The 72089-nt window shown below is 34.9% G+C and overlaps 1 protein-coding gene across 1 annotated transcript; it reads right to left on the bottom strand.

Moving 5' to 3' along the window:
* Window positions 1-28358: 28358 nt before the first annotated feature.
* On the bottom strand, window positions 28359-39777 carry HSPA13 (heat shock protein family A (Hsp70) member 13). The gene is made up of 5 exons (XM_045851782.1): window positions 39641-39777; window positions 37487-37827; window positions 34733-34946; window positions 32824-32991; window positions 28359-31814 (listed from the first exon to the last, which is right to left on the bottom strand). Exons 1-5 carry the CDS (start codon window positions 39663-39665, stop codon window positions 31147-31149), a joined length of 1416 nt encoding a protein of 471 aa, XP_045707738.1. The 5' UTR covers window positions 39666-39777; the 3' UTR covers window positions 28359-31146.
* Window positions 39778-72089: the final 32312 nt, after the last annotated feature.

The following is a 72089-nucleotide window of genomic DNA, read 5'->3' as shown; positions in this document are numbered from 1 at the left end:
AAACCAAATGTAATAAGAGCAATTGAATATACATCTTAGAAACAGAAGAGTTTACAGCCAGAGAACAAAATGTTTAGAGTTGGGTTTTCAGATGGATTAGTTCCAGGTAATAAGGTTTGTGGCTTAAGGTCATGAAAGTTGATGGTCAAAGTGGAATGCAGATGGAGGACCTGAAGTTGAAAAGGGATTGAGTTTAATCCAGTTTCTCAGGTAAGCTATGACATCCTCCAGGATGATGGCAGAACAGTGGGACGAATAAGCCTGATGTTAGTCATCTGATAGGCCAGCAGGCAAGCAGATGAGAAGGCATAGATTACCATGCAGCCAGATAGTATTAGCTTAAACAATGTAGGGATTTGGCTCATTTGAAGGATAATTATTAAAGTAGCAAAAAAATCCTTTTTTTGCCCTGGCCCTACAATATGTGGGGTATGGGAAAATAAACATCTCCCTTTGAGAATATTAAAGAAGCAATGTTATAATCACAGTAAATCAGATTTCTATTAGATAGTAAAAGAATATGTGATAAATTATTTAGAATGTACAAATTTTAAATGTGTGATTGATATAAAACCTAAAAAATGTCCATTGTTTTCTTTATCAGGTCCTTATTGGATCGAGGAAAACAATTCTAAATATCAAAATATTTCTATTAGTGGACACCAGAATAACTAGTGCAATTTCTCATTAGCCACTCAAACATAAAATGTTATATTGTATTATTAATAAATACCATATATTTTTCATTGAATTTGAGGAGGGTTGCTGTATAATAGTTTGAATTAAATAGAACTATTGAATATTATAGTGGTGTTTAATTAAGGTTACATGTTATTTAGCTATATATATTCTTCCTTACTAATGATAGTAACTAACATTATTTGAGTATTTATTTATTTGTTTGTTTGTTTATTATCCTCACCCGAGGACATTTTTTCACTGCTTTTTTAGAGAGAGAGGAAGGGAAACAGGAAGGGAGAAAGAGAAACATGGATGTGAGAGAGAAACATTGACTGGTTGCTTCCCAAACATGCCTGAACAAGGGATCATATGCTCCCTGACCAGGAACTGAACCTGCAACCTAGGCATATGCGCTGACTGGGAATCAAACCCACAACCCTTCAGTCACAGGAAGAAGCTCCAACCAACTGAGCCACACCAGCTAGGGCTATTTAAGCATTTATTTTTAAGAGCTCTGGACTGTGCCAGCATTTTTCATGTACTTTTAAGGTTGCTAGTGTTATTCTTCCAATTTATAGTTGAGTAATCTGAGAGTTAGAGGAATAAACCATCTTTGAACAGGAACACAAGTTTAGGAAATGTGAGATTAGGATTTAAATCTAGCCTGTCTGACTTTTAAGTGCAGTAGCCTAATTTTATATCAATTCTGCTTTTGGGTGAAGTTCTCAATCATTCTGAAATAATCCCATGACTTAGGGTGGCTCTGGATGTGGTTGAGTGTGGCAGAATTTGGTGGGCCTTGGATAAAATCCATGGTTTAGAGTTTAGGAAGAAAAAGCAAAACACGTAAATTAGTTAACAAAATGGAAGCAAATAATAAGCCATAAATTCAACATCTATCAATTATCAGGATTAATGCAATGTTAAAAAAAATTTCTAGCTGCTTCTCTTTCTAACCTAATTGATTCAAAAACAAACCTATTTCATCACTTTATTTCCAATAAAATTTATGCAATAATTTTCAAATATTTGGGGATAACTCAAAGGTGTGCTATTAATTTAAAGTATTTGAGAGAGTAAATCGCAACCTGTGTGTGTCCACTCATAGCCCTCACTAAATAATTTATTTGTCTCATTTAATCTTACTTTAAAACGTGTTATCATTCAAATTTTAATAGCTTAAAGAACTGAGCTCAGCATCAGTACTCATTTTGCTGGTGTGAGGCGGTGTGTTATTGTGGTTTTAATTTGCATCTTTTTGATGGCTAGTGATGTTGAACATTTTTTCATATGTCTGTGTGCCATCTGTATGTCTTCATGGGAGAAGTTTCTGTTCAGGTTCTTCGTCCATTTTTTAATTGAATTGTTTGTCTTCCTGGTGTGGAGTTATGTCGGAATTCTTTATATATTTTAGAGATTAAACTCTTGTCTGATGTATCATTGGCAAATACATTCTCCCCATATAGTCAGTCCCTTTTCATTCTGATGATGGTTTCTTTAGCTATGCAGAAGATTTTTAATCTGATGTAGTCCCATTTGTTTGTTTTTTCCCTTTATTTGCCTTGCCCTTAGAGATATATCAGCATAAATATTCTATGCGAGATATCTGAAATTTTATTGCCTATGTTTTCCACCAGGATTCCCAAACCTATATTCTTAAACACTAAATTAACATTTCTGAATAGTTTTACATGCTCCATAAATACCTAACAGGTTCCATCAATAGAGAACTATATTTTTCTGTGAATCTGGAGTATTCCTTCTTTTCTTCTTTAAAGGTTTGAAGATATTCTGCAATAAACTGACCTGTTAAATTAAATTTAACCCGATGTTTCTTAAATCAGTTTGATCATTGAAAGTTTTTTCTTCTGTTTCTCATTGACATCTTAAGCAACTTGTTTCACAGAATATACTTCGGGAGACTCCATACTATGATGAGATGGGTAATTGGTGGAAAGTATGACATAACAACACCCTCCCCCACAAAAAAAGGGTAGTGTTTTAAGAAATTTCTCAATGGTCTGAAATGCTGCAGAAATGTTGAGGAGAAAGAAAATTGAGAAAAATAACTCTGGTTGTAGTCAAAGGCATATCATCAAGATAGGGCTGGGAAAAGAATACAGATGGTGGATAGTTGAAAATGTGTTTGATAACTAAGGAGTAGATACATATTGTCCTTCAAACAAGTTATGTGATTTGAAAGAGTAAGAAGGATACTTAAAAGTACAGTACAATCAAAGAGAATTTTTTTTCAATAGAGACAATTTGTCTGTGTGTGTTTGTAAGACAAGAGGGCAACTTGAGACAGAATGATAGCAAATTCAAATAAAAAATTAAAGGTAGAACCATCTAGGTGGAAGTTGTGATATCTAAGGATATTCATAAGGAAAACAGAAAGAAATTTATGTTTTTGGTAAAAGAAAATGAAGATAAAATAAAAAATATAGGGAAGATAAGGCTTCTCTTTAAACTTGCTTCTCTTTTTTCCTTTCCATCTTATTTTACTGGGTGGTCACAGTGTTGCTTAAAACTGCTTCCATCAGAAAGTAAACAAATCTTTTCAGACAGATTTATGTTTGCTTTTGTCATTCTGTTAATAACATTAATTGGAGAAGAGATGTCACATTAATATCTAAACTGAGACATAAGGATAGTCTATATGAAGGACTAGGACTTAAATGCATTTGGTTTGGAATTAGTCAGAGTCAAGTTTATTAGCTAGTAGTTTGCAACTCAATGAGGAAAAAATAGATGTAAAAGTCTAGGTTCTGAAGAGCAAGATAAACATCTATATACACAAATACCTCTGTATCTATTTCTATCACAAATACAAATGAAGTGTATACTTATAACAATCCACTGAGTTCACATTACGCTTTAAGTAAGATTCAGTGTACTTTGAAGAATAATTTTAGGGAGAAAATACCATTTCCTGTACTAGACAAGGTATGCAAGTTTACTGTTCACAATTTTATTCTAAGGTCTTATTTTTAATTAACTTAAAGTAGAAATACAAAATATTTTCTAATAAATACAACAGACTTTGGGCAGTATAATCAAAAAGATTCTTTTTCTGGTTGGCATTTTGTTTAGAATAGTCTGCAGTCTTTAGAATATATTTCTCTATTTTTTTATGTTTTACATTAAAAAATTAAAAATTTTCTCAAGGCTTATTATTAAGTGCAATTATAAATGATTCATAAGAAGGGTGAATCTAAGAAAAGAAAGTGTATAATTTCTGATTTTTGTCAGTAGGCCACATCTAAATCTCATGGAATCTGGTCCAATCAAGAGAAGACTGTATTCACTGATACCATTATAATTCACTTTTTTAAAAAAAGCTTTAAAGCATAAACAGCACTTTCACATTTTAATACCAGAGGCCTGCTGTGAATAATATAGAAGGCTAACATTCAAATAAAACCAGGGTACTGAAGCAACGAAACATTAGATCTATATTTTATAATAATACTGAAGGCCTTACCTCATTTTCTAAAAAAGAATAGTCCTGAACATTTTTTGCTGGGTGCCATCTATGTGCTTTAGAATCTATAGGACACTCTGCATATTTCTATCTAATGTGTTTCATGTCTCACTCTTAAGAACTTTCTTTCTCCAATACAATGTGTAAAATATAGGTACCTTATTTTCAAAGTGCAAAGCTTTGAAGAGTACACTGCTGCTTCCAATTTAAGATGAGTAAGTGGATCATTTATTTTACTTATGCCACAAAGTTCTACTGAAATGACAGTGAATAAATAAAAAAGAAACTTTTCAGGGCATTCAGAATGATAAATTTCTGCCTATGCAGCTATACTGACAGGTAATCAAGGATAGAAGAACCTGGAGCCAGGAACAGATTCTGGAGAAGCTGTAACAGAAGAGGAAGATGTTCAGTCGAGCTGTGGAGAAGCACTAAACTGGTGGTCACAGGTGGAGAGAATAGTTTTGAGATGCATGGAAACAATTAAAATAACAGAATACCTGATATTCAGGTATATATTCACTGGAGTGTTTTTTTACTGGCCCATCAGCCTCTTCTGCAACACCCACCACCACCATCACCAACGTGGGCAGCACCTGGCATAGTAGCAGTACAATGCACACTAGAAAGCAGATGTCTAAAGAGGAAATTAGGGTTTTTAGTGTATGTGTGACATACATGGAATAAACCCTCCTGAAGTGGCCTTGGAGAAGCTTCAGTCTCCGTGTCTATACCCAGGATGATGACTTTCAGTGTCACACATACCCATTCAAGCGGAACTTGAAGCAAACCTTCCATTCAAAGGAGAGAAATGTTGGGGAGAATTAGTGTATGCAATGGCCATACCAGGGATCTCCATTAATTAACCATGTCTATCACATATATTTAAACTGATAACAATGGATGCTCATGCATTTTAATCTAACTAACAGTATAAATAAGAGCCAAAAAATAGAGCAGCTGAGCCCAGAAATAATCATAATTGAAAGAGACTTAAAATGTCTCTAATTAGTATCATCAGAGATTTAACATATTGTATCCATGAAGCAAGTGACGAATGTGCTACAGTAAATTCAATCTTAGAAAAAGGAAGTTCTTGAAAAAAATTAAAGAATTTTAAAAGATTGTACATGTGTGAGAAAATAAATTAGAGGAAGTTATCTCATGTCTTGAGATATGAGATGCATATCTATGAGGTACAACATCTAAAACACAGATGGAAAAATGATAAAAATTAGATGAATAATCCAGGAAGTTCAATGTTCATATAATAAGATTTCCAAATAATGCAGGTGAAAATTATCAATTATGTAATATTTAACAAACTTTCCATATTTGAAGAATACAAATACCTTTTCCTGTAACCATTCTGGTTTACAGCAGAAGGACAGAGGGTTCCAAGGGGGTAGTTTGCATCACAAGGAGAAAGTGGCTAAATAGGATGAAAGAAATAATAGAATACCTGATATTCAGGTATATATTCAGAAGAGAGGTTTGCTGCCTACTGAAATACTTGGGAATAAATTGGTGCTTGTTGCATAGACAACTAAGCATATGGAAAAATAGTGATACACGCATTATAAATTTAGTGAACTTCATGAATAATATGTGTTTAGTAGTAAACACTGAATATTTATTTGAAGAAAAGGGGTAACAACTTATTTTTGAAAGGGAAATAGAGAAATGTGGGGGACTATGTAGGAAAATAATAAAATATTTAAGACTTAGATATTATTAAAATGTAAAGGAACTACCTAAAAGAATTTAAAGTGGTAAAGGTCAACAATTTTTGTTGTATTTTAAGCATCATATCTACAAAGGAACAAGAGTCATATTAACAACACACTTTTAACAGTAATTTTGCATATTAGAGCACAATGGAACATGTCGTGTACCCCCTAAGACTCAAATGCAAGTGGGCTTTAAGTAACATGAAAATCTGTTGACTCCTCTGACTGAAAAGTCCAGGCACAGGCCTTTAAACACACTTGATCCTCAATCTCAAATGAAGTGTCCACTACCCTTTACTCATCATCTCTACTTGTTTTCCTCATTGACTTAATTCTCAGGTGTCACATAGTGATGGGAATTTTCTCTTCCAAAGAACTTCCTTTTGTAGAAATCCATGAAATTATTCTTCTGAAATGATTTGAGGCACATATCCAACCTTGAACCAGGATTGTAATGACACATTTCTTCTTCCAGCCATCCAAGTTCCCCACTTTGGGACTTTTGCCCTTTTATTTCTTCTTAAACACCTGGACAGCTCAGAAAAGACCTTCCAGGTCTTTCTTGTCATATTTTGCCAAATGCAGCTAGCAACAGTCAATAGATGTTAATAACTCTTTTCTAATCTCTTCCACTAAAGCTACTTGTTCATTATTTTATCTTCTGTTTCTTCACTTGTAAAAAACAAACCTCTCACCAACCAAATTTCTATAGCTTAACACTCCAAGACAACTTTATTCTTTATTTATACCATATGTCCACTGTTTCTTAGAAATGGGACTCAGCTTATTCTAGGGACCTAAGTTGAAGAAGCAATCTAACTACTATTTTAAACTTTGGCAGGCACTGTGTAAAGGGAATAAGAGCTTTAGCAGGTCTGATATCAGCAATTAAACACTCTAAACTGGAAGTATCTTGCATTGTTTCTCCCTAAGTTATTGTTCAGAAGTATTCATTTGGTCCCATCAGTCACAGGAGACCAGAAAGTGCAACTCTACTGTGGATCTAGAAGCCAGAAGAACTGGAATTATTTGGCCCCAGAACCAGTGACTACTATATCAACCCACAGGACATCAAAAAGTGAGTAGGTTACTAAAATTCTGGGAACCTGGTTGATCTTTTATGTTTTTTGCATTTCTCTATAACCCAAGCCCGTAAATAGGAGTCCTGCTCTGGAAGCATAGCAACGCATCACAATGTCTGTATTAATTTTCAGTGTTACACATACATTCATAGTTAGTTTGTTCCATAATTAAATATGTTTAAGTTTGCTATTTTAGGTTTTTGCTTAAAAAACAAATGCTACCATAGGCTACCTTTTGAGAGTTAAAATACAAAACTCCTTTAAGAAGTTAACTTGCCTTGATAACAATTCATGCTTGGGTCTCTTTATCTGGTCCACAGCCTGTGTACTCACCAGAGGATCCCTGGCTGCCTCTGGAACTTTGCATGCTCAGCTCTTGGATAATGTGCTGACCTCCTGCTCCAGTTTTTTAAAACTAATCCCATAGGCCAGATCATCAGTCAGTTCACCAAGGTAAGTAAATAAGACATATCTCATTAAAGAGCATACCTAAAAACAATAATCTGTGTTTAGTACCCTATAATGTCATCTATAAAAATATTATCATAAAAGATGGGATTTTGTTTACTATTGATTTTATTAATTATTTTATTTTTAACTCTTGGGATATTAATAATTAATGTTTGACAGAATCACATCTTGTACACATAATTATAATAACCCTTGGAAATTGTTTAAGAATCTAAGAAAATCACGTACTTTGGTGTCTACAACTCCAATTCTTGCACACATTTAGTTTGAGAATTAGTGGTTTAGGCTAAAAAGGGGAATACATTGTGAATCTGTAGGTAGATAACTGGATTTTAAGCATTCTGCATTGAAGAGAACTATCAACTGGCTTGTGCTGAATGTGGGATGAGTGGAGCTTCCCAGAGTACTCTGCTTATCTGCATGGTTTTCTCCATTGTGTTTACTATTAAGCACTTATAATTGCATTGTCTAATAGAAATATAGTGCAAACCATGTAAGTAATTTTAAATTTTCCAGTAGCCACAGTAAAAATTAAAAAGAAACAGTTGAAATGATTCATTATGATAATACCTTTTATTCAACACAGAATGTCTGAAACATCTCAAACTGTAATGAATGTAAAACTATTAACTAAATATTTTAATCTTTTTCCTACAAAGTCTTCAAAACCTAGTTTGTATTATATGCTTTCTTTCAGCACATCTGAATTTGTGGCAGCCGCATTTCAAGTGCTCAGTAGCCACATACTGCTGGTGGTTCCTGTAGCAGTTAGTTTAGATCGCTAACCTTAAAATATGGCAATATAGTTACGTATATATGTAGAAATAGTTGGTGTGCCCATGGGGGGCAGTGAGAATTAAGCATGAAAATACCTAATATAAAAAATGCTTGATGGAATATTGAATCTTGCTTAATCACACCAATGTACACACTGGTTTTCGAAAATTAATTGAAAAACTTAATCACCAGCAAGCATTCTATTGCTCTCAGTGACCATTTTCTAGACCCCCCAAAATGACTATAATTTTTATACAGTAGCATGTCAAATATTTAGGTCCTAAACAAATGAGAAAATTGTAAGGTATGTTTTAAAGACAGGCAGAAAGTTACATGCAAATAGGATGCTCTTAAACTGTTTGGTATGTGAGATAATCAGGGAACCTCAAAGCAAGACTGAGAATTAATAAAATTCCATCACCACTCTTAGTGTCAGTTTTGTTCTGAACTGACAAGTCCATCCCTTCAAGGCTGGGCATCTTCCTATTCCCTGGGATCTCTTAAGTCATACCTCATACTGTAAACACACGATTGTTTATGGAAATTCATGCATGACTTTCTCATGTCCTTTTCTCATTCCCATTGTTTGCTTTTATCCCTCAGTTTCTAATTTTGTAAATGAAGATTATTGTGGTTTATATGCCTTTTTTGATATTGGTTGTTTCTGGCTACTCAAGGCCACTGGGCATGTTCTCTGTGGGTAAGAATGGCTCAGAAGTGCCTTATAATTTTTAAGTAGTGGACAGTGGTAGACCATGGCCCCTAAACATCCAACTACTAGGGCTTGGTTGCTTTATTTTTAAGCAGAGCCTGACTTTATTCATGCGTATTAAGTACCTTGTAGTTGTCACTGGAAAATAAAAATTGCTGGACCCAGGCATCTTGCTACTATCACAAGGGAAAAATATATGGGGGTTGGTTTGCGGGGGCAAAAACCATGTAATTAGACTTATTTAATCATTAGCTGGTTGTAACTGGGTAAGTGTTTATTTGTGCACTGAATGATTTATTTTTCTTCTTTAAAACATGAAAAGTTAAAAATAAAGTGACTTGATATCAAATTTTTCAGGACATGTTTATAGCTGACTTGGGTTTGCATTACAACTTTCGGTTCTGGGTGAATTGTGCTTTGGATGTTGTCAGAAGTTTTCATCACTGTGGGAGCTTTACCAGTCTTCATTCCAGGGGTTATTCCATTGGTTTTCTTCTATTTCACCATACAAGTAAGTCCTGGATTTTTATGTGTATTAATAAATTACAAGTTTATGGTAAAATATAGTTTCAGGCTTATATTTGATTTATGGCCACCACAAAACCTGTATGTTGTTTACATTTTAGCAGAAAGTTACTTTGCATATCCCAGAGAGAAACAGTCACTGTCTTTTTGTCCTATTATTTTTGATACTAGCAATAGTCTCAGAATTAAACAGAGCTCTCATAATACTTATCTATCTTTATATTCCAGTTAAAATGTGGTCAATGAATTTGAATTCCAAAATTTTGTCGCTGTGAGGCTATAGCGTAAAGCCAAATTTGTGAATATATTTAAATTCAAGAGTATTTCAAAACGCTTTATAAAAAAAAGCATGCAGTTCTTGTAGTTAAATGATTTCCTAACCCCTATTTTAAAATTCAGATTGAAGTTAATCTACCGAAACCAGAACGTTAATCATTTTCTCTTTTCTACACTTAATGTTATCATCATCCCTCCTGCTTACCATGCTTTCCCTGCTGTCTTTGCCTGTCTGGATTTTACTGACCCTTCATGCCCTAGTGCATACTTCATTTTCTGCATGAAGCATTCTCTACCAGAATGGTGCAAAGAGATATGATTCATCAGGTATTATGGATTTTTTTTTATACTGCTGGTATTATAAGCTGTGTTTTTAGTAGACCCCAAATCGTCTACTCTGTTTTAGGGTTACAGACACTACATGACAAGCTCTTGGGAGGAGCACCTACCTGGCTCTCCTGTCATTGAGTACTTCAGTGAGTCTTTCTAGTGTGGTGTCCACTGTCAGGGCATTTGCACATGATCAGAGGTTCATCCAGGAAAACAAAGAAGTGGATGAGAACTTGGTTTGTTTCTTCAATAATGTAATTTTGAACAGGTAAGTCATAGCAACAACAAATTGTTTTTCAATTACAAGACCAGTTTTTTTCAAAGATATTTCATTCACAGACTTTAAAACAGAAAATGTTTTGTAAGTGACATTTCACGAAGTAAAAAATACATTAAAGCTTTCATTATTTCTAGTATTTAACATACATTTAAGTTAAAATGTATCTATGTGTATTTATGTAAAAAATACATGCTACTTTATCTGAAAATAAGGTCCCAAGGTTATTGAAGGTTATAAAGGATCTGTTAAAATTACTAATTATATGACCCTGTATTATATTTTATATTTGTAGAATATATTTTATTTGTATACATAATTTATATTTTGAATTTGTAGTTTTATATAGCCTAGGAAAAATAAAATGTTAAATAATAGTTGGTTACTTTTAAATTTTAGAGGTTAATTTTGTTATCTGAAAAAGTTTATGTAGGTGGGGAGGGCGGGGGGGGTGGGTTGGGATGAGGTAAAAGGCAGAAAACTGTACTTGAACAACAATTGGAATAAAAAATTTTTAAAAAGTATGTGTAATCAGAAAGGTATTTGATTTCCCAATAAGATTTAAAAATACAATATATTATTTAGGTGGTTTTTTTCACTTGATTTTTATTTTATTTTGTTTGCTCACAGATAAGAATATTTTTTAATTTTTAATTTTTTTTTATTTTTCAGTAACAGTTGACATGCAATATCATGTTAGTTTCAGGTGTACACCCCAGTGACTAGACTTTACATAACTTACTAAATAATCTATCATGCTGACAAATCTCATACCCATCTGACACCATACATAGTTTTTAGACTATTATTGACTATATTCTCTAATCTCTACTTTATATCCCCATGACTATTCTGTAACTATAAATTCATATTTCTTATTTTTCTAATCCTCACCCAAGGATATGTTTACTGATTTTTAGAGTGAGAGGAAGGAAGAGACAGAGAGAGAGAGAGAGACATCAGTGTGAGAGACAAACATCAATTGTTTGCCTCCCACACGTGCCCCTACTGGGGACTGAATCTGCAACCTAGGTATGTGCCCTGACCAGGGATTGAACCTGCAATCTTTTGGTGTATGGGATGATGCTACAATCAAATGAGCCACCCAGCCAGGACTATCAATTTGTACTTTTTAACCCTTTCACCTTTTTATCCATCCCCCCTCTCTCATCTTATAAAAGACTCTTTAACATTCTTGTAGTACTGGTTTGGTGGTGATGAGTTCCTTTAGCTTTTTCTTATTTGAGAAGCTTTTTATCTGTCCTTCAACTGTAATTGATAGCTTTGCTGGATAGAGTAATTTTGGTTGTAGGTCTCCATTTTTATCACTCTGAATATTTCTTGCCAATCCCTTCTAGCCTGCAAAGTTTCTTTTGAGAAATCAATGGACAATCTTAGGGGAGCTCCATGTAGATAACTGTTTTTCTTATGCTGCTTTTATTCTCTCTTCATGTTTAACCTTCAGCATTTTAATTATTATGTATCTTGGTGTGGGCCTCTTTGAGTCCATCTTGTTTGAGACACTCTGGGATTCCTGGACTTGTATGTCTGTTTCCTTTACCAGGTTAGGGAAATTTTCCATTATTATTTTTATATAGGTTTTCAATTACTTGCTCTCTCTTTTCTACTTATGGCACCCACATAATAGGAATGTTGGTACACTTAAAGTTGTCCCAAAGGTTTCTTACACTCCTCATTTTTTTGGATTCTTTTTTCTTTCCGCTGTTCTGATTGGGTGTTTTCTGCTTCTTTATATTCAAAATATCTGAATTGATGTTCTGCTTCATCTACTCCCCTGTTGATTCCCTATATTTGGCATTTCAGGTAATGTTTTTTTTCATTTCTGACTGACTCCTTTTTATATTTTGTAGTTATGCTTTTATGTTTTCTATCTTTTTGTTGAAGTTCTCACTATGTTCATCTACTCTTCTCCTATGTTCATTAAGCATCCTTACAACCAGTGTATTGAATTCTGTATCTAGTAGATTGTTTGTCTCCATTTTGTTTAGTTCTTTTTCTGGAGTTTTATTCTGATCTTTTGTTTGGGACATGTTTCTTTATCTCCTCATTTTGGCAGCCTCCCTATGTTCGTTTCTGTGTATTAGGTAGAGCTGCTACATGTCCCAGGCTTGGTAGAGTTTGGGAGTATATGTCCCATTCGGTCTAGTGGCACAATCTCCTCGGTCACTTGAGCTGTACATTTCAGGTGTGCCTCCTGTGTGGGTTGTGTATACCCTCCTATTGTAGTTGAGCCTTCATTGTTGTTGTCACATCAGTGGGAGGGATTTAGCCCCAGGATGATGGGCTGCAAGGGTTAGCTGTGATCACTGTTGTGTATCAGCTGGGCAGGGGCCCACTCCTTGGAGCAGGATTTACTTAAGCAGGGCTTTGGTGCCCACTGAGTCTACCCCTTGAGTATGTCATTTGTGGAGGAGGTTGGGTGGTGCTTTGACATGGTCTGAAGCTTCCCACCAGGTAGGTTGGCTTTGGAGCTTTCAGAAAGGTGCAGACCAAGGACAGCTACCACCTGTGTTCTACCAGGGGCTACCCAACATGACCTACAGCTGGCTGCTAACTGTGCTAGGCTTAAGGAGCCCAGGTAAGGCCAAGCTGTGAACCAAGATTGACTGCCACTAGTGCCATCCTGGGGCAACTTGGCAAGAGGTAAAGGGCACACTGAGGAGAAGCCAAATGCTGCCTGTTTGAGAGATTTTTAGGAAAGTCTGAAAGATGAGCAGAGAGGCCATTTACATGGAAAAGCCACTTGAGTGGGCCTGCAAGTTGAGGGAGGGCTGGGTTTTAGGAAATCACTAGTGGAGTGCAAACAGTGTGAACCAGGTTGATGGAGACTCATTCATGGCACCTGCCTGTTGGTTTTGTGGGAGAAAGGCTCAGAAAAGAAACAATGGCTTCTTCTAGCACCTCTGTCAGGGAGAAAGGTGCCCCTCCAACTATTGCCCTGATGCCAGATGATTCAGTTCCTCCTTGTGTGTCCCTGGTGTCCCAGCACTGGAGCTCAGAGTGAGTCCGGTAAGTCTATACATGGACCCTTTAAGAGGTGACTCTAGCAGCCCTTTGTCTCACTCAACCACAATCTCCGCTGCTTCCTACAGTCAGAAGTTATGAGGACTGCTCTTTCTAAAACTGGAGTCATTGGCTGGGGGACCTGGTGTGGGGCTGGGACCTGTCACATCTCAGAGGGGACCGCAGGGGCTGAGATATTCCTCCCTTTATTTATCCCACACATGTGGGTGTGGGACCAGCCTATTCCAAGTCTCTGCCTCTCCTACCATCTCAATATAGCTTCTTTACATCCTTAGTTATAGGACTTCTGTTCATCTAGATTTCAGGTGGTTCTGAACACCAATTGTTCTGTAATTTAGTTGTAATTTTAATGTGGGTTGGGAAAGATTTGAGTACCTCATTCACCTATGCCACCATCTTGACTAGAATCCCTTCACTTGATTTTTAAATCTGATTAAATTTTAAAACAAAGTTCTGCAAAAGTAAAGTGAATTTTTATCCAGAGAAATCTCTTAATCTATCATTATTGCAACAAGTCCATATTTAAGTTTTAAGTGACAAAGAAAAGAAAACAGCTATTGATGTTTACTTCATCTTTTCCCACAGGAGAGTTCAGACTGAGTGCACCCAAACGTTTGCATCTCAGTTCAGGAATATTTTCCAGTATTACAGGTGTTATAATTGAATTTCTTGGCAGATTAATGGTGTTCTTTGCTGCACAGCTTGCTCTGCTGCCTGGTAAATCTATAGATTCAGCAATAGTTTGTTTGTTCACATCCTATGCCCTAAATATAAGTAATAATGATTTTGTGGTACATGATATGTTTATAATCCAATTAGTTAAACTCTCCTCTTCTTTGCCTGTCTGAATTACAGATTGTATTAACTAAATAATGAGAGGCCAATCTGTGTTATATTGGAGGTTCATTCCTTCCCCTCTTTTGCCACTAGCAGGAAGCTGGCTCTGCATTTCTAAGTTAGATCAGAGACAGAACAGGCTGATACCAAGGCTGAGTGCTGGAAGACCAAGAAACTACTGCTGTTGCTTAGTTACCCAGAAGTTTTCTTCTTTCCTATCCTGATAGATTTAAATTGTGAAACAGGGATAGGGCTCCTCTTTACCATGGTCAGTCCATCCACTTTGCCCAAACTAAGCAAAATCATGCAAGCTCTAAGCAGAATCCTCTGCTCCTTCTTCCCCTTAAGCCCTATTTTATATTATACTGCAAAGCACTACTGGTATAAGTATGTTCATCCTTTTTTTTGTAAACTAGGAAATGCTTTAAAGTGCTCAAAATTAATCCCTTATTATGTAAAAGATAAGCCTAGGTGATTTAGACACATGTCTTTAGTCCCTTATTCAAAACTCTTGAAGCCAGTTACATTTCAGAATTCAGAAATTAGGCTTTTAGAAAGGAAATGTTGTGCATACTAAATTGCAGGGACTGTGGTATAACTTCATAGTCAAACTACTTGTTCTGCAGTGAAATATGTGGATGTACAACCTAAGTGGGTTAAATAAAAACCTTAAAGAGCCCCACATCAGTTAAGATCAGGTTGGCCATCAGATAGTTTAGTATCAAACTCAAGAAGAAAGTGAACTATCAGAGTTTCTTGACTTTCAGAATTAGGTATGAATTACAACCTTGGAGAACCTTGTTTGGAGTAGGTTTAGAAGAAAGTAAAGTTTACAAAAATTGGGGTACAGGGTTAGTCAGAAAGTTAGAAGAATCATCCTTCCAATGAAAGATAATGGTAAGTGCCAAAGGTAACATTTGCACAATATTTTCTCATTTGGGATTTACATTTTCTGAAGCACATCCCATTAATCTTGGTATTGATCATTTCTTATACCACATTCCTTTAATATGTGTTGTACTATGTCAGTCTATCTTCTGCCCCCAAACAATCTTAGGTCCTTAGAACATGTTGTGAGTTCCTTTTGCTTGGGAAGCTCTTCTACCCGTATCAATATGGCTTGTTTCCTTACCACATCCAACCAAGCCTTTCGTTAACACCCTACTTAAAAGTATACCACCATCACTAACCTCATCTGTTTTCTACCTTCCAAAGCTTTATCATCATCTAATACTCTAATATGTTATATAGTTCTTTCTGGCTCTCCCCACTGACATGTATGCTCCATAAGGTCAGGAATTTGTATATTTTGCTCACTGCTGAATATCCAGCAAATACAGCACTGACTGGCATAGTAAACAGTATTTAGGAAATGAATGAATGACAAACTGTCCCTATCTAAGCTAAAATTTCAGGCAGGTTATCTTCAGCATTTTATAGGCTTTTGGAGGATTTTTCTTAATAACTTGAAAGCAGATGGAAAGCCTTGTTATCTCTAAAAACTGATTTCTAAGATTTTCTTATACATAGATAAGAAATTTTAGATTGGTAACATTTAAAACTATTTCCAAAAAATCACATCTATGAACATTTTTCATCAAGTTGGTTTTTATGCATGAGAGTTATTTTTTGGAGTAAAGTTATCTTTATTGTCATTAGAGTTCAAAATATTTCTGTGCTTTATGGCACCTAGGGTCATGTCTAAAAGGCCCCCATCACAATGGCCCAGTAAAGGATCTGTGGAATTTTTTAAGTAGCAGGCACAACACTGAGATTATCTTGGTTTTGCAATACAAGATATCACTTTCCAAACTTATGGAGAAGAGAAGGTACCATATGTATTGCATAACTTTCCCTTTTGTCTGCATGCATTCATTGTTAAGGCCAAAGTACAATATTATATTGAATGTAAGATACTCTTTTCCTCAAACTTCATATCAAACTAATAAAAACGTGTGGTGGGCATTACAGAATAAGTTTTTCTTTTGTAAATAAAAATATATTTTTTAAATTACTCATAATATAAGGGCATTAATCATGATTTTAATACACTATGTTTTTTCAGCTTTTTTGAGGTATAATTAACAGTGTATATATTAAAAAGTGTATATATTTAAAATATATGACATGATGATTTGCTCTACACATATGTTGTGAAATGATAACCACAATCAAGTTAATGTACACATTCATCTCTTCATATAGTTACCAGAGGCTTTTTGGATATGGTAAGAACACTTAAGATCTACTCTCATAGCAAATTTAAAGTATACAGTAAGTACAGTAGTATTATTAACTATCATAGCCAAGTTATACTTTAGATCCTCAGAACTTAATCATCTTATACTTGGAAATGTGTACCCTTTGACCAACATCTCCTCATTCCCCAACTCCTTAGACCCTGGTAACCATTTATTCTCTGCTACTGTGAGTTTGGCATTCTTACATTCCTTGTATCGGCCATATCATACAGTGTTTGTATTTCCCTGTCTGGGTTATTGCTCTTAGCATAATGCCCTCCAGGTCCATCCATGTTGCTACAAAGGCAGGATTTCCTTCCTTTTCCTGGCTAAATAGAATTCCATTGTGTCTCTGTGTGTGAATGTATTGATAGATGATAGATAGATAGATAGATAGATAGATAGATACAGATAGATACATATTTCTTTATCCATTTGTTTATGGACAAATACTTAGGTTGTTTCCATATCTTGACTATCATAAATAATGCTGAAATGAACATAAGAACATAGATTTCTCTTTCAGATATTAATTTCATTTGGGGGAGGATATATATCCAGTAGTAGTAAACTTTATTTTTACTTTATTAAGTGAAGTGCAAAAATAAGACAACAAGATAACAGTTACCTACAACAAATCCACAGGAGAGAATATTTGTATACGGACATCATGTTCTCCAAGACTTTTAGTGAGATGGGAAAATGCTTGAGAGATAATGCAGTTAATGGAAACTGTGTCCAAGACTGTATCAGTTTTGTATTTTTAAAAAGAAAACAGATATACACATTATAAAAATATTAGAAGAATAGTTACAAAACATAAATAATGATTCTTTCCAGATGATGGGATTTTAGATTTTTAATTTCTTCAATACTTGCCTGCATTTCTCAAAATGTTTCATGAAAACATATAATTTCCCTAATCATATTTTACATATAAGTAAGTGTTAAAAATAATAACAACATTGTATTACTTTCCCTTTTATAGGGACCTCTCTTTCACAGCCCCAAACATCTTTTTCTAACCCTCTAAATCAGGTCCACTGCAACAACATCAAGGACAAAAATATTTTTGGAACAAATGAAATCATTGTGGTACTTTGATTACCCCAATTAATTCAAAAGATTCCTGGTTTTTCTCTTGCAGTTTGTGAGATTTAAGATTCTTTATTAGGGCAAACTGCCTTCGTGGTCTCTCTGCCTAATGTGCCTGTTAACACCAACAGAGGAATCAGCACCCAGAAGAGATTGCTATAGTTCTCGTGGCCAGAGGAACATGTCTAGACACTTAGATATTTAGTATGAGCTGATTATTTTGGCCAGGAATCCAAGACCCTCAGACTTTATCTGTGTCCATCCTCAATATATATATTTTTTATCATTAAAGCCCCCTTATGAAGTTATTATTGTCAGTGCATTTTACCCACTTTGCAGAGTGGTTTTAAAAAACAGTCATATTTTATTTTATTATTTTATTTTATTTTATTGTTGTTCAAGTACAGTTTTCTGTCTTTTACCCCCAGCACAGCCCACCCCGCAAGCCCTTCCCACCTCCCTCCCATTTCCACTTCCCCTTGTTTTTTCCATGTGTCCTTTATACTCGATATTTTTAATGCAATGGTTGTTTCAATACACCAAGATTATTTGTAGGCATTCCTTTAGATTTTTTTAGTCAACCTGGCAAAGGGTTTTAAGCCCCTTGGTGTTATTTGCTTGTTTGTTACTGTAGGGAAGGAGGTAGGTAGGTACAGAAGCTTAATTTTGAAAGTTTCAGTAAAACCATCCCATTATTAGTGTCTCCTTTGCCCACACCCTTACTGGTTTGGCTAACCCTTGGATGGTTCAGGGATGACTTGCTTTACCTATGGTTGCTGTCATGTTCTAGTTAGGTGGCAATTAAATTACTCAAAACTAAGATAAAAATACATATCAGCTAGAGCCTTTCCAGTGAGTAATGAGTATCTGGATAAAAACTGATCCTTAGTAGTTACATTTTTCATGACAGTCACCGTTATTACAGTGGGCAAAATTAGATCCCAACTGATCTGATACCTAGTGTATTTGTTGTCAGTGCAAAGGCCCAGTCCCTTTACAAAAAGTATAGTGCAAACTGTGTATGATCCTTCCATTAAAGATGAGAATTGCGGGAGTACTGAAGTGGGCAAATCAACACTATCAAATTGATTATTTAGAATCATGGAGAGATAGGAAGCAAAATTATTATCAACAGAATTGATGTATCAACCATTGGACTTCATGACCTTCATGGCAAACTTATTACTCCACAGATAGAGCCTGTTTAACTCCTTCTAAATGAACTTCCTTGTTTTAATGTGTTCCTGCCAAGCATATAAATTCATTTTCAGAAGCCAGGTCATTTTAAATGTATTATGAAAAATCACTATGTAATTGAATCCTATTAAACACTTACTCTACAGCATTCTTCCTAAGTGCATTAACCTATTTGAAAAACCAGTACATCCCTTTGCCAGTTTCCTTCATAATAGTGAATGCAAATAAAATTCAAATGAAGAGATCAGGCTGAAACTCACTGGTATATTTTGGAAGAAAAATATTACTGAGGCTTTTGCTTAATTGGTAGTTTGATGTAGGATTTTGACTCTTGTGACTTAAAGTTTAGAAATATTTTTTAAAAAATGAAAAGAGTGATAAGGCAATTATATCTTTTTTTCTCAAGTCCTTTGATTTTTACCATTTGTACTATCAAAGGAATTTGATCATTAACAAGTATGCAAATTGGTTCAGGAATATGCTTTCACAGTCAAAGATGACTTAATCAGTTTGGTATGTGAGATTTAAGCCTGGCACTTATGAAATATCTTTGTACAGTATATAATCTTCTCCAAGCATCTTAAAATACTATATCTTTGTCATATAGTTTAAACATGTACTTGTATTCATGAATTTGCTTCAGTACAAGTTTCTGTAAAATCTAGAATTTTGGCAAGTAAAAAAATTCAGTGAAGAAAAGGGTCATTATTCATTCCCCTCATAAATAAATACAAGCATAGTAAATGTAGTTTCACTGGGCATGTAGGTATATTGGAAAGAACATGGACTTTTCCTTCTTGAATTCTTCTCAACCACTTACCTTCTCTGTGGCCATGGACAAGAGCTCCTTGGAACCTTCAGTTTACTATCTATAAAATGGGGATATTACCATCTACATTTCTAGGTTAGTTAACTGATTGATAATATTATGTACAATTATATTTTATATTTACTATATTTTATATTATAATATACCCCTGACTAAAATGGCAGCTGTCACCATTATTATTGTTATGGTTGTTGTTGATATAGTTAATAAGAGGAAGAGACAGGAAATCAGGAAGTTTATAACAATTTAATCTGAATTATAATTTTGTATGACTTTCTTCTGATTTTGTTTTACACTTAAACAGATTCGATAACTATTTAAGTTTATTCATTTGCTTTATTCCGTATTTATCCTATGTCAGATTTAAAAAATGTATTTATTTTTAATGTGAGAGTAATATTATCAGTGATGATTTTATTCTACAGGATCCTGTTTTATTTTCTGGAGTCCTTCAAATGAACCTGGATTCCCTAGATAAGTATTCTGATAATGAGCTGTTGGAGGCCGGAACTGTTTCACTTAAAAGAGTTTGTATTGGCCCTTCCCAGGAAAGCTGCTGCTGCTGGGTGACATTCCAGAAGGTGGTGAAAACCTCAGGTGAACTGCTAAAGGCAGCTGGCCCAGGTTATTCATTCCAAGCTCCTTAGAAATTTAAGTTGGCCCCAAAAGGAAATCATTCCTGAGCCACCAAGGACATTATTTGCTCTGTTTGAAGCCCGCCATTGTTGATTCTGATTCTCTCTAAGGAAAAGAGACAATGAATAAAATGGTAGCCACTGGCTGATAAACTGTTGGTGAAAGGAGAAAAACAAAACAGAACAATGCATTATGAAGTCACTATTTAATTGAATATCCTTTTGTAAAGACTCCTACTCTTATAGTTTTATTCCTTAAAATAATGTTGTAAGGGGACCTTTATCTCTGTGGCTGTTCAGTGCCTTAGGATAGTCCCAGAGAGCTCCACCCTGCCAAGCCTGCAGGGCAAGTTTCCACCTCTTTCCTACACTCCCCTTTCCTGCCTCTGTTCCTGCCACACTGGTCTCCTTGCTGTTTTATGAAGATATCAGCCCAGCGCCAGCTGGCTTAGGGATTCTGCTGTTCCCTTTGTGGGGACAAGTTTCCACCAGAAATCAGCATGTGGGTCAGTTTCCTCCTCCTTCAGGTCTTCAATGAAAAGGCACTTCTTAGTAAGGATTTCTTTGGCACACCCTTCTAAACTGTCCATCCCACACCCACTTTACACCCAGCCTTTCATTGGTGTGTTTGAATTCTTATTACTATTCATTCTCCTCACTTATATTGTTTATTTTTTATGTATCATCATGAGAATGTAAACTACACAGACAGAAATTTTTCCCTCTTTTGTTCATTTCTGTATTCCCAGAACTTGAGCAAGTATCTGCTATGTAGTAATCACTCAATGAATTATTTCTTGGGTAAAAAAATGAATAAATGTGTGAGTTAGAAAAAGAATGAATGACAATATAATCAAAATTTTAGAGCAGAAAGTTTATGACCATGAAGTGTACTGTTGAAATTATTTTACTATTTTTAACAGCATTGGACAATGACAGCTTGTCGCGCTTTGCTTCAAAAGTAAAAAATTTGTATCTTGATGAGGCAACAATGTCCCTCCGTTTTGAGACTGGTAGCTTGGTACAGACCACAGTCAGAAAGGTGTTCCTATTGCAGCATCCTGCAACTTGCTCAAAGCCTTCACTCTGTCGTTAATTCAGACTGCGATGCTTTGTTTTTAGATATAAAACAATTTCTATAGAGATAGCTATTGAACATATTAGACACACTGAATAGTTGCCACTAATAAAGAATTTTATCTGTGCTGAGATAAACAAAATTTCCCCTAATAGTATGGTAGATATTTTCCAAAATAACTAGAGGAATATCTTAATGCTAAAAGAATATTAGAAAAATTTAAATATGTCCTGAGTCAAATAATACCTATATTTTGTACTGATTTATCTGAACAGTAATGTAAACTTTACATTAGCAAGAACAAAAAGAGTCAACTGTAATTCGATCATAGGTTACCTGACTGAATTCTTGTGCTTTTCTTAGACTCTGGAGGGATTATAGAATTTATTTTTTTTAATTGTTGTTGAAGGGATTATAGAATTTAAAACATCACAAAATTTGATACACCAAGAAGGACTTTTCTTTGAAATGCTAACAGAATATAGAATAACAAAATTCAGACATACAAAATAAGTAATTGTAACTGTATGTTGATTATACAGAATAAAATATATTAAAAAATAATGATGTGGGGAAAATGCACAAAGGTAGCAGATCCCTGGCTACACATTGGCAGAAATGCTGATGAGCACCAAAGTTCTAGCCAGCCTTGGCTGTATCTAGTCTTCTGTCATTCACTCATGGCCTCTGGAATATCTGCCTTCTTCTCAAGGCTCAAAGTGCTATGCGTAATATATCCTTTAAGCATCTGGCTTCATTCAGGAGTGACTTCCCCCTAGAGCATCCTTTGACTCCCCCCTCTATTCTCCAGTCTTATCTCAATGCTCTTTTCCTGTGCTCTTACTAGCCCCTTTAGCATGACAGAGGCCATACTCATTTCATTTTTTTATTCTGTCTCCCCACTAAAGCTACCTGAAGGCATGTGTGAAGTTTTAGTCGTTTCTGTATGTTAGGTTCCTAGCATAATACCTTTCATATAGTTGATACCGAACACACATTGGTAGTATGAATGGCTAGGTATTTTAGAGCAATATGGCTTATACACATATGTGTATGTGCTGAGCCATTGTACACTATATAAAATTAAGGAGAAATCATAAAAAAATATTGAGTTACTCAGCTGCTTTCTTGGACAGAATAACTATATATTAACTGAATTTTATGTTAAACTTTATTTTAAAATAGTATTTTATAACATTTTTACTATTTACTTTGAGTCTAAAAACAACATTTTCTATGGAACTTTTTTTTTGGAGGGGTGCTGATATAAATTCAGTAAGTTATGTATCAAATTGTATACCATCGTGAGAAGATTTTTGATTTATAGGATTAATATTTTGAAGGGCTCTTTTCATTTACTAATTTTCTGTAATAGAAATAACATTATTTCTCTGAATTGTCCTTCAAATTTGAAGTGTTCAAACTTCAATGGTATTTTCATGTCAGTAAATTATTTTTAGTAAAATATTTTAAATATCTTTGTCAAGATTAATTGATCATTTTATTTGTCCTGCTTTTCTTCTTCCTATATAACCACCTTGCATAAACTTGCATTATCTCCTAGAATTATTTATAAAAAGTTGCCTTATATTTATAAACTGTATATTATCTAAGGCTTCCTCCCATTGTAATGAAGTATCATCCTGTCTTTACAATCCCAGAAGTGCCTGCCACTGTGTTTTGTATTTAGTAAACATTGAATAAATAGCTGTTGAATTCCATTAAGAAAAAGATCTATATATTTCATTAATATCAGATAAAACATTGTTTTACCCTCTATATACCTATAGTAACTCAATCAGAGACACTGCATAATTTAAAAATATAATGAGAAATCAATAGTCACCTGAATAAATTGTGGTATTTGCACAATGGAACTCTATACAACTATGAGAATGAATGAACAAACACTACAAGCAACAATTTGGGTGAATTTTATAAACATAATGTTGAATGAAAGAAGTTACCAACCAAAGAATATTATTATATGATTTCATAATTATATTTACAGAAAAAGATTTTTAAAAAAGGAAAAACTAATCTCTGCTCCTAGAAGTTGGGATACTGGTTAACTTTGGTGGGGTGGGATAAGGATCGAAAGGGTGAACAAGGTGGGCTTCTGGGATAATGGTTATGTTCTGTTTCTTGATCTGGGTCTGTGAATTGGTTCAGGTTGTGAAAATCATCAAGGTTAATACTTAGGATTAGAACAGTTAGTTACATATATCATATGTATATGTCACATATATGATATATGTACCATATATTATACTTAAAAATAAAAAATATATAAAATGAGCCAAAATTACTTAAATATAATAATTTATTGTTTTAAGAAATTAATACTTTATTCTAATTTTAATTATGTACTATAGGGAACCTTTCTGCATGGCATGGCAAATGTAGCTCAGCCCCTGATTTGGAAAACCAACAGGGAGTGAGTTAGAGCACAGGACCTGAGCCCACAGATTGGTTCTCCTATGGGGAATCAGGCCTGCATTGTACCTAGGCTGCTATGAGGCTTGCTTTTTGCTAAAACTGCCTCACCCTGAATTGAGGCAGCAAATGTTTACTGTGTATCTTTAAAGTAACTTCCTGAAGTCTGTGCTAAACCTCCCAAGGATGGAATGTAACCAGCTCAACCACTTTTTCTTTTGCATTTGCAAATATCTTTTTTCTTTGTAGTAATTAGCAACTTCCTCACCTTTGTTATCTGTAAAATGTAACCATCTAAAGCAAACCTGTGCATAGTAAATGAGGACCATCCTTGATGTAACCATGCCCAGTAAAGCAATAAAAGCCTGTTCAGGCAAGGTTCAGTGCTCTCTCTCACTCAGAGAGTGGCCATGTTGTTCCTTTTTCTCCAAAGGACGTATGTAGTCCATGTGAACTTGTTTGTTGCAGCCACAATACATGGACCCTGCTGGCTGGAGTCCGCATCAGTGTACATCAAGCATGTTCAATCCCTAAAGTACACTAGAAGAAAAGTGCAGGGTACTTAAAATAATGGGATTACAGAGAGGAAGTATATTTGTATTTTTAAAAAAATAATTTGTTCAATGATTGATTTAAGGTTTATAACTTCAAAATAAACTAAGAAAATAATTATTGTAATTTCAATGTGAAGAAATACAGTATTTACCTTAGCTGAGAGAGGAAAACCCTAAGCAGCATTAAGTTGAACTCTTTTAGGATGAGAGTATTTATTATTGAGAGCCTACTATATGTCAAGTAACATGTGAGGCATTGAAATCATATATTACTGTCAATATTTACTAAAAAATCATGAGAAAGGAATTATCGTCTACCCTATTTTATTAAAAACAGTAAGATACTAAGAGGACCTTGACCAATAAAATGTAAAGTCCAGGCCCATAGGACTACAAAGCCAATGATGCTCTTCCCAGTTCTCTCCCAAGATGTCTGATTTATTTATTTAATCCTCACTGGAGGACATGCTTATTGATATTAGAGAGAGGAGAGGAGAGGAAGAGAGGGAAGGAGAGAAACATCAATTGGTTGACTCTCACATGCCCCCAGCTGAGGACATGGCCCACAACCACATGTTAAGGCAGATCTGTGCCACAACATGTGCCCTGAGTGGGAATCTAACTCTTGACCATTCAGTTTACAGGATGATGCTCCAACCAACTGAGCCATGCAGCCAGGGCAAGACATCTCATTTTTAGGAGAGCCACTTAAAAAGTCTATAGTTCAAGAATGTGGGAGAAATATTTTTAAACCAATAACTGTACAGACATAGTAAATGGCATTAAAACTTGGGGGGAAAAGAAGTGCTTCTCCAAATATAGTATTAGTTTAAATGATACGAATCAGCCATTTTTGTAGGTCAAAATATGGTTGAATAATGACAATTTCATATACTTTTAAACATGCTTTGTTATCAAATGTAGTTTTCAGAAGATATATGTTATATTTTAAAACACAGAAATAATAAATATTTCTAACTGATTTAGAGGGGTGTTCTTTTAGCAAAAAAATAATGAAAATATATATAGTAGTTAAAAGAGTTCAAGATTTCGACTAAGGGTGCCTATGTTAAATCTCAACTCTACCACTTTCTAGTTGTATAAACTTGAGCAAATTAACTTTCTTCTCTGGACTTATTTTGGAGTAGTAGTTCTATCTACCTCCTAAGATTATCTTTAAAATTAAATCAGATAACACAAAACTTAGGACAGTGTCTGGCATATAGAAAATATTGTTAGCTAGTATTTAAATACCAACCCTAACCCTAACCCAACTACATCATGGGACACACTATGGCAAACACTGAACCAATGTCTATGAAACCTCTATACACAGCAACTTGGAGGTAACTGGAGATCAAAATAAGATGTGGTCCCTAGTGGTGCACAATGTATGCTCACCGAGATTAAGCAAAACTGAGAAGGTAGAAGTCAGGGCAGATCTTCCTTCTAGTTCTCCTAGTTCCTACTTTTCTAGCTGTCATCTTACAAAGAAGTGGACCATCTGTGTAGTGCAGTAGACTGTTCTGCATGGTGAGGGCCCAGCTCCCACTGAGAGATGCATAGGACCCATGCCCATGGGTAGGTTCTCCTGTGGGGAATCAGGCCTGCAATGTGCCTAGGCTGCTTTGAGTCTTGCTCTTGCTAAAAAACTCCCTCACCCTGAATTGAGGACATTTACTGCAAAGTAACTTCCTAAAATTCATGTTAAACCTTCCAAGGATGAATGTAACCTGTTAAACCACTTTTGTCTTTTCATTTGCAAATATTCCTCTTCTGTGATGATTAGCAGCATTGGCTCCTTTATTTTCTGTAAAAGATAACCACCTAAAGCAAGCCTGTGCATAGTAAATGAGGACCATCATGTAATGGGCAGAGTATCCCAATAAAGGCCTGTCATGGCGGAGGCCAAGGCTTTTGCTCCCCTTGAGAGAAAAGCCATGCTGTCCCTTTTCCTCCATTGAACTCGGTAGTCCGTGTGAATGTCTCATTTCATCCATAATGATGTGAACACTGCAGGCTGGTGTCTGCATCAGTGTAGAATACAGAAATCAGGACTTCTGGCTGTGTTGTCATGTTTCTCTAAATCTTATCAAAATAAAGCCTGTGTTGGTAGTTCATGTGGCTGCTATGTCCCTGGGTTGATGAGGCCAAGGTATGAGGTATGAAATGGATAAAAGCTGACTGGCTTCTCTTCTTGATGATTGCTGACTAGTGGACCAGGGCTGCTCATTTGCTGTTTATAGACCCACTGGTCTGAGAACATGCTGTTCTCACAGTTGATCAAAGAGAGAAATCTTTTATCTCATGAATGTAATACAAAGAGCACTCACAAAAATCAAATGAAGTAGGTACTATCTCCATTTTGTATTTATAAAATTTTTGCTTGACAGAAATGGAAAGGATTAAATAGCACTAAACCTTCAATTTTAACATTACCTGGTAAATAAAAAGTCTTTCATATATACTATCCTGTAGTTTAGTACTGAACAAAAAAAAAAGTAATATGGGGATTTATTATGGGATGGATAAAGCAGCACAGTATTGGGGTTAAGCATGGATGAGATTTGTATCATGACTCTACTTATTAGTTGTATAATCCTGAGAAAATTACCTAACAGATCTGTGCCTTGATTTCCTTATCTGAAAATGGGAATAACTGTAGTACCAACTCATGAATTTGCTAAACTAAATTAGTGTTACTAAGATATTTAGAAGTTTTCACATATAGTAACACTCCATTATTTATTACTGAAAAACAAGTTAATTAAAATTTTAGTAGCTTCAAAAAGCAAAAATGTATTATCTCAGTCCCCATGAATCAGAAAGCTGGAAGGCATTTTGCTGGGTGATTATGGTTTAAGATTTCTCATGAGATTACATTGAAATTTCAAGTGTAGCAGGATCATCTGAAGCCTTGACTAGGAAGGGATGGATGGTTCACTTTCAAGAAGGCTGTCTCACATAGCTGGAAGGTGGTGCTGCCAGCTAGCATGCCTATTCATCTTCCAGGGACTCTTCCCCATCTGTATTCACCAGCAGAATAGCCTGGTCTTCAGAGCAATCAACAGCACATGCACCCAGCACAGAAACCAGTCCTCCTATAACCCAATTTCAGAAGTCACTTCCCAAGCACTTCTGCCCTATTCATTAGCAGTGCATCATCAAATCTTGCCCAGTTTTTTTTTTACTTAAATGAATGTATGCATTTGAGATTATGAATTCTTCATGTAAATAGAACTGATACTGACAATGTACATGAAATACTAAACAATTTGATTTTATGAGTTATGCTTTTCTTTTTTTTTATTGTTCAAGTACAATTGTCTCCATTTCACCCCCACCCATACCCACCTCCATCCTACCCTCCTCTGGCTTTGTCCATGTGTCCTTTATACACAATCCTGACAACCCTTCTCCTCCCCTCATTATCCCCAGTTTACTGTCAATTCGTTCTTTATTTCAATGTCTCTGGTTATATTTTGCTTGCTTGTCTTTGTTGATTAGGTTCCACTTATAGGTGAGATCATAAAGCATTTGTCTTTCACCATCTGGCTTATTTCACTTAGCATAATGCTCTTCAGATGCATCCATGCTGTCATGAAGGGTAGAAGCTCTTTCTTTCTGCTGCATAAAGTTCCATTGTATAAATGTACTATAGTTTTTTGACCCACTCATTTACTGATGGACATTTAGGTTGCTTCCAACTCTTGGCTATTGTAAATTGTGCTGCTATGAACACTGGGGTGCACAGGTTCTTTTGAATTGGTGTTTCAGGATTCTCAAATTCAAGGGACAAGAATGACACACAAAAAAGTGAACACCAGGTCAGGATCATTGGAAGTCACATTAGAGGCTGCCTAACTCAGTAGGGCACTGTATATTTGTTGAATGAAAAACATATGGAAGTGTCCCTATATCTCGTCATATATTTGAGTCCCTCAGTAATGGGAGTAAAAATGACTATGAAGGAATCACAGGAATTAGCATTAAAGAGACAAGTCTGTTATCTTTAAGGGCTGTTGAAAAAGCTACATTAATCAAATGAATTTCTCTTAAGTTTTTTATACATAAAATACAAACTTTATTAGAAAATTAAAAAGAATTATCAACTTAAGGATTACAGTAGTCTATGGTCCAAATTATTAACTATCTAATTAGTTTAGGTGTTGGCTTCATTATAGTCAAAAGCCATGAATTGATGATGTTCAGAATTCTGCAGACAGTGTTTATATAATACAGGGACTGTCTCATCTAAATCAGGGAAACAAGCAGCAAAGTAAGCAATTCCACAGACAGGCACGATGCAGGGAACTAGGCAACACCTGCTAAGGTCACATGCAATGCACTCATTGCGGGGTCAGCTCTATCCCCACTTACTTTCTTATCTATATACTTCAGAAAAGGTACTCTGGCCAGGTCCTGAATGAAAAAATAAAGCACGCAGTTTAAAACAAATTGCAAAGTCATATTTATTTACATTAAAATATGAATGACCTGTATGAACACAAATTTAAGAGGCACAGTCTGTTATGCACAATACATGTTATATACACAGCAGTATCTGTAGATACATCAGTGGTTTGGGTGAAAACACAGTACCAAAACATTTCTGATACAAATAAATTACTCATTCACAGTCTAATCATACAAGACAGTTAGTATTTTAAAAGTTACGTACCACCAAATACACTAGCTAGATGTACAACCAAATGTAGTTTTATGAAGTGTCTTCAGATTATTATGCATAAATGATCACTTTCGGTATGCACTTTTATCTTTTAAATGAACTACATTGATGTCATGTCTATTTATATATATAGCCTCCTAAACTATGACTGAAGGCAGACATTACTTCATCTTTTAAAGGTGTAACTATAGAGAATATGCTGAACTATTGCCCCCAGTTCCAACACTGCCATTATAATTCTCAGATACAATCAAGTTACTTAAATTCCAGTTTTAGAGTATGAGATTCACAATCCTATTTGGCAAACTGCTTTCTCTAAAAAGTGTTAACAAATTGTCCTAAACTATCTCATATATTGGAGAAATTCAAGTTTTAAAAAAATCTTAAAATGCTTTAGGTTTAAGCTGATATTGTATGTGAAGATTCTGATAAATTGAACTTTCGAAGACTTTCATAAAAAGATCTTTTATCAATTCTAAAATTTATTAAAGATTTATATGAAGTCCAAAAGAATACTTTGAATATTTTTATAATGCAGTGAAGGATTCATCTTTGGCATTTCTCCATTAGTCCTAAAATATGTCAACAAATATTTTACTTTTTCTATCTACCTACTTCAGATATTTTCTGTACACAGGTGTTTGAAGTTTATTTTTAATAGCAATTGCATTGCTAAGAAAGCTTTTTTTAGATCTGCAACAAATATTAACATTCAACTTTTTATTGAGAAGCTATGTTCTGATGTTGCTGAAATAAGTTTGCTTAATTCTTTTTCAGTGATTGAAAATTCAACATCTTTTTTGAATTTAACAATGGATAAAGCAGACACTTTAACAAAAATGTTTGACTAGAGTATAATTTTTGAATGATATGAAGCATGACTCTATTAAGGAAAAAAATACTTCAGATAATACAGGTATCACAGAAACAAAACTTATTTTCTTTTTTGGTCCCTGTAGCTTTTCTAAAAGGAAACAGACCAAAACAAAACTGCTGCAAGTACTGATTGGTGGAAAGTTTTCCACTTCCTTCCACATTAAATCTCCACATGATTTCCAATATCCTTGGATTTTCTTTTCTGTCATCACACACTAACCTTAAGGCTAAACACAGTTCAAGTGTGACTAGTTTAAAATGAATAGTAGGGAATGATAGCAAGGTTTTTGATAAACGAGCATATTTTTCCTCATTCAAAACTTAAATATGGGGGAAATCTCAGTGAAACTGAATCAAATGCAAGCTACATTCTCCTAGGCTTACTGAAAATAAAGAAACAAAAACAAAAATATAAAACAAATACTGTGGCCAATTATTGTTGTTTACTAATGTCTGCAAAAGTCTTGAATAACAAAAAAAGTGATAGTAATGATGGCTTTCATTGTGACATGAACATGTTTTAAAAATACAATTAAAAAACCCTCATTTTTATCAGGCAGAATCATGGAAATCCAAGCAGAGAATGATGCATAGCAGATGAAGGATCTAGAATACATAAATTGGGTTATTTCTATGACCTGGTATTAAAATTTTGGAAAGAAAAATTGATCCACTATATTTTAAAACGTGGGATAATGCAGATTACATGAATAGGACACATAATGGAATAGTGAATTTGTGAAAGTAATTTTGTTATATGGCAGTTAATATTACATGTGCAGCTTATATTAATAATACTGCTATCTGCCAGCCAATGCAAATACCTGATATCAACACTGTCCTTCAAGTATAGTTCAAATTATTAGTTACATGTGATAACCAAGTAAATAAATTACCAGCTCCTGCTAAGACAATTTAGTAAGAACTGGGAATCCTGTAAATTGGCACTAGGCAATGTTTACAGAATATAATTTTAAGTGCACGTGGTATCTTCTTCCAGAATCCAGAAAACGTAGCCACCTGTGCTCCTATTAGGAAGTTTTATCTCAATTCTATCATTTTGAAAGTATTTGTTGGAATGGGATTTCTCCAAAATTAAATAGGACCAATCTGGTCACATTCAAGCCTAAAACAAATGTTACATAAATTTTTGTATTTCTGAATGTTGCCTTTCAGGTAAATTTTTAAGATAGTTTAGGAACTCTTTTTTTTTTTTTTTTTTAGAGGATGTGGTCTGATAAAAAGGATTCATCAGACAAGGTCACAAATAATAATCATTCCTCCATAATTCAGTTGAAGTTAGTCTTTTGTAAATGCTTATTGGGAATTTCTAAAGCACTGACTTCGAGAGGCCAAGAACCTCCATCGATCCCTGCTTGGATGGCCACTCCCGTCACCACTGCCAGGTCAGGGTCTACAGAAGTGTTGGGATCCTTTCCAAAGAACTCTTGAATGACTTGGCGGATTCTAGGAATACGAGTAGAGCCCCCAACCAAAACCACCTCATCAATCTCAGTCTTCTCCAGGTGGCCTTCTTTTAATACTTGCTGAATGGGTACCAGTATTTTCTGGAAGAGATCTTCATTAAGGCTATCGAAGAGCTGCCGTGATATTTCTGTCTCAAATAAAACCTGACTTTCTCCACTTTTCTTTTCAGAAAGGCCAGCTCCCAACATGCTGTTCACATGGTGGCCATCTTCTGGGGACAGTCTGTCTTTTGGCAGTTCAGTAGCACCACTCTGAGGTTCCTTCTTGTCCTCTTCCTCTACCGTTAGTAACACTGACATCTGGGCAGACTGATGAAGAGTCAGATTTAATTTGACCATTTCCACAGCTTGTCTTAATCTGTGAATTTCCTCTTTCCTAGAGGGTAGGAAGCCGTATGTTTGATAGATCTGTTTGTATAAGTACTGAAGCAATCTCTGATTGAAGTCCTGTCCTCCAAGTTTGTTGTTTCCTAGGTTAAAAATAAAGAGTTTATATTATAGCTATTCAAATGTGTGTATATATATGTATCTGTGTAGTACGCATGTATAAAAATAATATTCTGGTAATAACAAAGTCCATATTTAATGTATTAAGGTTTTATTCATATAAAGACTGATTACAAATAACTGGGTTGAAATGATTTTAACTCAAATGTGTACTACTGAAAGAAAAATGCACACCTGTGTTAAATTTTTTAAATGTTGTAAAGAAAGTATCTCAATGATACCAAATATTTTTTCAGAAAACAGAGATTGAGAACACAGACTGGCCTTTAAGTAGCAATTTAGAGACACTAAATATCATTATTCAACAGAGGAAAGTCCTTCTCATAAGTAAAAAGTACCAGTAGGCATTTTATCTTTTTAAAAAATCCTTTGCTTCCCTAAGAACTGAAAAGCTGGGGGGGGGGGGAAGAGATTGAAAAGGAAAAAAGCAATGTAATATGAACCCCCCGCACTGCACTTGGTTCTACACAGAGTCTAGTTAGGAGGAAGACAAATGTGGAAGTCAGACCACCTGTAACTTAAAGCTCCACTTTTCAAATAGGCTTATTCTTTAAAATAAATTAAAACATAAAAACTTTTTAAAAGGTTTAGAGGACAAAAAGATATCACTTCCTAGAGAATACTAATGATACTTATTTTGTGGAACAGAGTATCAAATGAAATAAACTGATCATCCTTCATTTTAAAAGAATTTCCTTCCTTCTGTTTCCTTCCCCATGGCCATGAAAAGTATCGGTTTAGTTAGCTACCACTGGGTGTGGTAGCTTTTCTTTTTATTTGACTTATAGATGCCCAGTCATTTTTGAGACTTAACTTTTTGCTGTAAATACACAGAAATGGTGGCATAAAATTACATATACAGAAGATTACCAATATGAAGTAAAAGAATAATGAAAAAAATTTTAAATGAACACTTCACACAGATACGTTAATGTGCCTGAACCTCTTTAAGTCTCCCTATATTTGTCTTACCAGACATTGCCCGGGTTAGAAACATTCCTCCTTGTTTGTTCAGCAATGAAACATCTAGAGTTCCTCCGCCCAAATCTATAACCAAGACGTAAAAGACATCAGCCTTGTGGAGACCATAGGCCATAGCTGCCGCTGTGGGTTCATTTATTACCCTTAAGATCTTCAGACCTGTATGATTGGTTAGAGGAAAGAATAACTCATGAGAGGGCACAATTAATAAATTCCTTCCCACTCAGCCACACATGTTAACTGTCTTCTATGACATGAACTCCACTGAGTAACAATGAGAAGGAACAGTCACAAATCCAATAAAAATAATAAAGTGGAAAGGATATTTAGTTCCTCTAAATTGGTATCATTAAAATTATTCCAAAAGGTTATAATATAAAATAAAAGCCTAGATTCAGTGGAATACACCATTCTACTCTTAATGCTTAATTATTAAAAAAAAAAAAATCTGAGCCTCTTCTCATTTTCATATTTACCTGGAATTTATGAGCAATACAACTTTAATCATTATATACTCTAAGAAATTGTTTAGAGTGTATATGAGATAAGCTTACTGTGCTCTTCATTTAAAAATAACTCTTTATTAAAACAAAAATTAATAAAAAGAAATATCTAAATGAGATGTTCAAATAGCTATTCTTAATACTCTTAGTAAATACTTAAAATATAAGACCCTCAAATGTAAATCTGAAATAATATAACAAATCTGATTTTGATTTGTTGTGTATGCACGGGTAAAAGATCAAATTTCCTTGAGCAAAATTCCTTCTTTAAACTAACCGCCACATGAGTAGTCTAGAAAGTAATACGGCTTTCTGTATCAGGAGCCATAAAAACTATTCAAACTCTTAAGAATTTATTCAAAGATCATAATACCCTTCATTTTAGTTCTCTGACTTCATCACTCACTCTTCCCTGGCCACACTGGCTAATGTCAAGCTTCTCATGTCACAGCAAATTCACATTTGTGGCTGCACCACTGGCCATTCTCTCACCTGCACTGTACTTCCCCTATATATCTCCTTGGCTATCTGCCTTGCTTCTTTTAAATCTGCTTAAATGTCACTTCCTCAACGAGTCCTACCTGAACACTTGCTTTAAAACCTGCAAGACTGCTCTTCTCTGACCACCCAGCAATCCTATCCCCTTATCCTGCTCTTTTGTTCCATAGTATGTTGTTTTCTGATAGCCATTGTATCAAGGTTCTCAACCACAGGCCATTTTACCCTTCCAGGGACATTTTGTAATGTCTGGAGAAAAGACTGTCACCACTCAGGTGGGGAGGGTTCTGCTCCAATCTATCTGGTAAGCAGAGGTTGGGTTTGCTGCAAAATATCCCCCAGTACACTGGACAGTGCCTCCGCAACAAAGAATCTTCCAGCCCAACACATCGATAATGATAAAGGTGAAAAACCCTGTAACATATGTATCTTTAATGGTTATTCGTCTGTTTCTCTCTAATAGAATATAAGTTCCATGAGAACAGGAATGTATCTGATTATACAAGTATCAGATCAGATTTGCATTTATATAAGGGATTTATCTGCTCAATATAAATTCCATGAGAACAGGAATATACTGAGACACTCGACATTTGTTGAATGGTGTCAAATGAATTCCCCTCACCTCAAACTTTCATAAATATTATATTCAAGTAAATATTATATTCTTACTATTAAAGAAAGTTTAGAAGAAAAAACTCATTTCAAACATGCATCCATGTTCTCTGGTGGTTTTTTGCATGTGCCTGACTGGTGGTTGTGGTGATACATACAGTTCACACTGTGCTACAGAGCTTTCTTAATTATGGTTTGCAAAGTGATACATACATCTTACTACAGAAGACTTTCAACCTAAGAAAATTTTGATAAAAATGTAACTCAGGAATTGGTAATGTTACCTGCAAGTTTAGCAGCTTCGATTGTTGAATTTCTCTGTTTTAGATCAAATTCTGCTGGTACAGATATAACAGCATTGGCAACTGGCATCCCAAGATATTCCTCTGCCATTTTCTTTAATTTCAGTAACAGTCTAGAGCCAACATATTCTGGGGAAACGGTGATGGTCTCATTACTCGTCACAGAAAACTCAACCATTCCATTTTTGTTTAAAACCTGTGAGTAGGGTTTGCAAAGAAAAAGGTGTAAAAGTATATGTATACACACGCACATGCACACTTACACACATATATACCAGACATATTTAATTAAAACTTATCTTTGCATGGTCATAAAATTCATTTGTAATTTATCAAGTACATTTATTAAGATCAGAGATTATTAAAAGTTATACTTTAAAATCTATAAAATGAATCCACACCGTAGTTTTGATAATAGAATCAAACATTTATTACCAGGCATATCACTGGGGCATAATAAGATTCTCATTATATAGTTGTTAAAGAAAGAAAAAAAATTAATGATGAAATATAGGGAATAATAGTTGCTAAATCATGTATCTGACTAAGGGTCTTCTTTTTCTTAAAATTAATTTGTTCCAAAAGTAATTGACAAGTGAAATAATGTTCTGGTACTTTAGTACAAGAATAATTTTAGTATTTCATTATGTTCTTATCCAAGAATTAAATATCACTTACATTCTCGTTTCCATGAAAACATATGTTATGTATTAGCTTATTATCCTTGTTAATGTAGTTTTCCTCTTTTAAAAGAAGAGTAATTCTAAAACATACTATCCTAGATTCACCAAGAGAGAAGACTACACTAACATCAACAGTAAAGAGAATTAGTCTGCTTTAAGAAGATATAAGAATGTTACAACAGTCATTCTACACTACATAATTAGGATTCAATAAAAAAAACCTGACCTTCCAAAAAATATTTTACATCGATGACTAAAACAAAAACAAGCTACAGACATTATTCAAATAAGGTCCAAAGATACCAGTAACAGAACCCACATGGAACAAAACCAACAAAAAATCAGATTACATTAGAAACAAACAACAAAAAAATATAATTATTGGATCAATAACTAATGTACCCAAAACTGTACTTTAGGGGAAAATATATTTATATTACTTTATATAATTTTTTCACTACATAAGAAAGATTATAAATTAAGAGTTTCTAAGAAAGAGGCTAAAAAAGCACGGAGAATTTTTCTGCTTTGCAAACGGGTAAGAAAATTGAGAATTTTTATGGATGGGTTCAATAAGCAGCACGAATATAGCTTTCTATTTTAAAACCTATCATTCAAAATCCCACTTTGTATCTCCCCCTGGGTTGGACGTTGTTTCACAAACTAGAAGGTCAACAGTTCGATTCTTAGTCAGGGCACATGCTTGGGTTGCGGTTTGATCCCCAGCTGGGGCGCATTTGAGAGGCAACTAACTGATCCATGTTTCTCTTTCTCTCTTGCATTGATGTTTCTCTCCTTCTCCTTCTCCCTCCCTTCCCCTCTCTCTAAAATATAAAATAAAATAAAATTTAAAAATATAATAATAAAATCTCACTTTGTATTTTACAAGAAAAACCTTTACATGAAATAAACATTTAAATCTTTAAAAGAACAAAATACTCATGTGGAGCATTAGAAGAAAATTAACAGTGGGTAGTACTAGAAAGGCCACTGTAAGCACAATAAAGAGCCAAAACCATTTAAAACATTAAGAGACAATTTTACTACATAAAATATTGATGCTCTTGTCAACTCAAAAAATAATTATGTATCATCAGGAAAAACTACTGAAAACATATCGCAAATGTATTTTATGTCATCAAGGAAAAAGATATACAACCCAAAGGAAATTAGGACAAAGAACAAGAAATGGATCACTAAGGAAAATAAAAATGCCGATAAAGCAATTTTTAATTCTGACCTCACTAGAAATAACAGTGGTTAATACAAGATACCACTTTTTATTTATCTACTGGCAAAGATTAAAATAGTAACTAGTGAAGATACACACAGTCTAAAAATCAGTAGTTGACGGCACAAAACCTTTTCAGGGTACAATTTGGCACTATAAATCAAAAGCCTTAACACCTGTGTACATTTGACCCATCCTACTTCTAGAATTAAAATTTAGAAAGTTATCAGAGAACTGTAAAAAGATATATGTACAAGGATATTCAATGAAATTCCAACATTAGTGGGAAATCAGGAAAAAAATAAAATGTATACTGATAGGGACTGGGTAATTTAAACAGTTGAATAGTCATTCCACACAACCACAAATCGTTCCACAAAACCATGAAAAATGATGATGTGAATGTATTGACTGTGACATGTTGATGAGGTTCAAACAACTCACAGAAGAACATGCCTATTGATATTTTTTATGTATACAAATATGTATGCACTCAATATGTACATACTAATAAAGAGAATACACCCATTCATATATCCATAGTACATGAAGCCTCATCAGCCTTTCAGCTACAGTGAAAGAGTTAGGTGACATTCTAAGGATGGTAAAGCAAGAATATGATAAGGTCCTAATTTCCTGATAGCAGTGTGGAGCCACTGAATTGACTCATGCTGGACCTGTGAAATTGCTTATTATACGTGATAATATAACTTCCAGGCAGACTGAGTCAGTTGAAAAAAAGTTTTATAACTTGTAGCCAAAACACTAATTGAAATAATATGTTGAACTAAAATTAAAATAGATTTTAGCTTACTTACTTACCTTAAATGGGTACCTGCCAATTTCAGCCTCCAGTTCCTCTGGGGTAAAGACCTTGCCTATGAATCTTTTGGCATCATAAATTGTGTTCTGAGGATTTGAATCTGCCAGCTCCAAACTTTCATGCCCCACATAAACATCATGGTCAGTAAAAGACACCATGCTGGGTATGCTGATATGCCCATTTTCATCTGGAATGACCTCTACTTTTCCTGTGCCAGGAAAAAATACCCCAACAGAGCAATAGGTGGTGCCAAGGTCAATGCCAATCACTTTGGGAGTAGGCAATGGTAAATACTGTTGTGACAAATAGCCAGCCAACAGGAGAGTCAAAACAGCTGATCCTGAAATACAGGCAAATTAAAAGATATATCTTATCAAACTAGTACAATATGCTGAAGTACTACAGTAAAGTCCCTTTAATACCACTTTTTGAGACAACAATAAAAATACACTCTCAAAGTACTTTGTTTTATAGTACAGATAACTCTTTTCTCAAACATTGTTTTTCACAATGTAAATTAAAAGGAACACAATTAAAATAAGTTAACAAAAAAACCCACAAAAAATCTGTGTACTTCACTATAAAGGAACAAAAGTAAAAACATTTTGATAAGAACTGTGCTGAGCTCTGGCTGGTGTGGCTCAGTGGATTCAGCACCAGACTGCAAAGCAAAGGGTTGCGGTTCTATTCCCAGTCAGAGCACATGCCTGGGTCTCAGGCCAGGTCCCCAGTAAGGGGCGTGCACAAGAGGCAATGGGCACACTAATGTTTTTCTCCCTTTCTTTCTCCTTCCCTCCCCCTCTCTAAAAATAAATAAATAACATCTTCAAAAAATTGTGCTGATGTTGACAGTAAAACCCATTCACCTGAAGCATAAGTTAGATATAATCCAATTTCATGATCAATTCATTTCTTAGGTTTTACAGCTTTATAAATAGCTTTAGTTATCATTATTAAAAAGTAACTCCATTATTAAAAAATCCCACAGCAAAAAAATTGCTAACGCCTAAAATTCTTTATCCCCTCATCTCCTTTCTTCTTTCACTGGGATGAAACGGATAAATTGGATAAAATGATTTTGAAAGTTGCTTTGGTATTAAAATTGTCACTTCATAACAGCACATAGTTAACTTTTTCTATATTAAAATATCAATTAACGACACACTTCTTACAGAATATTTAGTAAAGAAGCACAGAAGTGTGCCCTGTAACCTTGATAATGACAACATAAACGAAAGCTCCTTGCAGGCAGGTTTTGTCCACTTTTGTATCCCATATACCAAGCAATGTACCAAGCAGTGTACCAAGCAGAGCACCTAGCAAACAGCAGATGTTCAGTAATTATTAATTGATGAGAATAACAAGTATGAACAAAGGCTGTGCATATTGTAAACATCAGTGATGAAAAAAGGGGTCACTTAGAATATTACAAATTAATTTTGTATTAGGTTTACCGAGGCTGTATTAACCTCCTGTGTCGTCCATTCATGTTACATATGACCTAAAATATCAATTTATAGGAATGTTTTTATTAATTGTTAGCTCGTCCCCATGAAGATATAATTCAAAGAAGTGACATCAAGTGTCGATCCCACTTTCCTCTTGCTCCTATGTGCAAGAGGAAATTTCAGAAGCATTTCATCACCTTCTTGTGATGGAGGGCAATTCCTGACCAGGACTGTCGGAAAGAACACTGTACTGATTTGACTATACATCAACGAGGCCCGGATCTCTCAAAACTCAACAACCCTAGAATCTACAGCCCAGGATGGTGCTGGGGCTACTCCCCCTACTTCCACTGAAGGGTGCTGGAGCTGCACATTCTTGTTTTCTCTCAAAGGCCCCAATTCATCCAACGAACCAAAGCGACGTTGTTTTGGAAAGAGAAGTTCCCGAGGCCCGATGTCCCTGGAATGTATGCAGAAGGCAGCTGCCGGCCCTACACGGTGGGCCTACTCGGGCCTGGGCCATCCTAGAAGCGACTCCCAAACCGGATCTCCGAGCAGCCTAAAACCGCCTCTAAACCACCTTTCTTGCGCCCTTCCTACGGCGCCAGCTGGAACTAGAGCTGTGACAAACACCCCCACCCAACCTGGCCTCCCCAAAATGCTCCAGTGTCCACAACAGCGACAGAGACCCCCTCGGTCACTGACCTAGGATCGTCATCTCCCCAGCCATCACAGTCCCGCCGGAGAGGTTTGGGGTGACTGTACCAGACTTGAGGCACCGCCCCCAAGCTGCCAGGCAGCCCCGCGGCCCCCTGGGAAATGTAGTCTTCTTGCTTTGACGCCAATGGAGAAACTACATCTCCAACCAGAGAAAGGACTTTATTTACCGTGAGGTCTCGAGGCTGAAAGCCTCCATTCAACAGCTGCCAGTGACCACTGAACCGCCCTCCCACGCACGAACCACGGAGCCAATTAGGCTGAGGTGGAGGAAAGCCAAGAAGGAGGACTGGAGTTTGTAATCAAACCTCAAGTTCCTGGAGCCAACTTGCGGTGTAAACTCACTTCCTCTTTAGCACTGCCCCACCGCTTTGCTTTCTGGGAAGTGTAGTTTCGGCCTGCCCTCAGTTGCGGATGAAGTGTGCGGTCCGTTTACTTTTGGCTTGGGGCTTGGGGCTTGGGAATTGGAGGGCGTGTCATGGGAGGGCGGGGAGGGGCTTTCCCCTTACTAGGCCAAATTGCAATCTTCGTTGCTTAGTTCTGTCTACTATTTTAAGGGACCTCCTTTGCCTGTCAGCTAGACTTGAGATAAGGTTTCACGAACGCCCCACCAACCTCCCTACAAGACCCCTCTGCCCATTCGGGCGCCCCTGAAACTCGAATAAGATCCTCAGCCCTCTCTATTTTTATTTTGGGGTAAATGAATTCAAGCAATTTTCAGCTAAAATGGTTTATCCAAGAGAGCAGGGACTCGTTACCTCTGTTGCTAACGCTGCAGTGGGTCGTTGGTAGCAAAAAGGAAGAACACCTTAGGTTTCTCTTGCCTTAAACCCTAAATGGTAGCAATCGCTTTCATAGACAAGTCTTGTAACATGTAATGGCCACATAGTGCTTTTCGGGTTCTAGTCTATGATAGACCTGATTTTTCTCACTGCTTGGTCACTGGTAGTGCTTAGTAGCTGCTTCTGAGAGTTTTTGGCTGTAAGTTCACGATAACTGTGATCCTGGAGGGCTGAAATTTATTTCCTCACCTGAGATGTAAATCAAGCAGTCCCTGTTGAGAAGAGGTCAGCCCGCTGGGGGAATAAACTGGCACTAGGTGCTAGTCGATTTAAAAAATGTATAAGAAAATGTTGATGGTAATGAAACTAAATTATGGTTGATGGGGATTCATTATACTGTTCTGTCCACTTTTGATATTTTAAAAAAAATCTTTTATAATATAAAAAAAGTATATGTTCTGTGTCTGTAGGGAGTACTATTCGGTATAATTTGAGTATAATTCAGCATAATTATAAAGAATGCATAATTTGAACATTTAGTGTCTTAGACCAACTCAAATTTATTATTTTACAATTCCATAGTTCACATATTTGGTACAAGTGTAACTGAACTAAATCAAATCAGTAGGGTTGCATTCCTTTCTGGACATTCTAGGAGATAATTGCTTCCTGCTAATTTGTTGGCAGAATTTAATTCCATGTAATTGTAGGATCAAGGACTCCATTTTCTTGATAACTGAAAACTGAAGGTCATTCAAAGCAATCTATAGATTTGAGGCTATTTCTATCAAGATTCCAATGATGCATTTCACAGAACTAGAACAAATATTTCAAAAATTTATATGAAATAACAAAAGGCCCTACATAACGACAGCAATCCTGAGAAAGAACAAAGTTGAAGGAATCTTACTACCTAATATAAAACTATATACAAGGCCATAGTAGTTAAGACAGCTTGGTATTGGCATAAAAACTGACACATGAGTCAGTGGCACAAAATAGCGTGTCCAGAAATAAACCCATACCTTTATAATCAATTAATGTTTGACAAAGGAAGCAAGCATATACAATGGGCTAAAGATAGTGGATTCATTAAATGGTGGGAAAATTAGACAGATATGTACAGAAAAATGAAACTAGATCACTTTCTTATACCACACACAAGAATAAATTCAAAATGTATCAAAGACTTAAATGTTAGACCTAAAACCATAAAAATCCTAGAAAGATAGGCAGCAAAATCTCAAGATATTGCTCTTAGCAATTTTTTATTGGATCTATCTGCCAAGGGAAACAAAGGAAAATAAACAAATGGGACTACATCAAACTAAACAGTTTTGCACCGCAAAGAAATCATCAACAAAATAGAAGACAACCCACAGAATGGGAGAACATACTCACCAATACATCTGACAAGGAGTTAGTATCCAAAATTTATAAAAAACTTACAAAACTTAGCACCAAAGAAACAAACAACCCAATTAAAGAATGGGCAAAGGACCTTAATAGACACTTCTCCAAAGACGACAGACATATGAAAAGATGCTAAATGTCACTAACTATCAGAGAAAGGCTAATTAAAATCACAATGAGATATCATCTCATACCTGTCAGAATTGCTATCATCAATAAATCAAAAAACAGCAAGTGCTTGCAAGGATGTGGATGCACTGCTGGTGGGAATGTAGACTGGTGCAGTCACGGTGGAAAGCTGTATGGAGATATACCTCAAAAAATTAAAAATGAATCTGCCTTTTGACCCAGCAATCCCACTTCTGGAAATATATTTGAAGGAATCCAAAACATTAATTCAAAAGGACATAAGCACACCTATGTTCATTGAAGGGTTATTTACAATCACCAAGATATGGAAGCAGCCCAGGTATCCATCAATAGATTAGAGGATAAAACAACTATGGAACATTTACACAATGAATACTACTTGGCTGTAAAAAAGAAGAAAATCTTACCCTTTGCAACAGTATGGATGGTCCTGGATAATGTTATGCAAAGTGAAATAAGCCAGACAGACAAATACCATGTGATTTCACTTATATGTGGAATCTAATGAACAAAGTGAACTAACAAGCAAAATAGAGACAGACTCATAGATGGAGAGCAGATAACAGCTAATGGGATGGGATGGAGGAGGGATTGAGTGAAAAGGAAAGAGGACTCATAAACATGGACAACAGTGTGGAGGCTGCTGGGGAAGGGAGGTATAAAGGGACTAAATGGTAATGGAAAAGAATACAATAAAGATTAAATTAAAAAAACACTTGACATCTAACAACTTAGAAATGAAAAGATGCATTCTGGAAAACTGCCTTGGGCCAAAGTGACTCAACTAGTGATGACAAAGGCCACTGATACTGAAGGTGAATATGAACAATCTGAACATTGCTTTTTGTTGACATGTGAATGAAAAAGTCCTATAGCTAAGTCTCTATTATTTTACATGTATGTAATTTTAAATGTTCATAGAAAACTAAATTATTATGTTAAATGTTGTCATGGAAAATAAATAAAATAAATCTTATCAGCTCAAAAGTCCTAAATATCATGATCTAAATCACCTAAATTGGAAGTAGCTGTTGTTACTTATCCTTTCTCATTTGCCTACAATCAGAGGAGCAATGAATTGATTAAATAACAATATTGGTGAAACTATTCCAGCTGTTTCTCAGGGTTATATTAATGTTATAAAGAACAGAAAACAGCAGATGGGAAATAAGGATGAATAGAGGAATATGGAAAGAAATGTGGATATACTGATTTCTTCATTTTTATTAGCAGGGAGTTAATAGGTATTATATAGAAAGGAAATTTAAAAGATAGAAGTTTAAATAGAACTCTGCGAGATCTCTTTTATAAAGGCACTAGTTCCATTAATAAGGATTCCACCCTCATGATCTAGTCACCTCCCTCAGCTCCAACTTCCTTATACCATCACTTTGGGGATTATGTTTCAACATGTAAATGGGGACAAAGGATACAAATATTTGGTCTATAGCAACTATACACATAGAAAAATCAATACTACAAAAATATCTGAGAAATAGTAAAAATTGAATAGGGTATTTATTTAATAACACTGTATGAAAACAACCTTCCTATATACAAACAACCAGTGAGAAAAAAAGATGGCTGGAAAGATCTTATTTACAGTAGCAAACAAAAAATAAAATCCATAGAGGTACATTTAAGAATAACAGAAGAAATGACACAAGAAATAACACACACAAGGTCTGTCTGAGAAAAGTTCAGCCATTGTTAACATAATGAGAAAGGTTTGCATGGTGTAACCTGGCAGCCAAGGAGAGTGGAGTGGAATGTGCATGCATGAACAATGACACCTTTGCTGTTCTTGTCAGTGGGTGTGGTAGACACTGTTGAGTGAACATGTGTACTGTGTGGCTAAACACAGTACAGAATGTGTTCAGAATGACTAAACAAGTAGAGCAATGAATCTACATCAAATTTTGCATTAAACTTGAACATTCTTCCATGGAAACTATTTCAGCAATTCAGAAGGCCGTAGCTATGGGCAACTGGTCACTGGTAGCTTCATCATGACAATGTGCCCACTCACACATCACAAATTCTGCAGAATTTTTTGGCAAAACACCAAATCATCCAGGTGACTCAGCCCTGCTACATTCCTGATTTGGTGCCCTGAAACTTCTGGCTTTTCCCAAACCTAAATTCATCTTTCTAAGGAAAGAGATTTTGGACTGTCAGTGAGGTTCAGGAAAATATGATGGGGCAGCTGATGCTGATTGGGAGAACTGTGTGAGGTCCCAAGGTACCTACTTTGAAGAGGACTAAGGCATCATTGTCTTATGTACATTGTTTCTTGTATCTTCTTCAATAAATATCTGTTTTTAATATTACAGTGATAGATACTTTCAGGACAGATCTCATATATTTGCATGTATGTGAAAGAAAAGATAACACCTTGGGTAGAAAAACTCAATACATTTATTATAGAAAAGCTTAAATGTATACAAAGTAGTGAGAATTAATTACCATTACCAGATTCAATAATTATCAACAGGTGACTAATCATGCTTTACATTTATCTCTACCCTTTCCCAATTTCATATTACTTTGAAGGAAACAGATTGATTGTTTTGTCAATCTATTGTCAAAATGATCTATCGTCAATCACTAAGTATCTCTAAAAAATAATTTTTAAACAATAATATTGTGCTCAAATTTCCAATTGATTTATAAATGTTACATACTTTCCCAATTTGCATCTTTGCATTAGAATTCAAATAAAATCTACAGCTTGCAGTTTTTTGTTTTTTTTTTTTAAAAAGGGAATCAGTTGTCCAAAATTCAGACAGGTTTCACACAGTCTGAATTTTGCTTAGAGTGTCTCCATGGTGTAAACATGTTTGTCTGTTTTGTGTCTCTAGTTGGTATAAATGGCTAGTGAGAGATGGAGTTCTGATCTCAATTAGGCTCTTTTTATTCCAGCATGATTATTTTGTTTTTGGTCACCTGTTTTTGCATTACAAGGGCAAATAATGTGTGGTTGCCTCTCTTTTAGGTGATGGTTAATGCCCAAGCTCATGAATTTATTAAGCATTAAAAATGGTATTCTATTTTTCCTCTTTTATTGTTAGCTGAAATATATTTATAAAGAGAAACTTCTCTCATTTCCTATTTGATTACCCAGTGGTATAGTTTATATAGAAAGACAAAATTCATTCTTGATTTATTCACTTTACTCTCTACTTTTAAAAATAATCAGTTAACTTGTGGTGACCAATTAATTTGTTGTTACAGTTATTGTTGTTGTATAGTGTTGTATGTTCCAATCGATTTTAATTATTGCCCTTTTGATATTTAGAATGTCTTAACTTTGGCCAATGGCAGCAGCTTCAAATTCCTTCTTGAGTACTTTTGATAAAACCGTGGTAGGCTTTCCTTATTTTTTGCTACTTGTCCTGAAATGATGCCTTAGGATTCTCTTATTAATTAATTAATTAATGTATGCATGTCTCATAATTAGCCATACTTCCAAAGAGCCCCACTTCCTTTTACTGAGATGGGGCATTTAGAGACCATAATTTGTGTGTGAGAGAGTTCTTATTTTAAATAGGGTAGCTCTCTTTATATTTTTAAATTCAATGAAATGTTAAATAAAGTATGAGCTGGATAATTTATATTTTGAAAAAGTAACAAACTTCATTTGTAATATTTAAGAACAAGGATTTAACAAGAGAATAAACCTTTCATGTGTTCAAAACAAATGACGAAGCTGCAAAAATCAAAAAAGTTTATACTACAAAGAAATATAGATGATAAACCAAAGAAAATGATGGCATTCTCTTCAAATGAGGGGAAAGGAAGAAATGGATTATTCAATAAGTGTTCCTGGGACAATTACCTATTTAAATAGTTAATTCTATAAAAGTTATAATACACCTTAATACTAAAATAAATTTCAGTTGGATAAAAGATTTTATTAAAAAAATATAGGAGGTTTTCTTTATTAAGTTGGGGATGAAAGAGGTATTTCAAATTAAAGCTTAAAACCTGGAAGCTGTAAAGAAAAACTAAACTAAACAAAGATAAATTTGATTATATAGATTCTAAGTTATTCATATATAATATATATGTGAGGTCAAATGACTGAGGAAATACTAAATACACACGATGCTCAAGAGAGAATCTCCTCACTTTACAGAGAGCTCCTCAAAATATAAATTTTTATAACCCAAATGAAAAACCAGAAAATGTATGAATAGACAATTAACAAAAAGAAAAAAAATGTGAATAGGCAATTAGCAGAAAGAAAAAATAGGCAATTACTTTAATCACATTTAAATAAGTACAAATGAAAATAATGTCATTTTTAGCCATTTGTTATAAGATGAATTGTGCCCCCCGCCACCAAAAGAAAAGACAATGAAGTCCTAACCCTCCGTACCTCAGAAGGTGATCTTATTTGGAGTAGCATTGTTGCACATGTATTTAGTCAATATGAGGTCATCCTGGAGTAGAGTGGTGTCTTAATTCAATGTTACTGGTGTCCTTATAGTAAAATGATTAGAGACACGGAGACACAGAGAGAATAACATGATGACAAAGACATGTTCTATATCTGAGAATGGTATCTCAAAATGTTCATCTCTAACTGTGGATTTTACTGATTTGTATGTATATTTTTAGGCTGTGTCAATTATGGCTTGATATATTTCAAAGCTCTTATTTTAGGCATCTACAAATTTAATATTGTTATCCTTTATTATTATGAAATATCCCTTTTTATATGTAGTAATACTTCTTGCTTTGGAGCCTACTTTGTTTCAGGGCCAGAAATGTAGTGCAGAATTTAAGGAGACACTACACTGTCTGGTATAGACTTGCACTTGCCTGATCCTGAGAGAAGTGCCTCCTTAAATTTTGCACCCTAGATGCCTCACTTTTCAGGAAACACTCACTTATACAAGTGCCTGGTGCACTTGTGCTTGCTTGCCTTCCTGGTGCTAGCCCTGCTTTGTCTAATATTAATATAGCAAAGCCAGCATTCTTTTGGTTAGTATTTGCTTAGTACATTTTTTCTACCTTTTATCTCTTTATTCTCTTATGTCTTTATACTTAATGTGTCTTAAAAATAGTATTTAATTAGATTTATGTTTTAATGAAGTTTGACAATATTAGTTTTTTTAGCTAAAATGTTTAGTCCATTTGTCCTAGATATAGTTATGGATGTAGATCTATGCATGAGTATGTCTACCATTTTAATTTTAAAAAGTTGTTTTACTTATTATTATTCTAAAATGTTGTGATTCACTTCCTTTTTCCCTCATGTTCTCCCTTCATCTCCCCTCCCTCTCTCCCTTCCTTCCTTTCTCCCTTTCATAAATACTTATTTTACACCTACCATTTCCTAGTCACTATGCACACCATAAGGAACCAGAAGAAAAGAATTCCTGTGCTCAGATGGCATGCTTGGAAGAGTCTGGACATTTAATAACTAGTTGCTACAGTAGCCACATAATTTTATGTGTTATTACTGCTTTAAAGAAAAGTTTATCTTGGTTAAAAAGTGGGCTTTTTGATATTAATTTATCTTTATTTATACATGCTTCCATGTATTATAGGGATATATTCACAGTCTCATTGTTTTACTTTATTTTGTTTTACTTAAGTGAAATAAAGAGATTTAATTGATAATGGGCCAAAATTTCCGTAGAGAAAATAATACTTGCAATATGGTTTACTTAGGACTCTTTTATGTTAACTTTAGGACTCTTTTAAATACATTTTTTGCAAAATTAGTTGTCCATTTTCTTTAAAATTGTCTTTTGCATTATTCTAGGAGATAGGGTTAGAGATTTCACTGCCATATACTTTTAGAATTTCAATGTTAGAAAGGAGTTATTTTATTCATGCAGATGATGAGCTCAGAGAACTAGGTGTAATATACTGTGCCCCAGATTTCTCCTTTTTTATGTGAATTTTTTTCTGAATTTTAGGCCAGCTGAAAACATTTTCTTTATATAGCTTATAAAATACTTAAACTATTCAGTGGTATGTAACCTTAGAAAGAAAACTTTTCCCTTTCAAACAATCCAACTTTGTTATGTGGTGTGTTTCCTTGAATTCTTTTCTGCATAGATATATATAACATAGTATAAATTTTTATTAACAGAAATGTGTTCATATGATATATATTGTTCTGTAATTTGCCTATCTCCCTTAACAACCTATAGTGGCTGTCTTCACATGTTACACATAACTCTGTTCCAGTCTAATAGTTATGTAATTCTCCAGTACACTAATATTCTATAATTTATTTAAACAGTTGGGTACTTTTGTACCATTGGAAAGTTGTGTTATTTCTAGCTTTTTGCTGTTAATAATCTGCAATGAAATTCTTTCACATCTGTCCTTTCATCTACAATTATTTCTGTACATCACTAATTACATGTTTAAAACTATACACATTCAGAATTTGATAGATATTGCTAATTTGCACTCCAAAGGCTGTACCAATTTATACTCTCATATGTAAATGTGTATGTGCCACTACCCTCCTTGCCTTGTGGCCAGTGCTGCATAGTATCAATATTTGCTAATCTCATGGGGGGATTAAATCACAGTTGCTTTATTTTTATGTTTATATGTTTATTGGTGATATTAAAAACCTTTGTTAATGCTTATAATTTATTGATATTTATTTTGTTTATAACCTTTACTTATTACTCATTTTATTATTTTGTAGATACTTATTGATATTCATATCAAAATTCTCAATTATATGCTGTAGTGGCATTTGCCAGCATTTCATTTGGTTTTTATTTTGTTTGTACTATCTTTTGTCACACTGAAGTTTAAAATTTTTACATAGTCATGTTTTTCATTTTAATTATTTATTATTATTACTATTTTAATGTTTCAACTACAGTTTACACTCAATATTACTCTGTGTTGGTGTCAGATGTACAGCCGAATGTTTATAGAATCATGTACTTTACAGAGTGGTCCCCTTGATGTTTCAAGGGCCCATATGCAGTTATCACTATATTATTGACTATGTTCCCTGTGATGTCAAGTCTTTTCTTTAGTGGCTTCTAAGGTTGATGTCATGAATTGAAAGACCTTCTCAAATTAAGAGTTAAAGAATGTTCTCACATTTTTATTACACATTTTTAAAATATTTATATCTTATTAGCCAAAATTTATTGTAATGTAGAGGGGTGGGCAAAAGTAGGTGAAATTGCCAGCCATCATTACTTTATAAAATATAAATTATAAGTAAAGATATAAAATAACAATAAGAAGTAGATAAACAATACAACTAGATAATGCAATAATTAATAAATAAATAATAACAGATACAAGAATAAACTGTTTCATGTATTTAAAACTGTTAACCCACTTTGCTCACCCCTATTGTGAGACTTATTTCCTACTCTATTCCTAAATATACAGGCAATTGTTAAAATAATATTTGCCAAGTAAGCTACTCTGAAATGCTTCATTTACTATATACAAAATTTCCATATGCACTTAGGTCTTCTGCTTGACTATTGTGTTTCATTTAATCTGATTATCACATCAGTAACCTACTTTTTAATGACTGAAGCTTTGTCATAAATATTTATATCTGGTTAGAAAATGTATACTTATTATTCTTTGTTTTCTTATAAAGAAATAGTTTCTTATCTCTTTTCATTGAGTTTTCCACATGGACTTAAAAATCAACTTAGTTCCCTTTCCTCTAAAATATCCTTTTAGGATTTTGATTAAAACTTTAATTTTGTGTATTGGTTTGAAGAGAATTGACATGTTTATAACAAGTGAGATTTCCATCATAGGAACTAGATATTTATTCCGCATTTAATGAGGCTTCTATGTTCAGTGGTACAGTTTTAGTTTTCCTCATGTGGGCCTTACACATTCTCTGTTAAGTTTATTTCAAGGTATTCTGTAACTTTTGCTGGTGTTGCCATGTAACCTTTGTTAGAATTATATTGTCAATGAACAATTCTTAAACTACTAATTTTTTATTTATTTAATGTTTAATTTATTCGCACTTGGTTTATTTCTGATTTTTTAAAGTAGGTCTGGCCAAATAATGATAATTGGTGTCTGTTGTAGAGTGAGAAAATAGTGAAAGTGTTCCCTGCAAATGTGTGGAAGCATTTTTCTTTTCATTTGCATTGTATGGAACAGTGTCTTGTGGGCATGTTACTTCAAGGCTTCTCTGGCTGTGAGACCCCTGTTGGGAAGCTGCTGCACATTTGTCCCAAATGGAATCCTCACTGGCGCAGCCTTAGTTCACTGGACAGACAAGCTCTTCTGGTGCGCACCCAGAGTACTGCAAAGACATGCTCTACTCCTAAATTATTCCAGTCACCTGTGGCTAACTCCTGGGTCTGCTTATGTTTCCAACCTCTGCTACCTCTGAAGATAGGTTTTTTTCCTAGGACTGATTCAGAAAAGTGGTGCACCTTCTGCTTTGGACACTGCATTCTTTTCCTATTGAATGTTTTATTTCTTAACTCCTATTTTGTTTTCATGCCCTTCTTATCTCAGTGCTTAATTTTTATTTTACATATTATTTGAAACACACAAAAGTATATATGTGTGTATACATATGTACATATAATCTATATATAAATCATAAAGCAAATAATAAAATGAACACCAGTGAATCCCTATTTCACCTTAAGAACTTTACCCACACATTCCCAGTACCATGGTATCTACCAATGTATTTCTTTCCTTTGCTTTTCTATTCCCCTCCTTCTCCCACAGATGGATTTTGTGTTTGCCATTTCCTTTCTTTTAAAAAAAGTTTTATCAATATGATGCATATCGAAATAATACATTATTTAGTTTTAGTTTTGAGTTACCGAAAACATTTAGCCACGTGCTGGCATCATGCTGTTTTATCGGGGTTTGCTCAGGGAAGCAAACCCAGATGAGTGATATAAAATAAGAAATTTATCACAGGGACTAGAATTTACACAATTATCTAACCAGTTAAGCAGACCATGTAGGGTTTTTTGTTTTGTTGTTTGTTTGTTTGCTTTTTACCTTCCTTAGTTCAAGGTTAGCCAAGCCCAAGTCTGTAAGTGAAGCGATCTAAATATGAAGTGGGAGAGGCCTGGGTCCGACTGGAACATGTTTGTCTCTCAGACCTCCAATCTGATGATGCAGGTGACCTGAGGCATAAGGTGACTTTCTTCACCCTGGAGCTGAGCCGCACACCTGGTCAAAATCAGTGCAGCTGAAAGAGAAGATCTGGAGGGATTTGGGCAAGCTACAGGCCTGGCTGCTGTGGTTCACCAAGGTCACTGACAATGTGTGTGAGCTCCGACTACCCATGAATGACACCAAACTGCTGGGAGTTAAATATTGCACCATCCAAATCTCAGATAAATTTCTTCTATAGCAACCTTAAGTAAAAGTCACAGAGAGAAGGGAATCCTGGAACGTGTAGTTTCAAGTTAGTTAAATTGACACAATGAAAAAGTATCTCTTCTTTACAGATTTCTCTCAATATTTACCTTGTGAGCGATTCTGTGTAGCTAGATAGCTTTAATTTTCATTGGTATATAATTGTTTGTTATGGGAAAAATCCGAAGTTTTCTTATCCATTCTCCTGTTTCTGGAAATTTCACTTGTTCCTAGTTATAATTATCATGAAGAATGCTGCTGGAACATTTTTTTCTGTCCTAATAAAATTATAAAAGCATTTCCCCATGGTTGAGAAATAGGGAATGCAGGATATATAAATGTTCAGCTTTGTAAAATAATTCCAAATTGTTTGTCAGAGTACCTTTACCAAATTTATGCTCCTGCCTATGTTGAACAGTGTTTTAATTGAACCACATGCTTTCCCACACTTGGCATTATAATACTGGTTAGTTTTTTCTAGTCCGAGGAAAGCAGATGATATGCTTTGTAATATTTAGTTGCATTTTTCTGATTGTTAATGATATGGAATATCTTTTTATATATTTATTCTTCATTTCTATTTTATCCTCAGAAATTTCTGTTTACTAAGCTTTACATATGTTTTCTAATATGTTTCTTTTTCTTTCCAATTAAAGAAGTTCTCTCTATATTTTGAATACTAATATTTTGCAGTTTATACATGTTGCAAATATCTCCATGGCTTTATTTTTCTGCAGTTTATATCTTTAAAGACACAAATTTTAACAATATACTGTGATCAGTTTTATCAATCTTTTGTGATTAGCACCTGTTGTATCTTGTTTAAAAACACCTAACCTTCTCTAAGGTCATTTGTATGTCCTTCTATATGATCTGTTAGCTCTGAGATTGGGTTTTTACTAGACCTGGAATTGATTTGTATGTGGTTTGTGATAAGGATCCTATACCATTTTTTCATACATATAACACTTGGCCCAATATTATTATTGAACAGTTTACAATTTCTATAATGTTTTGCATGACCATCTCTGTCATATATCAGGTTTCAATATGCATAGGTCTGTTTCTGAGCTATCTCACTAGTCAATTGATCTAATACTGTTTTTATTATTATAGTTTTATAATAGATTGTGCTATTTATTAGGGCAGTGATTTTCAACCATTTTTCATCTCATGGCACATACAAACTAATTACTAAATTTTTGCTGCACACCAAAAAAGTGTATTTTTTGCCAATCTGACAAAGTATAATTTTGACTCTTCACACTGGACAGCTATTGTCATTTTTTTTGTATTTGATAATCTAATGGAAAAGAGGTCAGTGCCTCTGACTAAATAGTTAGGTATCACATGTTTTAAAAATTCTTTCAGTACACTGGTTGAAAAATCACTATACTAGGGCAAATACCTTCATTTTATTCCTCTTATTCAGGAGTGTGTTGGCTATTTTTATTCTCTTTATTCTTTACACAAATATTAAAGTTATTTTGCAAGTATCAGCAAACTGATTCTAAAGTTTATATGGAGAGGCAAAAGACCAAAAATAGCCAACACAGTATTGAAAGAGAAGAACAAACTTAGAGGACTGAAGCTACTCTACTTCGAGACTTACTTTAAAACTGCAAAAGTAAAGACAAGGCAATATCGGTGAAAGAATAGGCAAATAGATCAGGGGAGTGAAATAGAGAACTCAGAAATAGACCCAAACAAATATATTCAACTAACCTTTGTCAAGGGATCAAAGTCAATACAATGGGGTGAAGATAGTCTTTTCAGCAGACATGTTGGGACAGCTGGAGATTCCACATGCAGAAATGAGTATCGGCACAGACCTTACAATCTTCACAAAAATTAACTCCAAATGAACAGTAGACCTAAATGTAAAACATAAAACTATAAAATTCCTAGAAGATAACAGGCAAAAATCTGGATGAGCTGGGTGTGGCAATAACTTTTTAACAGAACACCAGTGGCATGGTCTGTGAAAGAAATAATTGATAAATTGAAATTCATTAAAATTAAAAACTTCTGTTTTGCAAAAGTCAATATCACAAGAATGAGAAGACAAGCTTCAGACTAGGAGAAAATACATGCAAAAGACATGCGAGACACATTCGATAGAGAACTGTTATTCAAAACATGGGAAGGCTGCTTAAAACTCAACAGTAGGGAGACAGACAATGGGAAAAATGGGCTGCACATCTTAACAGACACCTCAACAAAGAAGATACACACATGCCAAAAAATCATTTGTAAAGATATTCTACATCATGTGCCGTTAGAGAAAAGCATATTAAACAACCATACTACACACATATTAATGCTAAATGGCTAAATTCCAGAACACTGGCAACACCAAATGCTGGTGAGGATGTAGGGCAACAGAAACTATCATTCATTGCTTGTGGGAATGCAAAATGGCACAGCCACTTTGGCAGACAGTTTGGTGGTTTCCAGCAAAATTAAATATACTCTTACCATACAATTCAACAGTCATGGTCCATGATGTTTGCCCAAAGGAGATGAAAACTTATGTGGACGCAGAAACCTGAATATGGATACTTACAGCACCTTCATTCGTAATAAAACTTGGAAGCAACTAGGATGTTCGTCAGTAGATGAACATATAAGTGAACTGTGGTACATCCAGACAATGGAATACATGGAGTAACCCTTAAATGAATATTACTAAGTTATAGTAGTCAATATAAAATGGCTACTTACTGTATGGTTCCAACTATGTGATATTCTAAAAAATCCCACAAAACTATGGGGATAATAAAAAAATTGGTGGTTTCCAAGGGTTGGAGTGGAGGGGTGGGTGAATCAACAGAGGTTAGAGGATTTTTAAGGCAGTGGAAGTAGTCTGTATGGTGGATATATATCACTATACACTTATCCAAACCTATAGAATATACATCAAAAGTGAGCTCTAAAGTGAACTATGAACTTTAACTGATAATTATGTGTCAGTGTAGTTTTATCAGTTGCAAAAAACGTAGCACTGTAATGGGAGATGCTGACAATGGAGGAGTCTACATGTGTGGGGTCAGGGACCATACGGGAAATCCCTGTATTTCCCCCCCAATTTTTCTGTGAACTCAAAACTGCTCTAAAAAATAAAACCTTTATAAAAAAACTTATGAGATGATATACTTTGATAAGGACAGTTGATCTGAAACCACTTTATTCCTGTACAAGGTCCCTGGTTAAATCCATGAGTTTCAGGTGCCTTTTCTCTTTCTTGCTACTGGTCCAGGATTTAGGATAATAATCTTAATTTTCCTTCAGGACATTTCTGGCCTCCTAGGGATTCATTTTTTGACTTTCCTTTTGAGTTTCAGGAAACTTAAAAAAAATTTACTCCCTTAGAGATTTTTCTTAAATTTCCAGGAGCCCAGCATGCAATAAAAACAATGTTTTATAGAAACTTATTTTTTCCTAGTGAAAGGACTCTTTAATATATGTAATATACAGGGTGGGGAAAATGTAGGTTTACAGTTGTTACTATGCAAAACAGAGTTTGTGTATTTTTATGAATTATTGTATTATTTTCCATACAACTATAAACCTACTTTTGCACAACCCTGCACAACCTGTACAATTCTTCCAGAAGTGCAAGTCCTCTAGATGTTTTATGTTGCAAACTAAAAACTCTGTGCCAAAAATGCCACGTTTTGAATTGACTGACAACCTTTGAAATGGCAATTATTACTTGTTAGTTAGGGTCAGTAAAAATGACCAAACACCTGTCAACCAATTATTGTTGGCACCAATTTAATACCAACAGGAATCCCCAATTTGAGGTGCAGTAAAGAACGTAACTTTATTCAGTGGAAACAGCTCAACAGTGATACAGGATGGCAGTGAAAACTAATGCTATGGAACAGCTCAATAGTGCCACAGTGGAGCTGCAAGAACAGCTCTGCCCTGGAACAGCTCAATTTCATGCAAGCAGCAGCTGCCCAGCTAGAAGGCTGCCCAAGGGCCAGGCAGCCCTGGGGCCAAACCCCTCTTCAGCTAGGCAGTTCTGCTCCACTCTGGGATAGCTTGCTTGCTGTGCTCTGCTTTGGCATGACATCTTCATTGCTTTAGTTCCAGCCAGGGAAACACAGTCTTTAGTCTTCGGTAGAAAGTGCACTCTCAGAGCCAGAAGGGAATAGCTTATACGAACAGAAGACCCTGCCCTCAATTCCTGATTAGCCCGTACTCATGCAAATGAGGACACCAAACTCACAGTTTGGTCAAAAACATTGTTATGCTTGGTCAGAACAGAGCCTCTCTGATTGGTCAGAGTTGCACAGGTCCAATTGGATGGGGAAAGCCTCAATCTTATTGGCTGAAATAGGATTCCAGGAAACCTTTAAGAGGGGTGATTCAGAGGACAGAAACTCAGGGCGTGCAGTCAGTTCAAGCAAAGGCAGACAGTTCAGCACAGAAGCTTCTCCACGTAGGGTAGCTGATGTGAGAGGCCCCTGTGCAGAAACTGCTGCTAGGCTCTGTTTTTTAAAATTTGAGCCCAGTTAGCTACCAGGAGCTCTTCTTAGTAGATGTCTTTTTCCCCCCTCAGGGCTCACATGCCACAGTTTTTGCCATCAAATCCAATTGACCCGGATCTATTTCCTTTTTCTTTATTGTACATTATTACTGAAGTTGGAAAGGACTGCATATCTAGATAGCTAACAGCCCTTAACCTTCTTTCTCTCTTTTATGAACAAGGATTATTTGCTGTTCATATAGGGATATACTAATCAGTTATAGTGAAAAGCCATGCCAAAATGAGAGGCAGTTAAAAGAAAATCTCAATTCAATAATTTATTTTAAGAACTTTAAAAAACAAACCAGAATGTAGATATGTCTGAATGGTATCTCCTAAAACTAAATACCTGAAACAAAACTAGAAGAATATTCTGTTACCTCCTATTCAATGTCAGGCTTTATTATGACTCTAGGATACTTCGAATTAATTTTGAAGTTATGAATTGAAAGGTTGCCACTTGAGTTCTTAGCCAGAATCCTCTTACCTGTACTCATGCTTTCTATGATCACTGCAGTAGTAGTGCACCACCATTTTGGCATGCTATAATTTGGGTGTAGTTTGAAGTGGCCTTTAACTTTGACATTGAGCTTTATGAAAATGAAGCAGGGACAGGGATCTTTTCAATGTTTCAAGCAGTGTCATTACCAGAGAGACTGGATAGGATCATGCTGACACTACAGGCTTTGGAGCCAGACAGACCTGACTTCACCTCTAGGATACAATCTGAGAGAAGTTCTTCCATATGCTGTGAGTCTCAGACAACTCAGCTGCAAAAGTGGAGAGATCACAATCCCTTCTTTACCTGGGTTGTTGTGAGAGGGAAGTGAGATAATATGTATTTCATGAGTGACAAATAGCAGGTGTTCATTAATATGCCCCCTATTATAATTATTGATACATATTTATTAGAGTCTTGTATAATTCACAACAAATCTGATTTTTCCTAGAGAGGCTTGGATAGTAAAAAGAGAATAGTAATTATTTCTCTCTTTCTTTTTTTAATAGGTTTTATTTTTTAGAGCAGTTTTGGGTTCACAGCAAAATTGAGAATGAAGTACCAGAAGTTACCACATACTCCCAGTCCCCACAAATACACATCTATCAACACTGATATTATTTGTTCTTTAATTGGGGAGTGGAACAAAGGAAGTAGAAGAGGGTAGGCATAGGGTTCTCATTTACTAGGTTGGTCATCAATATGAATCAGATTTATTACTTAACCTTCTTCCTCATTTATTAGTGTCATAGACACCAAGTAAATAATTTAATCATTAGATAGAATGTATGAAGTTATATATGAACTGCTTTCCCTGTAGCTGAAGTTTGAATCCAAATATTATTAGCAAAGTAACTCAAGTGGAGCCAATCTATTTTAGACCACTTATGGTGAAGGTTGCTGCCAAGCTAATCTTCCCTAAACAGTAAATTCATCATCACTCTCTTTGAATTTATCAAAACTCATCTTTCTTATGCCCTGATGCATCAAATCTAAACTTTCTGCCAAGCTTTTAAGACTCTTCCCACACTGGCTATCCTGAGGATTTTATAGCAGTGAAGAAAAATAAACCAGTTTCTTTTAATGGATTCTAATATTATAACATAGGGTGGGGCAAAAGTAGATTTACAGTTGTTTGTGTGGAAAATAACTAATAATAGTAATACAAGAATAAACTCTGTGTTTTGTGTACTTACAATTGTAAACTGATTTTGGCTTTACCCCATATAAACTTTTAGTATTTCTACATAATTATGGCTTAGATTTCTTTTCTAAGACAAAAATCCTAACCTGGTGTCTCAGATATATTAGTTTTATAACTTTTTTATCTTTGTCATTAACCATACTATTATTATGTTATTCTCGTGGTAAAGGAGAGCTGTATGGTACACTGCAATGTTTAGCAGCATCTACCATCACACAAAGGAAGCTTAATGCACTTCGATTAAAATGACATTAACAAAGTTGTCTTGCTAGCACAGATGTTTCCCCAGATTCAAAGTGAAAAGCACACTCCAATGATTTAATTATAATTTTTGTATGAATCTCTAATCATATTTATGCTGTGAATATTTAATGGTTTAGAGACTGTGGGGGTGGGGTGGTGCAGGAACTAGAGTGAAGAACAAATGATTTTGAGGATTTGAACAGTGAAATATTTTAATAACCAGCAGGTGTCTCTGTTATACAAAGTAGTTTAGATTCTGGAAGCTTTTTAAAAATTGACCCTATTTTTTATCTAACTAAATTCTCTGCCTGACTTCTACCTTTGTCTCTGAGCCTATCTTGCACCATATTTTAGGATGAAGGCTGGATTAAGATCTTTTGAAGTCCTCAGCAACTGATAAGATTGTGATATCACTTTTCCACAGAAGTAATTAAATAAAAATATCGTAAATTGTAAAGTAATAGTATGGAAGTTTGACAAAGTTGTTTTCTTTTAACTTAACTAAAATTAAATAATAACTACAACCATAGGGCAATGTTTCCTTAGCATATCAAACATTTTGTTCTTAAATTTTTAGGAAAGAAATCTGAAGATCTGTATTGAGAGGTTTTTAAGTTTAGTTTGCCTTTTGTATGATCTGTTACTGTGTAAAAGAGAGAGCCAAGATGAACCCAGAATTACGCAAAATGCCCTAGCCAGGATCATAAATCACAGTCCAGACACACAGGAGCAGAGGAAGGGGGCCGAGGGAGAGCTAGCTGAGTGAACGCGGATACGGGAATGAGTGCACCTGGACATTGCCGGTGGGAGTGTAATTTGTACATTCTTTCCAATAAAAATCTTATTAATAGTTTATTATACACTAAACTTTGCATGTAGCCCTAATTGGTACTGTGATTAATCTCATACTAAAATCAATAAACTGAAGCTCAGAGATAGAGATAAGTTATAAAATGTTAACTGTAAGAGGTCAGCTAACATCTTAACCTCTATGCTATATTTTTAGAAGGCAGTTTGACACTATATATATATTTTTCAAAATTAAAATTTTGCATACTGTTTGGCTTAGTACTTTTAAGATTTAAATAACTAATAATGGATAAGTGAAAGGTATTTCTACAAGGTTTTATTAAAGACTTTTTAAATATTGAAGTTCTTAGTTAATGCTACAGAATCAGACTTCCATAAAAGTTTATTTACTACAAAGCTCTGTGGGAAGGGTGGAAGCTGATTCAATGAAGACCAAGCTATCAAGAAAGAAGAGGAAAAAAGCAAAATTGTACAGTAGCTGGCAAATCTGGTCTGGATGCCTGCACAGCTCTAGCAGACACTACGCATTGGTTGGAGCAACCACTAATATTTTCTTTCTGTACTTAATTCAAAGCTCTGTTTTTAAGTGTTAGGAGAGGGCCTTTAACAAATTTAGGTTCAATGACAACACTTGGCTATTGAACCGAGAAAGAGTTCCTTTCCTTTGGCTTTTGCAATAGAAGGCAATCTCCCAGAAGTTTTCTCCCCCAAGACCTAAAACAATGTAAAAGAGTGGGCCTCCTAGTTGGAAATTAGAATTAGGGTGCTAATGCAGAGAGGGAATGAAGCTAAAAAGACCAAAAATAAAAAAAGGGCAAATGATTACTAGACTACTTTAAAATGGACATATCCAGAAATGGAGGATCAATGGATTAATTATATTTGCCATATCAGTCTAATGGAATACCAATGAACAATTTGAAATGCCATACAAGACTATTTCTTGACATTGGAAGATGATCATTATATATTCATAAAGTAAAATTAAAATAAAAACAATGTATAATGTATGAATCCTTTTTTGTAAACACACACACACACACACACACACACATAGCCACAAATATACATTCCTTTAAAGTGGAGTGAAGAAGCATTAATTCCACTAATTCATAGTGTAACTCAGTACTTTCCTAAAATTGCCTGATAGCTTTTCCTTTTTAACAGTTTTTCCTTCCCTCCTGACTTCCTTACTAGGTCTCTCACCACTTTGGGGAGAGAGGAGTGATGTGTGTGTGTGTGATCTTCTAAGTTTTTAATTTTCCCTTTTGTCGTGTGTTTTATGTGTACATGCCCTTGTGTAAGTAGGTGCAAAGACTGATTAAGTCATATGGATTATACCGTGAAATCATCTGAGAATCATTGAATAAGAATGGTCATCATTTGACTTGAAATAACTGGAAAATTTGGGTGGTTTTAATCTTTTTGCTTACTTCATGAATTTATATTACTTTTTCTATGAAGGAAATGCAATTATAGTGTTTACTGAATTTATGGAAGCAGTGAGAAAATGAATAAGAATATTTGTAAATTGTGTTGTGTTTTAGGCAAAATTTTATTACAAAAGTATTGGTAATGAGTAGTTTCCATTTATAAAGGTAGCTAATTTCCTAGCATCTAATTTGAAGTCAAATTTTTTGAAATGTCATCTGGTCTTGAAAACACATCTGAAAAGAACTTGAGACAGTCTAACAACGCCTATGGGATTGTGTGGAGGTTCTTCTCATGGTTCTTTAGAAGAACCATAATCTAATGGTTTTTCTAAACAGTCCAAACTATTAACCACTGAAATGCCTCGTCACTTAGATATTTTTCCCCACCTGCACTGACATGTGACTTGTAGTTGTCTAGGTTTTTGATTAGTGTAAAGAATTATTTGTTTAGGTTAACTCTAATTTTGAGCCTCCCTGTTCTCCCTGGTCAGCTGAGAATGATCTAATTCACACAAACTTTCTCAGTACAGTTCTGCAAATCACAGCTGAGCATATTTTGAAGTTTGAGTATAATGTTAATGAAGCCACAGAAATGGGCTTTATCAGGTAGTTACTTTACTCTGTTCCTAGCCCCAGTGCCTTAACTCCATGCAATTGTTTGTCAGATACATACTGCAGAAGAACTCGGTCAAAGTTTGCCTATGGATTAGTGGAACTCTAGTATCTGTACTAGAAAAAGGAGTCAAGATTCACATCATCTTCCTTATGTGAAACTCAAAGCATTTTATGAAACAAACTCTTTTATAATTTTTTGAAAAATTCCTTTTCTTGCAAAGTATAATATAGGATAAGACATGGTATTTAAACAATCTAGTAAGTTGTTAGAATGCATTAGAAAATATTTAAGGATAAAAAAATCTAGGAGTGACTGGAACCTCATTTTGGCCATATATTCATTTGTGTGCCCTGATAAGACAAAAGTTAACCATCCCAGAAAAATTGCTCTTTCCTCCTTTATAATTCTGATTTTACATCCTCCCTAATCACAATTACAGGAGAATGAAGTTATGTTAATATTTTGAAAAGAAAGTGAGATTAATTTCTCACTTAGTTTTGCATGTATATTTCCTATAGTGTTTTGATTTTATTTAAAAAGCGGTATGTTCTAGAAACATGGGAAAGTGAAATCACAGAACACATATTATGTTACACGTTTGAAAGTAATTAAATAGATTGAGCAGGGTACTGAAATAATAATGTCTGACTATAGGTTTCTATCCCGTGTGCATAAATTAATATTTACTTAAGTATATTAAATGATGAGCCCAATATCTGTTCTACTTCGAATGTGAAGGCAATGTTGGACAAAACATGTTTCAAACACTTTTCTATTTCACAGCATTTGCAAAATATCTTGTAAATGATTTCCCTAAGTTTTTGTTGTTTGACTTCGTGAAATTTCTTCTCAAAGTTATAATAATTTGTTATTTCAGTGTGGAAATGGGAAATTAATAGGTATAGCTCTTGATGCTTCCAGCAGCATGCCTGATGAAAACAAATGTGATTATCCTTCTGCTGCAAACAGGGATAAAATGTAATAATTTTTTCACAGAAGAGTTCAGAAGAAGAAGGGAAAATATTAAGGTGCCAAATGAAGAGGCCATAGATCTCTGGAGTGCTAGATGCATCAATTCACAGTCTATAGAGGTTTCAATCCTGGTAACCAAGGAGTTGCACTTTAAGACTCATGCATGCAGTGCCTGGATATGAGGCCTTGGGATCTGACAGGTCTTTGGAACCAAGAACAATACAAAAGCCAAAATCCTTGAAGATCTATGCTTTTGAGAGAAATAATATACTAAGACAGAAAAATCATCTCCAGCAAGAAGAGAGATTTCTTTAACTGGTCTGATTAGAAATAAAAATGAAACATAACAGCAGAGATATTTTCTGAGAAATCAAAGTCCTTAGTTCTATATCTTAGAAGTTAGATAGCCAAATTTACACTTTATTACTGACCTTGAAACAGAGATTAAAGTACAAATTGGTTCTAGGCTGGGGATTCTCTTGAACTTCCTGCCTTTGCAAAATCACACTGGCATTAGACTACTTAATCTGGTCAGACTGGAATCCACACAAAAATGAAAAATCACAGGAGGAAATGGAAAATAGGATTAGAACCTCTGGAGCGATGTGTAATAGAACAATGTGAAAGGTCTGAAAAAAGCTGTAAACCCATAAAAGAATAAATTGAAACAATAAGGAGGAAATGGTGTTTTAAAAAGAAATAAATAGGACTTCTAGGGGGAAAAATGTTTACTTGTTTCTAAGAACAATAGATAGGTAAAAGAGGAAACGCACCCATAATTTTTCCAGAAGACCAAACAGTGCCTCCCAGGGGAGATAGAAACCTCACCCTCTGGATTTCAACAGAAGCTCCACGAAGAGGCAGAGGACAGAGATACAGGCAGTGTTGTTGGAAGTTGGAGGCCCACCTGGGACCTGGAGCCGAGAGAACAGAGATGGATCCAGAAAAAAGTCAGAAGGCAAACATCAGCAGCTGAGACAAAGTTCACCCTGCTCTTCATCAGAACTTGTGTGATTTTTTAATTTCTTTCTTCTTTTGTTTTGTTTTGTTTTGCTTCCTTTCATATGTTTTAATTTTTCTTCTTTCACTTCACTCATATTCCAAATAATCCCCTAGGCTTGGTCTCTTATTTTTTTATTCTTTTTATTCAGATTATACACAGATTATACACAGAATATTTTAAAAATATTATTGTTATTCAGTATCTCACATAGCACACTTCCTTGGTATAATTCCTTTCTGCCTTCTTCCTGACCTTTCTTACTGGTGTGGTAAACTTTATTTTCTCTCATACTATGCCATGTTTTTTATCCCTTATTCTCACTATTTCTCCTACATCTAAACTCACATAAGCACATTAGAGTCTAGTAAGATTCTAAAAGAGTCTGATTTCTTTTCCACCTTTATAAACTGAGGCTAGTTGAATGAAATACTACAGTTATTGCTGTACTTTTCCAACAGAACTTCTATTTGTTCACTGCTTGTTTGTACTTTAAATCCCATAGGATACTCCTCCCCTTTCTTATTCCATTTCGCCTTCCCCCCTGCCCCTGTCAGTTGAGTGAGGAATTTTAATTTTTCCCCCTCTCTCAGCCTGGGCTTTACTCCTTACTCTTACTAGTTTGCTTCCTCCATCCTCTGGAAATTATTTTTCTGTACTGTGGACATCTCAAATTCACTTCTTTCTTTTGTACAATATTCTTATTCCTGTTCTACCTTTATTAAACTTCATTCAGCTGTCATTGCTGTCGATCCTGCTGTGGGTTTTCTGCAGTTTTGCTCCTGTTGGTCTAGTACCTTTTAAATTTTACTTCAAATCTCACAGTATACTCTTCCTTTTTCTTACCGTGTTTTTGCTATCACCCTTCTGTGTTTTACTTACATTTTAAACTTTGTTCTCTCCCTTTCTTTGCCTCAGTTCTATCCCTACTCTTATTAATTCTCCTCCCTCTTCCCACTCAAAAACATTTTCCCTCTTTTAGTCATCTCATATTCTCTTTCTCGTATAATATAATATTCTTAATCTCTCTTTACTTTTATTAATCTTTGCTCATTTGTGGCTGATATTGCTGATGTGGTAGGGAGGTTCTTTTTGCTGGCATAGGTTTGGTTTTCTAGTAATAATGCTTTGTTAACCAACACCTGTAGATAGCATACAAGACACAGGGGGAGTTGTGACTACCAGTAAACCCACTGGAGAAGAGAACCCACCAACAAAGAAGCCACCAACAAGCAAAGCCTAAGTGCAACAAGAGAGCCCACACAAACGGAAGAGAGGGAAACCCTAGAGCATGCAGACAAGGAGATCAAAGAAACCGCACCACTATGCCCCACAGAGCCCCTACCATAGAAATTTATCCCATGAAGACAGGCAGGCAAAGCAGAGCATCCTGAAATGCAGAAATAAACAGAAAGAGTGGGCAACTGTAACTGAACAACAATTTAAAAAATAGGTAAAAGAAACAGTTTACTACAAAGATATAGCAATCTTGAACTTGTATGCAATAAGAATATAGACACAAAATACATGTATTTATATATTTTTTGTTTTAAATATAATTAGAAATATTAAACCCCTTCAGTTAATAGTAGATTAAGCCAATGAAATATTAAATAAGACTGTAGAATACTTGAAAATAGCAATTAAACTTCTTTCGACTTTTGTAAATTCTTTGTCTGATATTTATAAAATGCATGTTCAAGAAACATGAAATGTACCAGAATTAATTATGTTCTCATCCTGAAAAAAGCCCCCAAAATACAAATCAATCAGTATTATTCAGACATTTCTTAAACAAATAAAAATAACAAAATAAATAAAAATTAATACCTACAATACAAAATATAATAAAAATTTCTTTACATTAGAAAAGAAACACAATATGTTTCTACATAATTCATGGGCCAAAGTAGAAATCAAAATGTGAATTAGAAAATATTTAGTACTAGACAACAATAAACATGTTATATAGCAAAACCTATGAGATGCTGCTCAAGCAGTAATTACAGGAAAGGGATAGTTTTAAATTCTTTAAAGAAATGTCAAAGGGATTATTTTGAGGTGTTCAACCTCAAAGAAGTTAGAGAAAGAATAAAAATAGAAAGCAGAAAGAAGGATATAATAAAAGTCAGAAATTAGTGAAATGAAATAGAAACAAATGAATAATAAAGGTTATCAAAAGTAATATATCAAGTTCTCAGGTCTATGGAAGTCTTTTCTATGTGTTCTAATATTATTTTTTTCCTTTCTTTCTTATTTTTATTTTTGGTCTATCTCTGGTATTGTTTATTATGACACATTATTTTAAAAGAGTGTAATCAAGACAAAGAAGACATTACCAAATCTGTAGACCAAGGATGGACTACTTATTAAATGGTGCTGGGATTAGCATCCATTAATAACTATTCCTCTGGGAGTATACAAAACTAGGCATCTACCTCACCATATACAAAAATATATTTGAAGCAGATTGCACACTAAATATAAAAAGTAAAACTAAGCATTTTAAAAGTGCATATCTTTATTTTATTGGAGTAGGGAATATTTTTGTAAACAAGAAAAACAGAAACTTTAAAGGAATAGTAAGTAAACATATTCAAATAAACTCAACATGACTAAGGAAATACAGACATTAAAACCTCAATAAGATACATCTATTCTCCCACAAAAGTGACTAAAATTAAAAGGACTGACATACCAATTATTGACATAGGTATGGAGCATTTGGAACACTTATTAGTGCTGGTGGGAGTGTAAATTGAAGTTACCTCTGTACTTTATACAGTTGTTAGTTTCTACCAGTTCTAAACAAATGTCTACTCTATAACCAGGCAAATACACAAATTCTATAGTATTTATAGTGTTTTATTCATAGCTCTAGTGTTCCCATCACTAGAAATAACCCAAATGGCTGTCAGCATGAGACGGATGAATTGCAGTGAAGAATGGGCCACTACTACTACCAACAGGGATGAACCTCACAAACAAAATGCTGTGGAAAAGAAACCAGGTACAAGACAGACATTTTGTGTGTTCTATTTGTACGACATTTAAAAACAAGGCAAAATCTGTCACAATAGAGGTCACAATACTGGTTACTTTTTACAGAAAGTATTGACAGGGACATTACACAAGAAACTCACTGGGATGTTGGAAATGTTCTATACCTTGATGAGTGTGGTGGGTACACAGGTAATAGATATGTAAGATTCACTGATATTATACTTGGGATTTGTAAACTTTGATAATATAAATATTTTAAAAATATTAAAAAAACATTTATCAATTAGGTTCACTAAAAAATTGAAAATACAGGTGACAAAAGAGTGATAATATTTGTAACTATATACGTAGTGGCGTGGTAATATTTGTAACCATTCTGCATGGCGTGGGCCCAGTTCCCACTGGGAGATGCATAGGACCCACTCCCACGGATAGGTTCTCCTGTGGGTAATCAGGTCTGTAGTGTGCCTAGGCTGCTTTGAGACTTGTTTTTTGCTAAAAAACTCCCTCAGCCTGAACTGAGGACATTTACTGAAAAGTAACTTCCTAAAATCCATGCTAAACCTTTCAAAGATGAGTGTAACCTGTTAAACCACTTTTGTCTTTTCATTTGCAAATATTCCTTTTCTGTGATGTGATTAGCGGCATTGGCTCTGTTGTTTTCTGTAAAAGGTAAACACCTAAAGCCAACCGGGGCAAAGTAAATGAGGACCATCTTGTAAAGTGCCCCAAGAGAGAAATAAAGGCCTGCCATGGAGGAAGCTGCAGCTTTTTGCTCCCCTTGAGCATGAAGCTGCTCTCCCTTTTCCTTTACTGGACTCAGTAGTCCCTGTGAATGTCTTTCCCCCATCCACAATGTTGTGGACCTCATGAGCCCGGGTCCCCATCATATATAACCAACAAAAGATTAGTATCCAAACTCTATAAAGAACTTCTAAAAATTGACTTTAAAAAACCCAGCACCAAAAAGTTCAGGAGCAAGTAAGCAAAGGACACAAATAGGTAACTATCAACCAGTGGCCAATAAAAGGTGTTCAAGCTAAATATTAATTAGGGAAGTGCAACTTAAATCAAAGTGAAATATTTCATAGCCATCAGATGAGCAAAATTGATTGGTTCGGCAACACAGGTCTTGGTAAGGTATCAGTTGTTAGAAGCTCTAAAGGACCACTGGTAGGTGTACATACTAGGTGGTGTACTTGGGATAGCAATTTGGCAATTCTAGGGAAATTGAAGATGTGCATAGTATTTGACCAGTAATTTTATTTCTATGCCCACAACCTAGAAATATTTCCCTAAATACTGATGTATAAACATTCAAGTATAGACTGTTTATAATAAAGAAAAAGTGCAAAAACCTGTCACCCTAGAAACATAAACTTTCATTGTGTTCTATTGACACAACATAATATAATTTCTTGATCCAAATAAATGAATCTATCAAGCTAAATCAACATGTACATTTGTTACAAATATGAGTAAAAAACAATACATTGTATAATAACTTATGCAACATTTAAAACACAGAAAGAGTGGTATATGTTAATGTATATGTAAATATGTAGTACAATTAAAAGTAGTCATGAAAATAAATGGTGGATGATGAAGGGGAGGGGGTGGGATTTTTACTGTGTCTATATAGATTTAATTTTTAAAAAAACACCTAATATGAGTATTCCATCTGTACTAATCTGTTATATTTATATGAGAAAACTATATTATTTTCTGTATTTTGGAGTTACTTTATAATTTAAAATTTTAATTATAAATAAATGAGACTAGATTATTCTTGAATATTCTTGAATAAACTTTTCTTGGATTTGGTCACATATTCTATCACAGTTTTATAAAACATGAGAGAATATTAGTATAAAGAATTTTCAAAGCCCTGCACTGTCATTTGTTTTTAGATCTTTCAATCTTAGAATAGTTTCTTCTAGAGTTAGTACAGTGAAGAAAAATCTATGGCCCAGGAGAAGGAATTGGTTTCTAGTTCCAATTTTATATAATCCTAGATGAATCCGTTTACTTCACTGGATCTTGGTTTTCTCATCTATAAAATAATGAGTTTGGACTCTGTCAAGGGCTAAACTATTTTTCCCCAAAACTAGTATGTTAAAACCCTAATTCCCTTCCTTACCTCAAAGTAAGACTATATTTGAGATAAACCTTAAAGAGAAGATTGAGTTAAAAAGAGGCCACTAGAGTGGGTCCTGATCCAGTCTAACTGGTGTCCTTACAATAAGGGAAAATATAAACATACAGATACATCAGAGATGCATGAACACTGAGAAAAAAACAGGTGAAGACCCAGTAAGAAGGCAGCCATCTGCAAGCCAAGGGGAAAGGTCTCAGAAGAAACCAAACCTACCAACAATTTTTAATTTTTTAATATATTTAAAAATTTTTAATTATAGTTGACATACAATATTCTATTGGTTCCAGCTGTACAACATAGTGATTAAACATTTATATAACTTACAAAGTGATCACCCACTGACACCATATATAATTGTTAACAATATTATTATGTTCACAATGTTATAAATATATTATACCCCCTTGACTATTTTGTGTCTACCAATTTGTACTTCTTAATTAATCCCTTCCCCCTTCTCACCCATCCCCCCCCATCTGGCAATCATCCAAATGTCCTCTGTCTCTATGAGTTTGTTTCTGTTTTGTTTATTTATTTATTTTATTTTTTTAGATTCCACATAAAACTAAAATCATATGGCATTTGTCTTTCTTTGTCTGACTTATTTCACTCAATAAAATACCCTCTGGGTCCATCCAGATTATTGCAGACTGTAAGATTACATTCTTTTTTATGGCTGAGTCATATTTTATTATACATATGTGTCACTTCTTTATCCATTCATCTATTGATGGACATTTAGATTGCTTCCATATCTTGGCTATTGTAAATAATGATGCAATGAACATATGAATGAATATTTCTTTTCAAATTAGTGTTTTGGGAATTATTATGTCCATTTTTATCTCTAGTTATAGCCTTTATTTTAAAGTCTATTTTGTATGGTATAAGTATAACTTGCCCAGCTTTTTTTTATGTTTCCATTTTCATGAAATATCTTTTTCCAATTTGAGGTGAGTCATCTTGTATATATATGTAAGGGTCTTGCTTTCTTATCTATTCAGTCTTTTGATTGGCATTTAATCCATTTCCATTTAAATTAAATACTGATAAATGAGTAGTTATTGCCATTTTATTATTTATATTTTTTATTTTTTCCTTCTTCTTCTTAAAGAAGTCCCTTTAATATTTTTTGTAGTACTGGTTTGGTGATGATGAACACCTTTAACTTTTTGTGGGGGAGGTGTCTAGGAAGCTCTTTATCTGTCTTTTGCTTCTAAATGATATTTTGGCTGGGTAGAGTTATCTTGGCTGTAGGTCCTTGCTTTTTATCATTTTAAATATTTCATGCCAATCCCTTTAAGCCTGCAAAGTTTCTTTTGAGAAATCAGCTGACAGTCTTATGGAAGCTCCATTGTGGGTAACCAATTGCTTTTCTATTGCTCTTTTAAGATACTTTCTTTGTATATAACTTTTGGCATTTTAATTATGATGTTTCTTGGTGTGGGCCTTTTTGAGTTAATCATGTTTCATACTCTCTGCACTTTTTCAGTTTGTATGTCTGTTTCCTTTGCCAGAATAGGAAAGTTTTTCATCATTATTTCTTCAAATATGTTTTCAGTTCTTGCTCTCTCTCTCCTTTTGATACTCCTATGATATAAATGTTGGTGCATTTGATTCTGTCCCAGAGCTCCCATAAACTATTTTCATTTTTTGGATTCTTTTTTTTTTTGCTGTTCTGATTTTTTGTTTTTCTTTTTTCTGCTACCTTACCTTCTAAATTGCTGCCTCGATCCTTTGTTTTATCTAATCTATGGTTTATGTTCTCTAATGTATTCTTCATTTCAGTTATTATATTTTCATTCCTGGCTGGTTATATTTTATATTATCTCTTTCTATTTTTATGTTTTCTATCTCTTTGTTGAAGTTTTCACTTAGATCATAGAGCATCCCTATAACCAGTGTTTTGAACTGTACATCTGGTAGATTGCTTGTCTACATTTTGTTCAGTTCTTTTTCTGGAGTTCTGTTATTTTGTGTGTGTGTGTGTGTTACTATTACTTACTTATTTATTTATTTATTTATTTAAATCACTTTATTGTTGTTCAATTACAGTTGTCTGCACTTTCTCCCCACGCCTCCCCCACCCCAAGGGAGGGAGGTGGGTTTGGGTTTGTTCCATTATTTTATTTGAGATTTTTTCTTTATTTCCTCATTTTGGCTCCCTTCCTGTGTTTGTTTCTATATATTGGGTAGAACTGCTATGTATTCTGGTCTTGGTTGAGTGGCTTCATGTAGTAGGTGTCCTGTGGGGTCCAGTGGGGCAATCTCCTTGATTACCTGAGCTGGATGCTCCAGGTATGTTCCTTGTTTGCGTTGTGTGTGCCTTCCTGTTGTGGCTGAGCCTTGATTACTGTTTGCATGTCAACAGGAAGGATTAACTCTCAGGCAGATTTTTTGATAGCTGGCTGTGACTACAGTTGAGGAGCTTCTGTTCAGGGGCTGACTTTACAAAGTGGGATTTGCTTAGTGGGCTTCTGGTGCCTGCCAAGTTTTCCTTTTGAGTGTGTTATTTGTGGGGGTGGTTGTGTGGTGCTCTGGTGTGGTCTGAAGCTGGCTACCAGGTGTGTTGGTTCTGGGGCCTCATAGGAGGTGCAGTTCAAAGTCAGGTGCTCCCTGTGCTCTGCCTGGGGCTACCTGGTACAAAACAGAAAGAGATCTACAGATGGTTCCTCCTTAGGGTGGGCTTGGAGGTTCCTGTGAGAGGCTAAGCTGCAGAGTGAGGCTTACTGTCACTACTGCTGGGCTTGGGGCTGCTTAGCAAGAGGTAAGGGGCATGCTTAAGCCAGATGGTGCTCGTTCGAAGCTTAGGAACCTTTGAAAGATTATAGGAAATTTCACACCATGAGCCAAGACAGGTCGTTTATGTGGAAAAGCCACTGGAAGAGCCTTGGGTGGGCCTACAAGTTGGGGGTCTCAGGGAATCACTGGGACAGGGCAAATGTGTTAGCCAGGTTGATGGAGATTCAGATATGGAGCTCACCTAAACCTACAGGGGGACAGCTCATCAAAGGAACAATGGCTTCTGCCAGCAATTTTGTCTGGGAGAAAGCTGCCCATTCAGCCTCTCCCTGAAACCAGACAATTCAGTTTCTCCCCATGTCCCCAGTGCCTTTCCAGCTGCTATCCTAGTGCTGGATCTCAGAGCAAATGTGCCTGCAGCCAGTAAGCCTGTGTGTGGGCTCTTTAAGAGGGACACCTGGGACTCCAGAAGCCCTGTATCTCAGCCACAGTTCTCACTCGTTTTCATGGTTGCAAGTTATGGGGGCTTCTCTTCACTGCACTGGAACCCTGAGCTTAGGAATCTGGTGTGGGGCTTGACTCCTCATTCCTCAGGCTGTAACTGCAAAAGCCAAGATATTCCTCCCAATTTTTAACCAGCACACATGGGTGTGGGACCTCATGGTCCCACATGGGTATTGTTCCTCATCTCTGCCCCTTCAATCAGTCTCGACATGGCTTCTTCTGAATATACTTAGTTATAGGACTTCTGTTCAGCTTGATTTTTAGTGGTTCTCAATGATGATTTTTCTATAGTTTAGTTGTATTTTTTTAAGTTCAGTTATAATTTTAATGTGATCATGGGAGGAGGTGAGTACAGCATTTACCTACTCTGCCAACTTGACTGCAAACCTGCCAATACCTTGATTTTGGACTTTTAGCTTCCAGTACAGTGAGAGATTAAATTTCTGTTGCTTAAGCAACCTAGTTGGTGGTATTCTGTTATGGCAGCCCTAGAAAACTAATACAGACTAAATCACTGTATTTAGGTCCTTTCCAGACCTAAAATTTTACTGTTGTTTTTAAAAGATGGTTCTCTTTCTTAAGAGTCTGAAGTAAATATGAATATGCTGGTAATTTTGGGGTAGTCTTAAAGAACGTTTTCTGTCCTGCTTGTTTATCTTTCTTCCTCTGTCTCCAGATATTTCCCACATACTGGTGAATCCCACTTGCTAATGGCGTAGAACTCTAATATCATAAAACTTTACTCACTGAGTTTCATGTATTTTTATTCATTAGTATATTTGGTGTTTCAACTCAGAAAACCAGTGCCTGAGGAATAAAGTGTGGATTTTTCTAAACTTTATCTTTTTGATGATTATTACTGTTAAAACATTGATAAAGTCTGTGTGGTTAAACTCCTCAAATGTCACATTTTGTTTTTAAAATTATTCTCTCTTCAGTTTTCCAGTGCCTTCATTATGAGATTCTCCCCATTTCACTCATTTTACATAATTGTGATAAATTATT

The sequence above is a fragment of the Phyllostomus hastatus genome, unplaced genomic scaffold, assembly GCF_019186645.2.
Source record: "Phyllostomus hastatus isolate PE091 unplaced genomic scaffold, TTU_PhHast_1.1 phas_contig_86, whole genome shotgun sequence".
In the NCBI taxonomy this organism is placed as follows: Eukaryota; Metazoa; Chordata; class Mammalia; order Chiroptera; family Phyllostomidae; genus Phyllostomus; species Phyllostomus hastatus.
Note: the sequence above shows the minus strand (reverse complement) of the source record. Positions and strands in the feature narration are given on the sequence as shown.

Excerpts from the sequence above, each read along its gene's own strand:
- HSPA13 (XM_045851782.1), bottom strand. The coding sequence starts at position 39,665 with ATGGCTGGGGAGATGACGATCCTAG. Across the intron at positions 37,828-39,640 it reads TGGGGAGATGACGATCCTAG|GATCAGCTGTTTTGACTCTC; the intron begins GTCAGTGACCGA and ends CCTGTATTTCAG. Across the intron at positions 34,947-37,486 it reads TTGGCAGGTACCCATTTAAG|GTTTTAAACAAAAATGGAAT; the intron begins GTAAGTAAGTAA and ends CCCTACTCACAG.